Source organism: Capricornis sumatraensis, chromosome 2 (genome assembly GCF_032405125.1).
Source record: "Capricornis sumatraensis isolate serow.1 chromosome 2, serow.2, whole genome shotgun sequence".
NCBI lineage: Eukaryota > Metazoa > Chordata > Mammalia > Artiodactyla > Bovidae > Capricornis > Capricornis sumatraensis.
In genome coordinates, this window is record NC_091070.1 from 193,720,799 (window position 1) to 193,783,899 (window position 63,101).

Sequence of the window (63,101 nt, forward strand, 5' to 3'; positions counted from 1 at the left end):
TAAAATGGACTGGAATGGGTGAATTTAACTCAGATGACCATTATATCTACTACTGCGGGCAGGAATCCCTCAGAAGAAATGGAGTAGCCATCATGGCCAACAAAAGAGTCCGAAATGCAGTACTTGGATGCAATCTCAAGATAGAACATTATTATCTCCATATTTCATATGGGGAAACTGAGATATAGGGTAACTTGCCTAAAGTCACAGATAATTGGTCTATAACCGGGATTCAAACTCAAGTTATCTGGTTTCAAAGTGTGTGCTCCTCATCACCATCTGACACCAAGTCTCAGTAAAGTTGTGATGAATGAAGACTGAATGAATGGATCAGGCAGGCAGAAAGGAAAGCAGGTAAGGAACAGCATTCTATAATAATCGACCGCCTAGCTCAGAGGATCTGTGCAGCTCCATGCTATTCTTGTCCTTGGGCTCTGTGGAAGCCTCACCATCCAGTCTTGTAAACAGGACTGGTTTTATGGGCATCAGAAGGGCCCCATGTGTGGGTTAATGTTCTGCTATCGCCACCTCTAAATTCTTATTAATTTTATCTTTGAACCTGTTTTATAAGCAAAAGTCTGACAGGACAATGAAGCATGCACGTGAGCCGAGAAGATGCATGTAGTATAAATGTCCTCCACTGTCCTCAGTGTCTGCACCTGTGCACAATGTATGTGAAGCCCCATGAGCTCAGAAGTCTGGTAAACTGGAGATGCTTGGGAATTCAGCAAGACTCAAGGCAGGTACAAGGAGAGTATGTTATGTCTGCAACTGAGTAAGTAGGAGAGCTGAGAAAACACCATTTCCTTAAACTGGAACTTGCTACAAACACAGAAAGGAGACAGTGGCATTCAAGGAAACACAAATGACCAAGGAACCTTACGTAACTTTCTTTTTAAAAAATTTATTAATTTTTAATTGGAGGATAATTGCTTTACACTATTGTGTTGGTTTCTACCATATATCAACATGAGTCATCCACAGGTATATGTAAGTCCCCTTCTTCTTGAATATTGTAATAATAATGATATTGATAATAATAATATCATCATTATCATCCATCCCTCCCACCCCATCCCATCACTTAGGTTATCACAGAGCATCAGGTCTGAGCTCCCTCTGTCTATGACAAATTTCCACTGACTATCTAACTTTACATATGGTAAGGCACATGTTTCGATGCTACTCTCTCAGCTCATCCCACCCTCTCCTTCCCCTCATGTGTTCCCCAGTCTGTTCTCTATGTCTGCGTCTCCACTGCTGCCCTGCAGATAAGCTCATCAGTACCATCTTTCTAGATTCCATGTATATGCGTTAATATACGGTATTAGTCTTTCTCGTTACTTCATTCTGTATAATAGGCTCTAGGTTCATCCACCTCAGTACAACTGAGTCAACTGTTCCTCAGGACGACTGAGTCAACTCAGTCAACTGTTCCTTTTAATGCCCAAGTAATAGTCCACTGTGTATATGTACCACAACTTCTTTATTCACTCATCTGTCGACGGACATCTAGGTAGCTTCCATGTCCTGGCTATTGTAAATAGTGCTACAGTGAACAGTAGGGTACATGTGTCTTTTTCAATTATGATTTTCTCAGGACATATGCCCAATAGTGGGACTGCTGGGTCACATGGCATTTTTATTCCTAGTTTTTTTTTTTAAGGAATTTCCATACTGTTCTCTAGTTTCATATCCTTTCTTACTGTGTTAGACAACTATCTATACCAAAAATGATACAGAAGAAAAAGAAAAGACAGGACTACCCATAGGTTTGGTTTTTTTTTTTGAAAGGAACCTTCCTATGCTGTTGGTGGGATGTAAACTGGTGACAGCCATTATAGAGAACAGAACAAAGGTGACATTATTTTTAGTTTTTAAAATATTTATTTTTAATTTATTTGCTTATTTGGCTGTGCTGGGTCTTAGTTACAGCATGTGGAATCTAGTTCCCTGGGAAGGGATTGAACCCAGGCCACCTGTATTGGGAGCTCAGAGTCTTAGCCACTGGACTGCCAGGGAAGTGCCCATAGTTCCTTTTCCTTTTCTTCCTCTGTTTTTTAAATAATTTTATTTATTTATTGTCTAGGCTGGGTCCCTGTTGCTGCTCGGGCTTTTCTCTAGCTGTGATGCGCAAGCTTCTCCTTGCACTGGCTTCTCGTGTTGCGGGGCACGAGCTCTGGAGAGAGGGGGCTTCAGCAGCTGTGGCTCCCACGCTCTAGAGCACAGGCTCAGTAGTTGTGGCGCAGGGGCGGAGTTAATTTGAGGCACGTGGCATCCTCTCAAATCAGGGCTCAAACTCTCGTCTCCTGCACTGGCAGGCGCACTCTCCACCCGCAGAGGCCCTTGCGTCCTTCCTCACGCGCCAGTGAGCCAGAGGGAGAGGATGTACTTGTAGAATGCACATGTGTCAAGAGGTGAAATACAGTTGAATTCGTTCTGTCCAGTGTCTCCACTGTTCTGGTTAAGAACAAATCACATATACGTGTAAGAGTCACTACACATAGACTGTGTAGTTTTGGTGATTCTGCAAACTAGTTACAAGCTCTTCTATTTTGAAACTGGCATTGCAAATATTTTTAAGCATGAAGGGGAAAATTCATGTTAGTAATTTAAGATTTTTATTGTTACTTACTTAAGACATTAAATAGCAAATTAAAAAACACTATGATAAGAAAGAGATTGTAGAGAAAAGAAAAAAGCTTCATGTTTTAGTACTTTTAATGAACTTTTTCCCTTCTTTTTGAACAAAAAGCCTCACATGGTCATTTTGCTTTGGGCCCCACAAATTATCAAGTCAGCTTTGCTTATAATTTTTTTTTTCCACTGAAACTGGCTTGATTTAATTTCCTGTTATTTGCTAACAAGAGCCTTTGATTTGGAAACGTAATCTGAACTTGCTGGGGGTTTTAACTTTATATTTTGCTCCAACTATTGTATTCACGTGGGTGGAAGTGTGATGCAATGTAAAGAACACAGGCTTTCAGACGTAGCAAAGAACACAAGCTCTTTTCTAGATGTAGAAAAGAGCCTCAGAGAGGCTTACCAATTTGGGCAAAGTCACACAGCTTCCAAGGGAAGATTTGAGTCTTGAATCCAGCTGATCATGATCCTAGAAAGTTTAGTAGAACGTTCGGTAATCCCGTAAATATTCTGTAACCGCTCTGTTCCATATGGTAGCCACTAGCCACATGGGGCTTCTGAGCCCTTGGAATATGGCTAGTGTGACTGAATTCATTTTTTTCCTGTGTATAGCAGGACATGTATTCTTGTTATCATAACATTTTAATCTAATTACAAGGTGATTAGTGTTGTTTCCAGTGAAGAAGTCTCTACCGAAGTAAGTTTAAGTGTGTGTTCTTGAACAAACCCAGTCCTATATTTATGTGGGTGCAGCCAGAAGTCCATTTATTTGATTCAATGGCTCAAGGGATGACAACACTGCTTAGACTCCAGCTGTCGTTGTCGAAGTCCACATACACCAGGAGACCAGAAATTCTTTTCAGGGACTGTGATAGTTAATTTTATGTGTCAACTTGACTAGATCAGAGGATGCCCAGATATCTGGCTAAGCATTATACCTGAGTGTGTATAGGAGAGTGTTTCTGGCTTAGATTAACATTTGGATCAGCAGACAGAGGAAAGTAGATTGCCCTCCCCAGTGGGGGTGGGTACCCTTCAATCTGTTGAGGGATAGGGTAGAACAAAAGGGCACAGGAAAAAAATTCGCCCCCTTTTTCTGCCTTATTTCTTGAGCGGGACATCTCATCACGTCTTAAGAGTACTGAACTGTAACCTTTATGTCCCATTAATTTCATTTTAAGTAATGCTATTGCGTTGGACTGAACAGATCCAAACTTGCGCCCTTCCCCTTGCAATGTCCCCAGCAAGCCGTGCAGCGCTTGGTCCGACTCAGTGGTGCCTTTGGGGGGGCTGAATTGCTCACTGGCTCCCTCTGGTGTGAGGCTCATTGGCAGAGCCTGACACAGTAGATGCTCAACAAACAGCAACTGGTTTTGAGGGTGCTTAGGGCCAACTTCTTGGCAACCCACTCCAGTCCGCTTGCCTGGAAAACCCCATGGATGAAGGAGCCTGGTGGGCTGCAGTCCATGGGGTCGCTAAGAGTCGGACATGACTGAGCAACTTCACTTTCACTTTTCACTTTCATGCATTGGAGAAGGAAATGGCAACCCACTCCAGTGTTCTTGCCTGGAGAATCCCAGGGACGGGGGAGCCTGGTGGGCTGCTGTCTATGGGGTTGCACAGAGTTGGACATGACTGAAGCGACTTAGCAGCAGCAGGGCCAACTTCTAAAGATGAAGAATCTAGACAGGGGGCTGGACAGGGAAGAAGGAAGGTCATAGGAGAGTCACTTTACCCCATTCTCTGAGGCAAACACAAGAAAGGACCAGCCTCAGCAGAGGTTGGACAGCCCCTCAGTGACTAAGGCTCACAGGAATCCATGCCCAGCCGGGTTACTTGTCCACAGAAAACCTTCCGGGAAGGGCCCAGCCTACAGAGAGCTGGGAGACGCGTCAGGGAGGAGATGAAGGCGCCTCTGGTATGTCTCTGAAAAGCAGCCAACAAACCCAGGGCTGTCATCACCATAAACCCAGCTGGGAGCTCAGACAGCTCAACCTAAACTCACTTTGATACACAGTGGAAGGAGTGAGGCCCCAGGCCTGCCAGCCACTCAGCCGACTGTGTTGAGGTCTCCCTTTTGGGAGCAGCTCTTGTATCCCCAACCTGGGCCCCTCTTTGGAACAAGCTCTTCTCATGCCTTCCCCTTGATCAACACTCCCTACCCTGGGTTAAGTCCTGGCTTATTCAGGTCTCTGACTAAATGACCCCTCCTCCGAGAAGCCTTCCTACACACACCTTCCCTGGCTGAGTCAGCCCCTCTGCTGGCCCTGGAGAATCATTAATAATTAGCAAATAAATAGACCCTGCAACTCTCTTCCGTGATACATCCTGCACAGAGTTGCCATGGTGAGAACCAGCCTGACTACAGACTCATTCATGCAGGGTGTGACAGCTGTCCTTGTGATCAGGACTCTTTTTTTGACAACACTGTTTATCTTCTCTGTCCACAGCATCTAAATCAGTGTGGCTCAAATCTCCCAGGAAGCATCTCCCGTGCTTCCTGCTGCCCATCAGTTTCGGCTGCTCTGGAGGCAATTCCTTGCCCCTTGGGGCTCCCCCAGACCCCTGTCTAACTTTGAGGATGATCCTTCAAGGTATTTTCAAATAACATGATAACAGAGACTTAATTTTATTCACACAGATTTTTACTTCTTTGTCCAAGCCACCTAAAAGGGACTGGAGGGATTTCCCTGGTGGCTTAGTGGTTAGGATTCCAGGCTTTCATTGCCATAGCCCAGGTTCAATCCCTGGTCAGGGAACTGAAATCCTGCAAGTCGTGTGGCGTGGCAAACAAAAAAAAACTGCAGTTAATCCCCAGTGGTGATTGTGAAAGGGCCTGAATTAGTGGGAAGAAAAGGAAGGGGGTGTACATCTGGGGTGACTAGGAAAGGCTTCAGGGAAGATGTGGCATTTGACCTGTGACTTTGGAGACAGAGGAAGACATTCCAGGCAGAGGAAATAGCATGGGCACAGATGTGGAGGCCTGAGAGAAGATGCAGGGCTCCAGGAACCCAAAGTTGTTTGCTGTTATAGGAGCCTAAGGTATGATGTTGAGCAGGGGGAGGAGGTGGGCATGCAAGCCCCTGAGGACTTCAGAACCAGAGGCCTCTTCCTGGAGGCTTCAGTGTTCCGATGTGTTTTCCCCAAACACCAGACTCATGGAGCTCCCAGCTCCAGAAGAGGGCTGGGTTTCTGTACCCCGCTGTGAAGACTTCCTCTAACATATGCTAGTTTTATAAAGGCTCTGCTAAAACTAATAGTAAATTCCTGTGAGTGTCTGCAGGGCACCCACGCAATGCTCTCTAAGCATACATCTAAGCAGGCATCGCCGAGTTTGACCCGAATTCGATCACAACCCTATAAACTATGTAATGTTTTATTATTCCTATTTTATAAAGAGGTAAAGAAATTTTATAGGGAGGTTAAGGTCACACAGCTAGTAAGTGGTAGAGCTAAGATATGAACTTGAGTAGTCTGATTTTGAGCTTCCTGGAGTAAAGAACTAGCTTAACTTTGTTTCATCCAAATTATAGTTTTTGCACATCTAGTAACATTGTAAGGCAATTGATTCTGTGGACAATGCAGAGCTTTTAAAGGGTTCTTATCCAGGAGCCTTTCTATTTGATTTGTAAATATCCTTAGTATGCTTGTTATCGGTCACTTATACTTCAGTGTGAATTAGTTTTTTCCTGCATGCTAAGTTGCTTCAGTCATGTCTGACTCTTTGCAACCCTATGGACTGTAGCCCACCAGGCTCCCCTGTATATGGGATTTCCCAGGCAAGAATACTGGAGTGGGTTGCCATTTCCTCCTCAAGGGGATCTTCCCCACCTAGAGATCAAATCCAAATCTCTTACGTGAGAAGTCCTTTCCTACAGAAGTCCTTTCCTACAGCACCTCGATATTCTTATAAGCTCTCTGAAAGCAAGTACTGTATCAACTCATTGCTATGTCTCCAGTACCCAGCAGGGATGACATGAGAGGGTGCTATAAGTGTTTGCTTGGGCCTTCCCTGGTGGCCCAGTGGATAAGAATCCACCTGCCAATCCAGGAGAAATGGGTTCAATTCCCGATCTGAGAAGATTTCACATGCTGAGGGCAACTAAGCACGTGTGCCACAATCCCCGATCTGAGAAGATTTCACATGCTGAGGGCAACTAAGCACATGTGCCACAACTACTGAGCCTGCACACCCTAGCACTTGTGCTCTGCAACAACAGAAGCTATCACAATGGGAAACCCTCTCACTCCAGTGAAGAGTAGCCCCCACTCTTCACAACTAGAGCAAGCCTGTGCGAAAGCAACAAAGACCCAGCGCAGCCAAAAATAAACAAACTATGTGAGTAAATTAACTAGCTAAAAAAGAATATTTGCTTGAATGAGTTGTAACTTCCCCTGTTGAAGACAGTGGAAGCAATGGAAAGGAAGGCCTGGAGCCTGGGAGATGGTTGTGTCAGAGCATGAGGGACAGGAGATGGGAATAGTTGTGGGGGTACCATGGGAATCTAGAGTCTTGGAGCCGAAACGGAAAGCAAGACTCACCTACTTCATGGCTAAAGGCCAGGGCTGCACATTGACCAGCCTAGACAGCATTTTTAAAAGTAGAGACATTACTTTGCCAACAGAGGTCCATCTAGTCAAAGCCATGGTTTTTCCAGTAGTCATGTATGGATATGAGAGTTGGACTATGAAAGAAAGGTGAACGCCAACAAATTGATGCTTTTGAACTGTGGTTCAAAGACTCTTGAGAGTCCCTTGGACTGCAAGGAGATCGTTAGTCCATCCTAAAGGAAATCAAACCTGAATATTCATTGGAAGGACTAATGCTGAAGCTGAAACTCCAATACTTTGGCCACTTGATGCAAAGAACTGACTCATTGGAAAAGACCCTGATGCTGGGAAAGATTGAAGGCAGGAGAAAGAGATGACAGAGGATGAGGTGGTTGGATGGCATCACCGACTTGATGGACATGAATTTGAGTAAGCTCCGGGAGTTGGTGATGGACAAGGAAGCCTGGAGTGCTACAGTCCATGGGGTTGCAAAGAGTCGTACACGACTGAGCGACTGAATTGAACTGAACTGCACACAGATCAAAATGCAAATCCAAATGTCTACTCAGAATGTTTTCTCTTCTAGGCAGCAACTAAATCACCTGGTCAGTTGGAAAATGAGGCATTTGTTGGAGCTGAAGGTGTTACCAGTAGATTATTGGTTTTAAGAGTAGGAGTTGGAGGGAAAAAACACAGGTTCCTCTGTCCATGGAATTCTTCAGGCCAGAATATTGGAGTGGGTAGCCATTCCCTTCTCCAGGGGATCTTCCCAACCCAGGAATCGAACCCAGGTCTCCCGCATTGCAGGCGGATTCTTTACTGACTAAGCTACCAGGGAAGAGACTTGAAAGGTTGGCTTACGGCACCAAGGGATCCTTAGAAAGCACCTAGGATGTTTCTCTCATTCTGTGGAGGACAAGACTGAGGTCCAGAGAGGGCAAGGTCACAGAGCAGGTTGAGACTGGAGCCTGAGGGTCCCCTCCCTGTTGGGGGCTCTGCCAAGGCTTCAGGGCCTGCACCACTGTGCCCTCCCCCAAGACCCCTGGAAGTTCCTTGGGCCCTGTCACCTTTTTCAGGGGAGGCAAACTTGTGCACACACCACCCACCACAGACCCACAGACCCAAGCTCTCTGCTGTCACCTGACTGCCCCTAATGAGATTACAGACTCCTAGTGAAATAGAGCGTTAATTCCCTCTGGCTTTAAAGGGCAGGCCAGGCCACAAGAAATAGCAAAATAAATCAATCAATAAATAAACAAACCCCCTCAAAACAAACAAACAAAAACCACCTTTATCTATAATGCTGAATACAGATGATAATCCTAAGAGCCCTCTCCCTGCCAGGCACTTTACAGCTCACCTCTGCTTTCATGAATGTGCTCTGAGTGGAATGTTGCACCAGCCCTAAGGAAGTACATGGTGATTATTATGTCCGTTTTGCTGGGGAAACTGAGGCCCTGTGTGATTAAATGGCTGTTCTGGATCACATGGTTAGCAAGTGGCAGAGCTGGGACTTGAATGTAGATCCCTTGGACATTGTCATCTCTAAAAAATAATAAGCCCTGAGCTCCTCCAGGGTTCCCAGCTTCAGGCTTAAAGCACCCTGAAGGCAATGGGTAGCAAAGCCTAAGTTTGAACTCAGGTTCCCTGGACTCAGGTCCTGCATTCCTGGGCTTCCCTGGTGGTTCAGTGGCTAAGCATCTGCCTGCCAATGCAGGGGACATGGGTTTGATCCCTAGTCCAGGAAGATCCCACATGACACAGGGCAACTAAGCCTATATACCACAACTACTGAAGTCCATGCTCTAGAGACTGTGCTCCAAAACAAGGAAAACCACTACAATGGGAAGCCTGTATACCACAGTTAGAAAGTAGCCTCCACTTGCAGCAACTAGAGAAAGCCCATACACAGCAATGCAGACCCAGTGCAACCCCCCCCCCAAATTAATTACTTTTTTAAAAAATTTACAAAAAAAACCCTACATTCCCTACAATACTGGGAAGCACCAGTGAACCCATCCACCTGTTCATGTGGTGGAAACCAAACCAATGAATTCCACTCTGCTACTTACTAGTTCTAGGCCTGTGGCCAAGGGACTCTGGCTCCCTGGAGTCTCAGTCTCCCTTTCAGTAAAATGAAGGTTGGAACCCTGGAGCTGTTGGGATGATTCCCAGTGGTTCACACAGATAACACAACTTGAACAGGCCTGCCACATAGCATGTCTCCTTTTGTCCCACCTCTCTTGGCTCCATCTGTAAAATGATGCTTACAGTACTTACTTCTTGAGATTGGTGTTAGAATTAAATGTGGTAATACAAGTCATGGGCACCTGGAACAGCACGTGGCATGCAGTGAATGCTTAATGCTGGTGACGGTTGGCTCTGCTAGGTAGCTATTATTATTAGTTTACTGTTGCTTATTGTCTTGCCTTCAGTTCTTTCTGGAATGAAGCAGAAATGAAAACCAAACCAACCAAACGTTCCTCTGGTTTCTCCCACTAGCTCCTGGTCATCTCCCCTCTTTAAGACGAGCACTTGGCTTTGAGGTCTGAACCCCCAACCACGTGGCCTGCTCTAATTTCCCAGGCTCTAATCTGCTCCTAGCTCCTAATGATGCAGCTGGTAATAGGATTGTGGCTTCCCTCTGGGGCAGCCACACAGGCCATGGCGACTGGCGCTTAGCAACCCCAACCACCCGCCTGCTGAGGAGCCGGAGCCAGGACCCTGTGACTGGGCTGGCCTCCCGTGCATGGAATGGTGCTGTGCCCCGGGCCAGCAGGCTGGGCTCACCATGGTGCTGGGTGCCATCCTGGCACGTGGGAGGGACGTGTGCAAGCGGAATGGACTGCTCATCCTGTCTGTGCTCTCTGTCACCGTGGGCTGCCTCCTTGGCTTCTTCCTGAGGACCCGGCGCCTCTCACCCCAGGTCAGCCACGTGGGGCATCATGGGTCCCCATCTCAGAGGGCTGGGTGGGCCTGAGGGATCTGGGGGTCACGTTCCCACTCCATGACTCCCGGCTGATGTGACAGTGGGTGAGTCACTTTTCTTCTCAGGGTCCCAGTTTTCTCATTTGTAAAGTGGAGTGGGATATGCATTGCAGGACAAGCGTGTGAGAGGAAGTGGCTGCACACTGGCATCTCCAGGTGAATGAGAGGCAAGGGTGCCTTGTGAGAGTACCTGCAGGCTAAGAGATGTAGGGGAGGGAAGAATGGAGTCTGCTGTTGTTGTTCAGCCACCGAGTCGTGTCTGACTCTTTGTGACCCCATGGACTGCAGCACGGCAGGTGTCCCTGTCGCTCACCATCTCCTGGAGTTTGCCCAAGTTCGTGTCTGCAGAATCAGTCCAAGCGGAATGGAGTCTATAAGTGTGCGAAGCAGAGAACCCCTCCTAAAGCAGTTCATGGGCATCCTAGGCAGAGTGGTGAGAGAGAGGGGCATGCAAGATTTGTGAGGGGGAGCGGAGCAAACTATTCACAGCAGCCGGAAAGGACACTGTGAGGCTGGGGCTGGAGCACAAAGGCCATCAGGCTTCTGGATCCTATCACCCAGCGGTGACGTGGGGCAACCTCAAGGAGCTCTGAGCAGGGCACTGACATGGTCAGCCCTGAGCTTGGAGACATCCCTCTGGTGCTGAGTGGAGGATGGGGTAGCGGTAGGCCTGGCAGGGGGCAATGAGGGGATGAGAGTGGGGATGGACAGAGCAGATATGAGAACGGCTTCCCAAAGGAGAAGCTCCAAGATGTGGTGGCTGATTGCATGCGGGGCTGGGGGACGGGGAGATAAGGTAAGCCCTCAGGGCTCTGGCCGGTGTAACAGCAAGGGTGATGACGACTTGCTTGAGGAAGGGCCCTTTTCTCAGTTAGCACCCAGCTCCCGTGGAAGAGGGAGGGACTGTCATGGTGCTGAAGGAAAACCATCATGATGCTGTTAAAATGGTATGGAGGACTTTATTCAGCGCTGTTGTGATAGGTGTCAAGACCATGGTGATACGGGAGAATGATCAGGCGCGACTCCAAATACAACAACGGCAGCTGGGGATTTTCAGCTGATGGGCACAGTGCAGAGGTCAGTGAACAGACAACTACTAAGAAGAGACATCAAGGGTAGGGTAAGGGGATTCTTGCTAAACCCACTAACAAGATGCTTGCTGAAGGCAGAGTCAGGGGCTTCTCACTAAATTGACTTAGCAGGATTTTTGCTACAAATAGGTGAAGCAGGATGAAGAAAAGGCCCAAGGATGAGGCTCAGTTGAAAAGAGGACTTAGGATAACCTGTCCAAAGTTTGGTCAAGGAGAGAGTTTTTGTCAGTGGCTTTCTGGAAGATTCCCTATCTCACAGAATTCCTGTCTCTGCAGTTCAGCGATATTTAATATGATCTCTACAACAGGGGCTCAAGGCATCAGATTTCATCATCCAGGAGAAGGAAAACATCCCTCTCTGGGAATCGAGCCCACTATTATGATAGTGACACTGTTAAACTGCTGTCAGTTATTTAGGGAGAAGCATGGACTCTGGAGGCAGAGAATTCTGAACTTGGACTCTACTAGTAATGGCTGTGTGGCCATGGGCAAAATCCTATCTCCTTTCTGAAGCTCAGTTTCCTTATCTGCAAAATGGAGGGGGTGGGACTATATGTCTGCTAGCATTGCTGGGAAGGGTAAACAGGGAGTCATCAGTGACCAGATGCAGTGGGCGCTTAGTGAGCGTTACTTCACTCCTCCTTCCCTTACTTACGAGTCCAGGTCCTACCAAGAACCACCTCATATGTCCCGAATCTGATAGAAATTTTTCCAGACCTGCCCACATCTGAAATGACATTCTCCTCCCACACTCACCCCAGGCTCATCCCTCCACTGGAGCCCAGCCACTGGCAGTCTTGCTTCAGAGTCATTTGTGAATAATCTATTTCTCCCATCAAATTTTGACTTGTTGACTATCACATGGGCTTTCTTGATCCAAAATGCGAGCCTAGCTAAGTGTCACAGAGAGAACACTCAACAAATTGCTGAATTAAACTGGCAATGGCACAATCTGCAAGCCACTTTAATTTTCTTCAGCAGCTAAAATATATCTCTTGCAGGAAGATTATTTTGTGAAAACAAATTGAAATGCCTATTATTAAAAGCCAGACTCATCTGGGGCCTCCTTTGCCAAAGCTGCCTTCCCCATCTGTTTGGAAATGCAAACGTGTTCCGGTCTGGATTAACCTGCCAGATAAACTGAAGGAAGGATGTGGAGTCTTAGAACAATTATTTTGCAGGAATTGGCTTTCTCAGCATCTTACTTTGAAATCCAGGAGTTGTTTGTTTGATCTCTGCCTGTGACTCAGAAACCAAACCCTTCTTATTTTGTAAGCTTATGCAACAAGGCAAAAATCATAAACAATATGCAAAAGGGTAGAATGTCCTATTTGTGAAAAGAACTTACAAAGTCACAAGATTTATCTTTGGAAATGGGTATCTTGTTTAAAAACATAGATCATTTTTGAGAGTTCCAGTTAAACCATGGTGAATTTATAATTGTACCCATTTTTCTTTCCTTTCTGGGATACCACTAAAACTGTAGCAATGGGGCTGTTTAAAGATATAAGCTCCCATGAACAAAGATGATACAAAAGGAGACACTTAAGAAAGAAGTTGAGGAATTACAATACATTAGATGAGAAGTGGATGGAGCTGAATACTCTCATTTAGTAGAGCACAGAAAGCTGAATTCTGTGTCCGTAGAAGCAGATACCACTTGAGCTTGTCTTGGAAAACTCCAGAAGGGCTCGGGACTTGACAACACAGGGTGCTGCAGGAGGCAAAGGTCAGGTATGCTGCTGAAATCAGGGATGCTGGCTAGGATTTTGTAACTGGAGCAGTTAGACCCCTAGGTCCCTTCCAGTTCATGTAATCAGGGGATTCCTTATCTACTATCTCCATCCCCCTGCTTGACACAAGGAACCAGAGAAGCTTGACTAAGAGATGTTAGGCCCACCTGTAAGTGTTGGGGGAGGGGAGGTGATGAGGCTCATGCTTCAAGAGAATTAGTGAACAAACATCTGCATCCCGAGTGTGGGGTCCACCTGTGACTGCTGTCAGCTGGGCTTAGGCACAGCCACACCTCCACCTCGCCAGAAGTAGAAAGGGACTTCTCAGTGAAGCCTCAGAGGAAAGACCTCCAAATTCTGCTGTGAAGGAGAATCCTCCCCGCAGTGAAACCACCAGATCCTCACCCATCAGTCTTCCTTGAGGAGCCTTCAGTTGACAAGTCCCACGCATTCATACAGAGGTTTAGTGCTTCACACTTACGCATAAGCAGAAGGCAAACTCAAACCTGCTAATGTGGAAGACAGCGAGACCAGACAAATAGCACTGAGGGGCTCTCTAGTAAAGCATGGGCAATGCCGGGAGTAGAAGAACACTTTCTAATCTTTTCTTAAGTTCTTCAGGAATATGAGAGAAGATATAGTGACTATAAAACAGAACAGCATGCAAAAGGAAGGAATAATTCAATAATAAGAAAGAGATTTTGGAAATTAAAAGTAGATGAGCCAAGATAAAAATGTCAATAGCTGAGAGAAAGCTGCTACTCCAGAAAGTAAAACAAAAAGAGATGAAAATAGAAAAAGAATATATAAGAAAATTAGAATGTCCAACATTCATCTTACTAATAAAAGTTTTAAAGAGAGCTAACAGAAAAAAGTGGAGAGAAAAATTTCACAAAGAAAACAAGACTATTTCTCAGAAGTGAAAGGTATAAGCACAGTACTATGAATTTTTTTAAAAAGAAGAGATGCTCATACCATGATCTATTACCATGGAAATTATCAAAAAGGCTAGAGATAAATAAATGATCCTAAAATGGTTCTGAGAGAATAAAACAGGTCTAATGTAAAGAATGGGCTTCTTAAGTGGAGTTAGTAGTAAAGAACTCTCCTGCCAATGCAGTAGGCGTAAGAGACAGGGGTTCGATCCCTGGGTCGGGAAGATTTCAAGGAGGAGGGCATGGCAATCCACTCGAGTGTTCTTGCCTGGAGAATCCCATGGACAGAGGAGCCTGGCAAGCTACAGTTCAGAGGGTCACACAGAGTCAGACACAACTGAAGCAACTTAGAACATACACACCTACGGTGTAAAGAATAGGAAGTAAGGATAGCTTCAAACATCTTAAGTGATGGTGGAATCTAGAAGACAAAAAGGAAATGCCTTTGAAATTTGGGGGGGAAACTCTTTCAAGCCAGGAATCTTATACAAAGCCAATCTATTATCAGAGGTAAAGGTACAATAAAGGCATTTTTACTATGTAAGGGGCTTCCCAGGTGGCGCTAGTGGTACAGAACCCACCTGCCAATGCAGGAGACATAAGAGACGTGGGTTTGATCCCTGGGTTGGGAAAATCCCCTAAAGAAGGCAATGGGCAGCCCACTCCTAGTCTTGCCTGGGAAGCCCCATGGACAGAGGAGCTTGGCAGGCTACAGTCCACGGGGTCAGAAAGAGATAGACATGACTTAGCGACTAAAGAACTATGTAAGACTCAGAAGTTTCTCTCCCATTTGCCCTTACTGAGGAATCTACCAAAGGAGATGCTCCAGCAAAACAAGGAGGCAAACCGAGAAGACAAGGACCCAGGAAAGAAGGGATCCTAGACAGGACAAAGTCCCAAAGAAGAGGCCCGTGGCAACCACTGCCCTAGACAGCAGTCTATGCAGCCTGGAAAAAGAGGATGGAGAGCTTTTGGACTGAGACCCCAGGAGCCTAAAAAGGGGCCCACGTGTTTGAGTATATAGGAAATACTATTAGGCATTTTAAAAGAGATGTTAAAGCATTTTGAAGGAACTAATGAATGGTTCACAGAAAACAAGGTAAATGAAAACTCAGTCAGTTACTAATTTCAGGAAGTAAATGAAGATTGTACAAAAGGGGGCCATGGTTGGTTCAACAGTGTGCAATATGTTGTGACCAGAATTTTTAAATCTTGGCAATTAGTTTAACGAAAAAATGATATAATGGTGAAATGATAGGAAGAAAAAGGGAATAAGAACTAAGCCCTCATCTGTCATGGCAGGGAAGTTAATAGATGTCAAAAAGATATATCTGGAAATAGCATTATAACCATATTATTTACAAATAACAATACTAAAGGAGAAACGGCTAGAGCAGTTGAGGATGGTCACTCCTGGGAAGTTGGTTGAGGATAAAGATGGATGAGGAACGGCTGTTTTTTATCATTGTGTGGTATGTTTCTTCAGTTGTGTCTGACTCTTTTGTGATCCCATTGACTGTAGACTGCCAGGCTCCTCTGTCCATGGGGATGCTCCAGGTAAGAGCACTGGAGTGAGTAGCCGTGCCCTCCTCTGGAGGATCTTCCCGACCTGGAGATCAAACCTGAGTATCTTACGTCTCATTATAGAGCTATCTAAAGTAAAGAATATATAGAAGATGGGAACACCAAACCACTTTACCTGCTTCCTGAGAAACCTGTAGGCAGGTCAAGAAGCAACAGAACCGGACATGAAACAATAGACTGGCTCAAAATTGGGAAAGGAGTACATCAAGGCTGTATATTGTCACCCTGCTTATTTAACTTACATGCAGAGTACATTGTGTGAAATGCTGGGCTGGATGAAGCAAAAGCTGGAATCCAGATTGCAGGGAGAAATATCAATAACCTCACATATGCAGATGACACCACCCTAATGGCAGAAAGTGAAGAGGAACTAAAGAGCCTCTTGATGAAGGTGAAAGAGGAGAGTGAAAAAGCTGCCTTAAAACTCAACATTCAAAAAACAAAGATCATGGCACCTGGTCCCATCACTTCACTGCAAATAGATGGGAAAACAATGGAAACAGTGTCAGGCTTTATTTTGGGGGCTCTAAAATCACTGCAGATGGTGACTGCAGCCATGAAATTAAAAGACGCTTGCTGCTTGGAAGAAAAACTATGACCAGCCTAGACAGAATGTTGAAAAGCAGAGACTTTAGTTTGCTGACAAAAGTCCATCTAGTCAAAGCTATGGTTTTTCAAGTAGTCATGTATGGATGTGCGAGTTGGACCATAAAGAAGGCTGAGCACCAAATAATTGATGCTTTTGAACTGTGGTTCAACTCTAGAGAGTTCTCTAGAGTTACTTGGGCTGCAAGGAGATTCAACCAGTCCATCCTAAAGGAGATCAGTCCTGGGTGTTCATTGGAAGGGCTGATGTTGAAGCTGAAACTCCAATACTTTGGCCATCTGATGTGAAGAACTGACTCATTTGAAAAGACCCTGATGCTGGGAAAGATTGAGGGCAGGAGGAGAAGCGGGTAACAGAAGACAAGATGGTTGGGTGGCATCACTGACACAATGGCCTTGAGTTTGCACAAGCTCAGGGAGACAGAGAAGGACAAAGAAGCCTGGCATGCTGCAGTCCATGGTGTTGCAAAGATTTGGACATGACTGAGCAACTGAACAACAATATACATGGATTAAAATTAATTCAAAAGACAAAGTCATAATGGGCATATATTTAAAAGTAGATTTTCAGGTGTTTTGGAAATCATGGAAGGAGACTGGGAGGCCCTGTTTCTGTCCTGCACTATTGTGCTAACTCACTCTTGTGGGCAAATCACCTCCCTCTCCTGGCTCAGCTTTCTCATCTATAAAATGAGTCAGCGGCTGGACTAGAAGATCTTTAACACCCCTTCTCAGCACCAGCATTCTATAATTTGGGGCTTTTCAAAGTATCAGACCAGTAACCAAAGCTATGTTTGGCTTTGGGTTTACAAAAAAATATTTATAAGTACAAAAATTTAAGTCATATGGTGTTTGTTTCAAAGTCTTGTACTGGCCTCACCCACAAGCTTACCCTCTGAGGAAAGTGGACTCAAGCTAGCATTGCCAGAAATAACAAAATTGAATTAAGTTAAATTTAAAAAGAACACATCCAGCTAAATTCGAATTTCAGATAAACAATGAATAAAGGAATTCCCTGGTGGTCCAGTGGTTAAGACTCTGCGTTTCTACTGCTGGGGGCACGGGTTTGATCCCTAGTTGGGGAAATAAGAACCCACAAGCTGTGTGGCTGGGGCAAAACAAACAAACAAAAGCAAAAAATCACCTACAAATAATTTTTAGTATAAGTAAAGAACAAATATTTGTTGTTTATCTGACATTCAAACTTAACTGGCCCTCAGGGCACCTTCCTCTTCAGTTATCAGGTTCCAGTTACGTGACCAGTTACTCTGGAGACAGCAGATTGGGCAAGGACCTGGTGCTCTAATCCAAGGGCCCCCAGATAGGGGGAAACCAGCAGGTTATGAGGAAGCTGCTTCTAAGAACCGTGCCCAGAAAGGGCTCTTTAATTCAGAGAGTGGTGTCTCACCAACCAATCTGATTCTCTGTCTTTCAGCATTGTAAATGTGAGCCCTGGTTCAAAGGGCTGGTAAGCATTCATGAAAATGTGGGGTGAGGGGACCCAGTTCAGAAGGGAAACTGACTCAAGAATGCTGTGGTCTGTTTATGAGTCAGTGTTCTCATAAAGTAGACCGACAACTTCTCTGGTGCAGAAACTGTGCCTCATTCACTCTTGAGTGTCCAGTATGGGCTGAATGAATGTGCGAACAGTATGCAACCCTGCCCTCTTGCCACGTATCATCATTTCAGACAGATTTGGAGCAAGGCTAGGAGGATGAATGTACAGAGTTGGGGGAGGGAGATGATTTAATGTGATTACTAGCCATTTATTCTCATCCAGGCTCTCTGCCAAGTGCCCTATGTGCATCTTCTCATTTAAGCCTCCCAGTGGCCCTGTGAAATGGTTAGGACCCTCATGTTACAGATGAGAAAGACTCAGAGAGGTTGAGTAACTTGCTTGAGGCCACAAAGCTACCTACAGGGGGTCAAGATTAGAACCCAAGTCTGTTTGGCTCCAGAGCCAGTGTTTTCTCCACGGACTCTGCCGTCCATGTGTTAGACGGGAGAATATGGGTGAAATGGTGCTCTGAAGGTTGTAAACTAACTGTGAAGCCCATATCGTCTGCTCTAACCTCAGCTCTTGCTGTGTTTTCAGGAAATTAGTTACTTCCAGTTTCCGGGAGAGCTCTTGATGAGGATGTTGAAGATGCTGATCCTTCCACTGGTAGTCTCCAGGTGAGGGGCAGGTGTTCGGCTGGGAGGGCTGGGGTGGGGTTTCCGGGAGAGGCTTCTGTACAGATTCCATCTGGGCCCTGCTCCTGCGGTGGGTGTCTGGACTGTAGGCTCTGGATGGCATGGTTGTAGGGTCCTTATGGGAAGTAGGCTGTGGCACGGGCTGCTGGAGTCTGGCTCATTCAGTGGCACCCATTGTTTCAATCCCTTTCAGTGGACACTTTATTGACTTGAGCAAGTGATTTGGAGTCCTAGAAATTGACCTGACTCCAGGGTAGCTCAGGGTCAGGGAGTTAAGGCCCTGTTCCCAAGGAGAGGCTCTAGGTGGTGAATGCAGCAAGGCATGGGGAAAAGGTGACCTTGGAGACGATCACAAGATGATATCCTGGCTCAGCTGTGGGCTGTACTGGCTGTAGAAACTCAGGCAGGTTGTCAGACTCCTCTGAGCCTCAGTTTCCTCATCTGTAAAATAAGAATAAAAACACCTACTCCAAAAAGTTGCTGTGAGGACTATTGGAGGCTGTCTATTTGCTAAACATTCAAGGACTGAGCACAGGCTTTGAGGGAAGACAGGTGGGAGATGAAGCTGGAGGATGGGTTCTTGATCACAAAAGACCTTGAATACCAGGTTAAAACATTCAGTCTTTACCCATTAGGGTGAGGGCCAGTGCAAATCCTTGGAGGTCACCTGGTGTCTACCACAGATGTGCTGGTGAATTTGACCAATGTCCTGGTCCTCTCTAGGTCTTGGAATTTTCAGCTGTATAATGAGTTGGTGGCTCCAGATGTTGTCCAAGAACCCTTTAGTCTAAGACCATGGGTTTAGAACCCTCACCTCCTAGGACTTGTGTGCAGGAAGGGAAGTGGACAAGCCTCTGAATCCTGGATTCAGGTGGCGCCTGGATGTAGGGGGCTCTATCCCCTTGGCCAGGGTCATTAGCCTTCTCAGCCTCCTTATTGCTAAGGAGGGAGCCAGCTCCTCTTCCTTGCCCCTGTAGGGTGACAGAGATAATGGTCCCCCATTATCTAAAAGGCCAGCTAATGGTGTTTTCTGCTGACTGTAGGAGCCTTGCCAAGCTCAGTTCAGCTTCATGCAGGCAGCATTTGGGTCTCTCAGGACTCAACCTTCAAGGCTCTGCTAAAAGGCCACTTCCCTGCAGAAGCCCTCCCTGACTCCTCAAGCCTCTTCAGTGGTTGCCTCCTCTTCATTCACTGAGTCAGGGAATCTGTCAAGGTCACCAGTAGCCTCCCTATTGCTACATCCAAAGGACACCCTGAGTTCTTGCTCTGCATGACCTGTTCACAACATTTCATACACTTGATACAATGGTTGGTCACTCTTTCCCTCTTAAAACACTCCTCCCTCTGATGTTACTCCCTCCAGCTTTGTCTGCTCTCTGCCCCTTCATCCCCGTCTCATCCGCCTCTAATCAACCTCTGAATGTTGCAATTTCTCAGGCCTTTCCTCATCTGTCCTCATGGCTTTAACATACCACCAATAAGCCCAGCTTATAGCTCTCCCTCCCCGACCTCTCTTCTGAGAATTGCTCAAACTACCTACCTGTCACTGTGTGTGTGTGTATGTGTGTGCTCGGTCATGTCCGACTCTTTGAGACCCCATGAACTGTAGCCCACCAGGTTCCTCGGTCCATGGAATTTCCCAGGCAAGAATACTGGAGTGGGTTGCTGTTTCCTGCTCCAGGGAATCTTCCTGACCCAGGGATCAGACCCATGTCTCCTGCATTTCCTGTATTGACAAGTGGACTCTTTACCACTGTGCCACCTGGGACATTGCCACTTGATATTTCATGAGGATTTCAATTTAGCGTAATCAACATGACATTTTACCCTGTAAACCCATTCCTTTTCCTGTTTTCTGCGTGTCAGTAAGCAGCAACTCCACCTACCCAGTTATTGAAGCCTCTGTGTTTATTCTCTTCCCTACCCCAGCTCATCTGTCAGCAACTCCAGTTGATTCTTCCCCACAACTAGAACCCATCATCATCCCCACCACAGGTGCAGACTCTGCTGTGACATCACTGGTCTCCAGGCTTGGGTTTTTGTTCCCCTCTCAACTGTTCTCCGAAGAAGGCAATGGCAACCCACTCCGGTACTCTTGCTTGGAAACTCCCGTGGACGGAGGAGCCTGGTAGGCTGCAGTCCATGGGGTCGCTACAAGTCAGACACGACTGAGCGACTTCACTTTCACTTTCCACTTTCATGCATTGGAGAAGGAAATGGCAACCCACTCCAGTGTTCTTGCCTGGAGAATCCCAGGGATGGCGGAGCCTGGTAGGCTGCGGTCTATGGGGTCGCATAGAGTTGGACACGACTGAAGTGACTCAGCAGTAGCATCTGTTCTCCACCTGGTGTCCAGAACGGTCTCATGAAAAGTCCATCCGGCCATGCCATTCATTCACCTAAAACCCTTCAATGGCTCCCATGGCATTTAGTATAAACTTCAGACCCTTAACCTAACTAGGAGGCCCTTCAGGGTTCTCCCAGCCTGTGCTCCACCTCATCTCATGCCTCACTCACTCCAGCATCCTGGCCTCTTAGCTCTGTAAGCAAATCAAACCCTCCACATCTCAGAGTCCTACACATCTCAAGACCTTCCTTCTGCCTGGAGCCTGCTTCCCCAGCACTTTCCATGTCTTCACCGCCTTAGAAAGGCCCCCCCCACCCATCGCCCTTCACTACCACTCGTACTCTCCCCCATCATGCCCTCTCCCTTTTCTTGCTTAGCACTTACTATGTATTATTATTCTATATGTATTTCATTAACTTGTTTGTCTTCCACTGGACTATACTTTCTGTGAAGACAGAGGCAGTATTCTGTTGAGGTTCCACCCAGGAACTTGTCAAATGCCTGGCACGCTATAAGTGCTTATTAATACTGGCTGAGTGGATTAATGAGTTCAACAATTGCGCTTTCTGGCATGTGGCCCTGTACTGAGTGCTGTAGATGCAGAGATGAATGAGGGTCTGTTCACTATCTGCTCACAGGCTGTGAGGGAGACCGATGAGGAAATAGACTATTACACAACAGCCAAATAAACACGCTGCCGGAGGAACACAGGACTCTGCTTTTTTGCTTCCTTTTCCCCAGTTGTATAGCAATGGGGCATCTTCATCATCCTTTGCTGTTGACCTTACTCACTGCCAGGGTGTGGCCTCTTACTCATGACAGAAACACTCCAAATGAAGTGGCCCTTGCATGGACCCTGGAGTCAGGCAGACCTGCCTGGGTTCACATCCTGGCTCTGCCATTTCCTAGCTGTGTGACTTTGGGCAAGTTATTTAACTTAAAACAAAACCCTGAAGTCAGAGTCAAAGGCCTGGGTCCTAGGCCAGCTTCTGCCACAAATCGCCATGTGATCTTGGGGCAGGCAAGTTTACCTGGGCCTCAGTTTACCCAGGCTACCCAGTGATTTTAGGCCCATCCAGCTCTCTGAGTCCTGGCTCTCAAAGGCCTGGTCTCACGCACAAGCGCTTTCTCTTGGCTGAAAGTGGAATGTGGTATTAACTTCAGAAAAGCCAGTGCGTGTTTATGTTTCATGTGTTTATATTATATAGTTTGGGCTGGTGCAGAGCAACTGTGTCACTGAAAAATGAAAGTGCTTTAAAACTTTCCTATTAAGGGAGAATTAAACCTTCTTGGGAGAAAACGACACGTTTCTGAGCCCCTAACTGCTCCATCCCTGAGCCTGACTTCCTTTAGCTTCAGCTGGTCTGTAATCCATCTGTCCATCCACTACCCATGGTTCCCTGAGCTCTTGCTCTTGGCCAGCCCAGGGCCAGGTATTTCTGTCCTCAAGGAGCGGCCACTCTGGTTTGGGGCTTGTCACTCAGGACAGAGTAAAATCACCAAAGCTGCTTTGAAAACTCAACTGTCAGGTCTCATTCCCAGCTTGCTGAACCAGAACTGCCAAAGGGCCCAAACAGATTTGTTTTAAAAGTTCCACAAGTGTTCTAATGGTTTGAAAAGAAACCCGGATGACTTGGGATCAGAACTTCTGGCTGAATAGCTAAAGAGCCTGGCTTGAGGGCTGTTGCTCTTCAGTTCCCGGGCCTCCAAGTTGTACCCTCAGGAGACAGAGGCTTCCTGCCATGTAAATTGCTCCAGGGCAGTGCAAGGATACACATCAAGGCACATTTGCTTCAATTCCAGTAATCTGCAAGTTGGGGTCCCAAAGCCTGGCACCCATTCCCCTCTTCCTGGAGAATCTGCCTCCCTTCCCTACACCAAGCCCCTGGCATCAGGCTGGTCCCCTTGTTAATTTCTAAGCATGCCACATACCACCTCTGCTCAGGCTGCTCCCCTCCCACGAATGCCCTCTTCACCTCTTAATTAAGCCCCCCTCTATGTACACAAGGGCATGGATCACTAGGGGTCACCTTAGGGTGTGTCCACCTGTTTTTTGTCTCCATACCTTCCTTCTCCTACCCCTTCAAGACCAGCCAGAAATCCTACCCTCCTTGTCTTTAAAAGTCATCTCCACTCACGCCCTGTTCCTAGAGTGGGGTTGGGTGGAAGTGCTGCCCAGCTTCTGGTCCTAGTGGCTCATCAAGGAATTTCTTCTGAACATGGACAACCTCCTTACCATAAAAAGGATCCTGAAGAATATGAATTCATCTCTCTCTCAGGGACATCACAGGGTCTGGTACATCGTATGTGCCTAAGAAATGCTTTTTAAATGAACAAAGATCAGTGGAAAGAAGTTGAGGCAGAATTCAGGCAAGGTTTATGAACAACATTTGAACTGACCCTTGGACAATGATTCGGAGTTATCTTTTTAAAATGGTTTGCACTTTTAAAAGTTACATAAGCAAATTACAAACACTGTGGATAACAACAAAAAATCCTATCATTCCACATCCCTAATTCTGCCCCTATTCTTTTTCCTGAAAACATTTGTTCTTGTCTTTCTTAGTAGTGAAATCACTAGGCCCAGGGTGTGGTCCTTGGCTTACTGATTCAGAAACTCAACCTCATCTGAGCCCCTGAATTGATCATGCCTGTCCTCTGATACCTGCAAGAAGCAACCAAATAAACCAAACGTCAATTTGTTCATCCACAGAGATAAATAAAATTGCCAAGGAGGACAAATGCACACAGCCTCTGGCCAGAGCTTTTCTCCCTATTGGCTCATCACTTGGGGACCTCAGTGGTTAAATCTGTTTGCTGGCAGGACAATTATTTAACGGTATAATAACCAGTATGAGTCTAGGTTTGCCATTTTTAGTCTTCAGGGCCCAGGTGGTGGAGTTCCATCCTACATGCATTTAAATACAGTGAATTCAATCACATGTGGTATGAAAAAGAGAGAAAACAATTTAAAGGAGACAAATGGCTTCCCCCATTCAAAGAGCTATGTCCTGGGTGCCTGTACCGTGGGGGAGCTGGGTCCCCACTCTAAGCCAGTCTCAGTTCCCACATGTCTTGCAGAGGGAGCATCTCCCCACATGGCTGCGGTGATTCTAGGCCATGAAGAGAGGATTGCATGGTTTCTTTTTCACAGCTGGTGATCACCTGAAGAAATAGCAACCCAAAACTCGGAGGAAAACTGTCCTGAATGAAAGTATATACCTCCTGAACTTTATGAACAATTTAAGAGATCTTCAAGGGCAAATCTAATTATGAATGGTTTTTGCTTTATGTACTGACTTGAGGACTGAATATACACAAGCAGGAAGCCCATTTTCTTCCTTCTGAGACCTGCACCCATTGGCCAAGATCAGCTTATAAGTATTAATAGGTGAAAAGAGTACGGGAACATCTGATCTTGCCACTAGCCCTGTTGCTCTGGTTCCTTCCACAGAGTGTCTCTGTTGAGCACGGTCCTGCATGGATTGGTTCAAGCTTAAACATGGCCCTTTGCAGGTACATGTACCTGCTCAAGCCACAGGGATGCTCAGTTCTGGCTCCCAGGTCATACGAGAGAGCTCAGTCATGGTTCTTCAAAACAACCTCAGTCATGCTCTGAGATTAGCTCACTGTGGTTGAGCCCTGAGTCCATTCTCCCCCATGGTGAGTTAGCCCTGGAGGTCTTTAGTGCTGACAGACCTTGGTCGTGGGTGCCCTAGTAAACCCTGATTCCAACTTCAAAGTGCAAGAAGCAGGGGTTGGGGTCTTCGTCTCTTTTTTCTCGGAAGGCCCCTGAGCCTCTCATGCAAATTAGTGCCCCTTTCCATAACTCGGCAGATCTTAAAGTCTCAAGGAGGGGCACTTCCATCAAACTGCAAGTCTCTCTCTGCCCCTGCACAATGTGTGCCTTCTTGCCTTACAATTGCCACTTGAAAAATTCTAAAAATGACAACTGCAAGGAACACAGAAGCCTCAGACAAAATTTAGAAAGCTCTGCCTCATGTTACACTGGCATAGGAACTAGCAGTCTGATGGTTAGGACCTGCCATGGCATTGTCCTTGGACAGTGCTAAGGACCTTACCACTCTCTGCTGTCTTCTCTGTGCTCCACGGCTGACTGATCCCATGCTAATTACACCTTCTTTCATTAGAAAAGTCAAGCCTTTGGAGCCTTCCTTTCCCATTTTCTCCCTGTAATATCACTTGTTGCTACCCTGATCCCTTTCGCTTTACATTTATTATTTAACCCAGTTTACATTTATGGTTTAACCCAAAGAATATTGGCAACTTTCTGTTCCTTTATGCTCTTGGAAGATACCTCACTGCTGTGCTGTGCTTAGTCACTCCATCATGTTGGACTCTTTGCGACCCCATGGACTATAGCCCGCCAGGCTCCTCTGTCCATGGGGATTCTCCAGGCAAGAATACTGGAGTGGGTTGCCACGCCCTCCTTCAGGGGATCTTCCCAACCCAGGGATCAAACCCGGTTCTCCTGTATTACAGGCAGATTCTTCACTGCCTGAGCCATGAAGGAAGCCCTCAGATTTACCCCAGCATCTGTTATTTACCACACTCTTCACTTTGACCATAAAATAGACACAATGCTATCTGCAAACTTATAAAGAAGTTCCTAGCAGGTGCTATGGGGAAGGGGGTGGGGACCATTTTGGCCCCAATGAGGTTGGACATTGCTTCTAATGTTGGGAGGTCATCTAAGCCTTGTTTTCACACATCTCCAGACAAGAGTGATGCAAGGAACCTGGGGTGGGTCAAATCAGCATCTGGATCCAGCTAGGGACTCCAAATCTCCACTTGTTTTTTTTTGCCAAACTCTCCTCTCCCCTCATTCTTCAACGTCTTAAACCAGGCATCATTCAAGGAAAACTGAATCCATATGTTTGTGACTCATTGATGCTGAACATGGCAGAATGTTTTATTAGCTCCACATCGTAGCAGAGAAATCCACGGGTGTGTGGGTTAATATGTAAATGTGTGCTGTAGGGCTTTACACACGTGTATTGTGTGAGTGTATGTGTGTACATGTATATGTATTGCTTTTCTATTGTAAGAATTTTAGACTGATTTTTCTCAGAATGAGGAAGTCTTGTTTGGCCAAAGAAACTCAACCCTCCCTTCTCCCCCTTCCTGAGGAACTCTAGTTTGGCAGACAACTACCAAACACCCACGTTCTAACTTACTGGAGATGGTCCTGGGCCAAGCCGCCACTGAAATCTGGCTTGAGAGCCAGTCTACAGGGGGCAGCTGCCCGGGGCGTCCCAGGGTAGACAGTCAGTGGGAGGGAGGCAGGAGGAATGGGCAGCCTGCACTTCTGAACTCTGCCCCACAAGCCACGGGGCAACTGTTCTTAGCAGAGCTCTGTTGACCTCTCTGATGGGAGCCCTGGGATCACTCTTTGGCCCTCTTGCCCAGTCAGCTGATCACCTTACTCATCAGGAGGGGAAACAAAGCCCAGCTGTGGGGCTATGGGTGGGGTCAGAGCATCAGCTTGGTGACTCCAAAAAACTTTCAGATTTTTATCACCCATCACAGACTCCCAGGCTCTTTTCCCCTTCCAGTTAGAGAATTCCTACTTATCCTTCAAGGATCTTCTCAGCAGCCACCTCCTATGGGAACACTAGCCTGATTCCCAGGCTGGGCTAGACCTCTGTTCTGATCTCTCTCAACCCAACCATGCCCCAGGGCTTTGTGATGTCCATCCTCCAGGTCTCTCCACCCACCTGAGGACCACAAACCCTCCTCCTTCCTTTTTAGGAGCCCACAGCACGCAGAGCAAGTGTTCAACATGGGGCATTCTGGGGACATACGTGAGTCTAGGGAGGTGGGTGAGGTCTTGAAAAAGCTCCTGCTACTCTCCTCTGTGGACAACCACTGTATGGGGAGGGAAGTTCAAGAGCCTGGGGCGGGTGGGCCCAGCTGGACTAGACACTAGCTGCCCCTCTGATAGAAGGAGGGGAGGCCCGGGACCTGTGTTCCCATATCCTTTGGGTGGGTGCTTTCTCTCCCTCTAAACATGGCATGGGGCCCTGGTCATAACCAGTTATGATGGATATCCCAGGAAAGCCGTTCCTAATGGTGGAAGTGACTACCCGAGACCATAAGGCCGAGTCATGGTCACCTGTGGGAACACTGGCTCCCTCCACCTGATATTTTTTGCTTCGCGGAAAATAAAGGGGTAGGGGACTGGAAACTGGATGGATCCTTACTGCTCTTGGGAATGCAGCCTTCCCAGTGCAAAGTGGTTGAGACTGACATATGGTCACTGCAGCTGAGGCTCCTCCCAGCTTTGGCTTTTGACCGAGTTCAAGCTTGTTATTTGCAAGTTCCCAATCCATCCCCTTCTCGTGGCCAGGGGCCTGGGCAGGGGGACCTGCAGAAGGCAGGTGGGGACACAGCAGCACCCCCAGACCCATGCCTGTCTCCTGGCCACCGCTACTCCCCCTTCTCTCATCCCGCCTCCCACACTCTGAGCCCTGAACTTAGTCCCCACCTTCCCACTCACCCTGGTCCCATGGAATCTACAGTGGAACCAAAGAGGTTTTGTCTGCGTGGCTCCAGGGGCGCAGGGCTGGGCTCAGTGTAGAAATTCTCTTCCCTGGAGGCAGACGTCATACTAATAAGTATAACTAGCCCACAGTGGAGGTAGTGAGTTCTCTGTCCTCTGAGGTATGCAAACAAAGATGGTAGAGTAATTCCCACCCTTGGGAAGGGGGTGCTGGAGCCAGAAGACCTAGACCTTAGCCAAGTGGGAGCCTAGGCATCCTGCCTTAGATCTCAGAAGAAGTTTGGCTTGAGGGTGGGGCTGTGGCCAGGACAGCTGGGAAGTGTAATTCGGTGCTAACGTGGCACTTGCTGTCAGCTGCCGGGCCTATGGTCTGCTCAGGGGAAGGAAAAAGACCTGAGTACTTGGTAGGGCTGACGGGACTCCCACGGACCCCTGGATGGCTCCATCTTTTGCCTGTTGGGTGAACTGCCTGCAGCTGCACCCAGGGGCAAGCTTAGTAGAGCTTCCCTGACTAGGTCAGCCGAGGCCAGAGCCCAAGGACTTGGCTCCTTCCTGTCTTTAACTTCCCAGTGCAGGATGTTGTGGAAGTTGTCATGCTGGTAAACCAAATCTACTTACTAGTTCAAATCTACTTACTTACTATGTGATTTGAGCAAGTTGCTTGCACACCTCCAGTGACTAGGAGCTCACTACTTCTCAAGGAGGTCCTTCCAGGGCAGGACAGCTGTCTCTAGAAAGTTATTCCTGGGGTTGAGCTGAGCGCTGCTTCCCCATGACTTTTCCCATGGATCCCAGTGTTTCCAGGGTCTGCTCTGCTATGCTCCACAGCCCCCGCCCTCCAGGCTGGTGTTACTGTCCCCCACCACTTACCCCAGCTGCCTTCTCTGGGGCACACACCTCCCTCCTTTGTCCCTTTGGGTCTCAATGTCAAGGGCAGGTCTGTAGCCTCTTCAGCAAGCCCTCCAGGCTTCTAGCTACACAGGCTGCCCTTCGGCAGCCTCATTTCCCATTGACTCACCAAGCTGGCAGCAAACAAATGCCCCAAATCCCCCTTCCGCGTGCTGCTGCTGGGGCTCAGCCCTCCTCCGCCCCAGTGTTTGTGCTCCCTGGGGTGTTGGAGCCAAGTATGGCTCTGCATGTGTCCATGTTCATCTTTATCATGTCAGTCTAAACTAGCCTGAGTTCTGCTTAGTTCCAACTCCCTCATCCAGCACCTTGGCTGTTCCTCCCAGCTTCCCATCCTCCTCAAATCTGATCCACATGCTGTCAGCGCCCTTGGCCAAGTCATTGATAAAAACAACCAGGAAGGAGAGGGCTAAAGGGAGAGCGCCAAAGCACAGCTCCAGAGTCCCTCCTGGGTTCTCAGTACTCACAAGAAGGCTCTGCCTGCAATAATCATTCTCACAGTTCTCAGGAGACCCTGTGCCAACTACCTCAATGTCACATGGACACACAGTGCCAGGGGCACTTTGCTAACCTGGCAAGGGAAACGAGGCTGGTCCTGGTGACTTGTTCTCCAGAACTCACAGTGGGTGCTCATGGTCATCAGAAGTCACCCCCTATCACAATCTTGTCTAGAATTTCACCCTGGCTTAACGCACACACCCACACCAGCAAACCTGCACCCAAGCCAAGCCAGGCCCTGAGCTCTCAGGACCTAGAACTGAGCCAGATTCTACCCTTCCCTAGAGGGGCTCACGGTCTGCTCTGGCAGGTGGCCATGGAACATTCGATGACAGCACAGAGGTATGCTAGTAACTGGAATGTGCTGACTACTTGCTATGTACCAGTCACTATTCTAAACCTAGACTAACCCTCACAGTAAACTGTCACTGCCCTCATTGTGGAAAAGGACATGGCAGCCCACTTCAGTATTGTTGCCTGGAAAATTTCATGGACAAAAGAGCCTGGTGGGCTACAGTCCATGGGGTCACGGAGTCAGACATGACTGAGGGACTGAGCACATCCCTATTTTATCGTCCAGTGGGAACTGAGGCACACAGAGGCTCAGGAACTTGCCTGAGCCTCCCACACAGTGAGGGCTGTGTGCAGGCAACCAGGAGCTGCCTGGCCTGGTCTGGCGGGCTCAGGAGGCCCTCAGAAGGAGGAGGTACTGAGTGGAGACTGGAAAAATGGGTAACAGCAGGAGAGAACTGGAAAAAAAGCAGGGAGGGCAGGGGCAAGGCAGCAGCGTCCCCTCACTGTTCACTGCGCCACTCAGCATGTGTTCCTGCCAGCCTGCCCAGTGCCAGAGCTGGCTGGTCCCTGGGGATTCAGAAGTGAGCGTGCCAGCAGAGTGCCCTGGAACAAACTGGGAAGTACAGGGTGCCCTGGGGAAGTGAATGAGATGGCCATAATCAGGGAAGGCTTTCCAGAGGATCTGAGGTCTGAGCTGGAAACTGGTTGGGTTGGAGAGATGTACGTGGGGTGGGGTAGGGGGTACCAGGCTTAAGGAACAACCAGCGCAAAGGTGGTTCAAGGAGCAGCAGTGAGAATGGGGTGGCCAGAGAGGTACCGGTGAGGAGAAGAGTGGTTCTAAGGCTTTGAAGGAGTGTGGGCAGTTCCTAAGGGCCAGAGGGGGCCACCATGCACTTCTAACAGGGCGGGGCCCCCAGCAGTCTGAGCAGTCTGTCCGCCTTCCACAGTGAAGTATGCAGGGAGCAGTGGGTACCTCTTCTGGTTATATAGGGTCACGATACTCAACTCAGGGGTGTGCATGAGAACAGATGAGGGCCAGCAGCAGCCTTTTTCTCCCTCCTGGAGGAGGCTGGCAACAGCACCTCCCTTTCCCTACCCCTGCAAGTGGAGCAATTACCAGATTACCAGATGGCAATAGGCTGGGCCCAGGGGCCAGTCAGCCCCCCAATCACATCAATCTCTTGAAACACAATCCCAGGCCCAGCACAGTGGCCAGATGGCTTAGGAGGGAGTTCCAGACTTTGGGCTTCCTGAAGCTCTTCCCAGGGCCCTTGAGGATGTGGGGGGTTCCCAGGAGCACCCCCACTCTGGGAGTTGGGAAGGCAAATTTGCCTAGTCTTCCCTCACTATAAATTACAGAGTCAGAAGGAACATTCGAAGTCAATCTCATGGAATCTCCCACTAAGTCTGGAAGCCTTGATACAGCATTCCAAAGGTGGCCACCCAGGACCTCCAAAGATGTGGAGCTCACTCCCACAAATCTGAGGGCAGTGGCCACGGGGCAGGTCTCTGAGACCGGAGAACTCTGAGAGCTGAACTAAAGAGGGATTACATGGACTGAATCACACTAAAATTGTGATTAGCCGAATCTGGAAGGCCTTTTACTTCCATAGGAGTTAAACCAGATCTGTACCATGGGGAGTCACTGTGGGAGAAGGGAAACCCCACAGGGTTGAACTCCAAGCCCCTGTCCCAATTTTAACTCTACAGCTGACCAGCTGGGCAGTTTGGTCAATCATTTCCACCCCCTTATTTTTCTTATCTGTAACTTAAACTGTGCAGCCCAATAAGGCAGTCCCTAGTCATAAGTGACTGCTGAACCTTTGAAATGTGGCTAAGTGCAACAGAAAAACAGAACTTCTTGTTTTTAATTGATTTAAATTAAAAATTTAAGACCAGAAGTAGTTTTTCTAAGCTTTTTCTATTGGTTACACATTGAAATGATAATATTTTGGATATACTTGATTAAAATATTAAAGTTAATTCCACCAAAAATGAACATCACCTGTTTCTTTTGACTTTTTTTTTTAACTGTGACTACTAAAAAATTCAACATTACAGAGTAGTTCACCTTATCATCCCATCAGGCAACACTGACACAGGAGATTAAGGATCCAGTGAAGTAGATGTTCAGGTGTTTGGGGACAGTTAAGGTCCAGACAAATTTTGGTCTATGTGGCTGCTGGTACTTGAGGTTGTGTTTTTCATCACACAAGCAAGACGTGCTCATTCTAGAAATAATAGAGAATGTGGAAAAACAATAAAAACAGAACAGAAATTGCCTATAATCCCAGCACCCAAAGACAGCTACTGGTAAATTTTCTCATTTTTTCCCCTGTGCATGACCACGTGACCTAACACTCTTTGCAGACCACTCGACCCCAGCCTGTAGGTTCTCAGAAAGGCCACTTTAATGGCTTGGCCTCAAAGCCTACACCTCAAGGAGCCCCCTCCAGCTGAACGGCAGGACCTTGCACTTCCTTTTCTGTGACCGTGAGTTCCAGGAGTGGCCGCTGCCTCCTGTGAAATCCAGGCCTCCTGCACTCAGCTCCTGTTCTGCTCGGCCTCTGCCGTCGCTTGTGGTCACCCCAGTGCTGCTGGCACCAGCCTGGCGAGGGGAGGCGAGGGTCGGCTCTGTCGTGTTGTCAGCAGCTCGCAGCTGCTCCCGCTTCCCTTCAGCCAGGAGGGAAAGCTTTTCCATGCTAGGGGCTGGGAGCGCGACTCCTGAGCGGAATCACCTGGGTCCCGGGTGAAGGAATTCTTTCCATTTTATCCATGAGCCCTCTCCTCTCCAGAGCCCCCGTGTCAGGGGTCCCCTCTGGCTGTATCTAGAACTGGCACTCCCTTTCTTACCACATCTCATCTGTTCCTGAGAGGGCACTAACCCCGTGTGAGACTTCTTCCTCGGGGTGACCTACTAAGGGACCCTTGCTTCTTTCTGGGATCGGATTTTCACCTACACCCCTCTCCTGCACAATCCCTCAAGCACATCTATGTTTATCTGGACTACAGAAGCTCCAGGGCACCCTGTAGAGAGCGAAAGTATCTCATACTTCGCTTTCCCCACTTGACATTAAATAGGAACACGTTTCCAATGAAACCATCACTTCTAATGGCTTCATAGAACCCTATTGCATGAATAGGTTGTAACTTTTAATGTAACCTGCCTCAGTGGTTTAAGATGGCCCCATGTTTTTGCTCTTACAAATACTACTTCCCTATATACTTTGTTTACTTTCATATTCTCAGGCCTAAGGAATGTTTAGCTTTCCCTTTTCAGACTTCCAGCCAATCCTACTAGATCTGTGGTTAAACCCTACCCTCCTCCGTGTTCTCCTTGGGCTGGCACTCAAGGCTACTCCCACCTCTGAGCTTAGTCCATCTCTTCTGTCCCGATGTCACCCAACCTAAAATATGACCTGAGCTCTGACCACATTAAGCACCACAGTGTCCCCGCACTTTCCAGCCTCTCGGCCTCCCTGTTGGCTTCTGGTGTCCCACTGCCTGGCACCTCTGCCCCCATCTCCAAATCTTCTTCATCTTCCAGTGCCCTCTCCTCCAGGTAGCCCTTCCTTATTTCTCCTAGCTGGAAGTGATCCCTCCCTCCTCCGAATGAAGACAGCATGTCCTTGTCCCCTCCTTTGTGGTAACATCATGATGCAAACATCATGTCCTTGAGTCCACTTCTGTCTCAAGTGTCCAGGTCTGTCTTGTTCCCCACCCGCCTGCCACAGCAAGAGCTGCTTGAGGGACGGATTCTGATTTCTTTCTGTGGGCACAGGGCATGGCACAGAGTGGACATGCACTGCTGCTGCTGCTGCTAAGTTGCTTCAGTCGTGTCCGACTCTGTGCAGCCCCATAGACGGCAGCCCACCAGGCTCCCCCGTCCCTTGGATTCTCCAGGCAAGAACACTGGAGTGGGTTGCCATTTCCTTCTCCAATGCATGAAAGTGAAAAGTGAAAGGGAAGTCGCTCAGTCGTGTCCGACTCTTAGCGACCCCATGGACTGCAGCCCACCAGGCTCCTCCATCCATGGGATTTTCCCAGCAAGAGTACTGGAGTGGGGTGCCATTGCCTTCTCCAAGGACATGCACTAAAGGACTAAATAACTACATGGGTGAAAGAGGACAGGCCTGGAGCTAGGGACTGAGTTCTGGTCCAGCCAGCCACTAGTGTCCTGGCTCAGGGCCAGGGCCTCCCTATGGCCTGCAGTAGTTGGACTTGGCTCTGGGGGAGTCTGTTACGGTCAGAGGCCCATTGGCCCTGGGCTGATGTGCTGGGCCTTGTCTGGGGATAATCTCTCTCATGGATAATGTTGCAGGGCAGCCCCTCATTTCTCCATTCAATCTCATTACCGGCCCTTCAGGATTTACATTTAAGACCCACCCTAAGCCCATCACTAACATATGGTATCATGGCAGACAGACATGAATGGAGATTGCAAATATGGCCTCATTCATTCATTCACTCCTTCACTCAGCGGACTATACTCTAGCAGTTCTGGAGTGTGGGTTCTGGCTCCACGGGCCCAGCATTGAATCAGACCCAGGCTCAGCCCTGGAGGTGCTTTCAATAAATAGTCAACAGTTTAGTGAGGTGGGACTGGGACAGCACAGGGATAGTGGGATCCCAGCAAAGGGGTCTTACTCCTGTCTGATGGTCAGGGAAGGCTTCCTGGAGGAGGAGACCTTTAAACTGTGTCTTAAAAGAGGAGTGGGCCTTTGCTACAGCAAAGAGCAGGGTGCTCATAGGCAGTGGTTACAGCCTGGGGTTGGGGAGAGGCTTTCTGTGCTCAGCTCTGATGCCTGCTGCAGTCTAATGATAAGAGGAGGTGGATGGGAAGGGATTATCTTCTCTTGTTTACATGATTAAAACCAGACAAATACTTCCTTTATCTGAAAGAATGAAAGGGCTTTGGGGAAAAATCCTTTCGGCAGCAAAGCAAAGTGCAAGCATCTCCTTAACTGACCTCACCTGCTCCCCCCACACCCTCAACCCCCTCACCCACACCCCCAACCTCCCCCATCCCCCTCCCCCCCCAACAGCCACGAGAAGAATAGCTCCAGGGTTGACCTGCTCTGGTGGGTGGCAGGCAGAGGTGGGGAGGAGTCAAGAGGAATGAGACCCACAAGACCCTTCTCACAACCTCCCACGTGGAGAATCTGGACCAGGGCACTAACCCAAGCCGGCCACAGGGTGGCACCTCTCAGGGAAAATCTTACCATGCTCCATTTTACAGATGCAGCTCCTGACGTCCAAAGATGGACGCCTGGGTCACAGAGCCAGATCGCCAACTCCCAGCCCAGGGCTCTAACTCACTCCCTCATTCAGTTTCAGTCATGAGTTCATTCAAAAGCCTGCATTAACCACCTGCCTGGGGCAGCACCGAAAACTCATGCTGGGCACGAAGGACACACAGGGAAGTCAGACCTGCCCCTCTGCTCACATGTCCTCAGTCTGATGAGGGAGACAGACAGTGACAACTAGGGTCATGAGAGGGCAGCCCAGGGCTTGTGGGGACTCTCCCCAATGGGGCCCTAACTCTGGGGGAGAGGCAGGTAGTCCAAAGAGACTTCACTCAAGAGGCGGCACTGAGCTTGGTCTCATCTGCTGGGTAGGAGCTGGGCAACTGAACGGAGCTGCTGCTGCTGCTGCTGCTAAGTCGCTCCAGTCATGTTCGACTCTGTGCGACCCCATAGACGGCAGCCCACCAGGCTCTGCTGTCCCTGGGATTCTCCAGGCAAGAACATTGGAGTGGGTTGCCATTTCCTTCTCCAATGCATGAAAGAGGAAAGTGATAGTGAAGTCGCTCAGTCGTGTCCAACTCTTAGCGACCCCATGGACTGCAGCCTACCAGGCTCCTCCACCCATGGATTTTCCAGGCAAGAGTACCGGAGTGGGGTGCCATTGCCTTCTCCAGAACGGAGCTGCTAAGATGACAGAAAACAAAAGAAAGAGCATGTGGAAAAGTCTAGAAGTGTGAATGGGCTTGACTGATGACACTGGGCAAGGGGACAAAAGCAGAGGGAGGCTCGATGGAGCCAGGGGATTAGGAGTGGGAGGATCCCTGTGCCTGCTCATTCCCAGGAGCTCTGCGAGGGTGCCGGGCAGAGCAAGGAGGGGATGAGAGTGGGTGCGCCTGAGTGCTTGGCCTACCCACCCACAGACGCTGACACCCACCGCTCTCCCAGCTTGATGTCCGGCCTCGCCTCCCTGGATGCCAAGACCTCCAGCCGCCTGGGCATCCTCACCGTGGCATACTACCTGTGGACCACCTTCGTGGCGGTCATCGTGGGCATCATCATGGTCTCCATCATCCATCCGGGTGGCGCAGCCCAGAAGGAGATGACTGAGCAGAGCGGGAAGCCCATCATGAGCTCAGCCGACCCCCTGCTGGACCTCATTCGGTAACCCCTGCGGCCAGCACCCTGCTTGGCAGTGCCACACCCCGTGGGGCTGCTGACTCCACAGGCCCAGCCCTGCCTGTCACCCCAGGAGCGGGAGAGGGAGTGGAGACGGGTGCTCAGGGTCTTCTCTTGATCACTCGTGGTCACAAAGGGTCAGCTACAGAGGCCACACTCTGCCCCTCCACCCCATGCTCCCCCCAGGCTCACACTGAACTGTTCACCCCCATCAGGATGGGATGAGCAGGCGGGCAAAGGGGATGCAGTAAGGACATTCCTCAGGAAGGCAACAGCTGCACAAAAGTCCTGAGCTGGGCGTGGTGTTGTAGGGAGAAGTCATGGGCCATTCTGGGTCCTGAGGTGTAAAGGGGGAGGTGGACAGTCACTGTTGGAGGAGTCGGTTGGGGCCAGACCATGAAAAGCATTGGGAACCAGACCAAAAATCGCATTTTATCCTAAAGGCCACAGGAAATGGGTTTTAGACATAGGAGTGCCATGATCCAATTCAGAAGGCTTACTCTGTCCGCCAGAGTGCTGGTGGATAGGATTGGGGGTGCACGGCCAGAGAGGAAGACAGAGGAAGGGACGGGGCCAGGGTGGTAGCCACGGGCCTGGGGGGAGAAGTGGAAGAGGTGGGGCTGCTGATTTGAAGGGCATGAAGGTGTCTGGCCTGGGCACCTGAGTGGACAGCAGCGTGGTTACCAGGTCAGAGGACAGTGTGGAGCAGGTGTGGATCTCCTGGTGGTTGGCTGCTGGATCTGAATCCTGTGGGGAGTCTGAGCCAGAGATGGAGGTTGGGAGAACAGCAGATAGAGGCCTTAAGAAGACCCCGATGGCAAAGGGGTCTCCCAGGACAGTGTGGGTATGGACAGCAGGGCTGGGATCGAGCCCGGGGAAGCACCACATTGGAAACAGTTTATTGGGCTGAACAGGGTGTCCCATTAAACTTGCTCTGTGGACTTCTTCCAGTCCCTCCCACTTTCTTGCCAATTTCAGATATAAGAAATCCAGTTCAGGACTTGCCTGGAGGTCTAGTGATTAAGACTCCCCACTGCCAGTACAGGGGGCAGAGTTTCCATCCCTGGTTGGGGAAATAAGATCCCATGTGACACGCTGCATAACCAAAAAAAAAAAAATTTTGTAAGAAATCCAGTCCAATCTAACAGTAAAACTCCAAACTCACTCCATTTAAAACGGATCGCGTCCTAGCCTTTGCTGATTCAGACGTGGAAATTGGAGTGAGGAAGAAGGTCATAGCAGGTTTTTCCTTCTTTCTTGCTCCATCTCCTTTCCTGTTGCTGGCTCTGGGGCTGCACAGCCGAGAGGGAGCGGGATGGCTAGCAAAGTCCTCCTTTGCTGGAAGTGGAGTGAGCTGGGGCAGGTGCTCCCTGATTGTATTTCTTCAGGGGAGCCGTTGTGAGCTCTTTGCTGCCCCTTCTATCCTCACCTGTTATCCCCTTGACTCAGACACTCCCTGCACCATTTGGCTGCTCAGGATGCCCTCCTTAGCCCTGACCTTTGGTGTCTGGAGACACCTCACCACCACTCACTCCAGTGATCCTCTTAGGCAGAGTCCCTTCTGCAAAGTTCACACTGGCCTGTGGAACACACACACACACACACACACACACACACACACACATCCTTTGTGGATGTGCAGGCCTTTCCCAGGTCCTTTGGACATGAGTCAGGCACCAGGTCCTACACACCACAGATCCTAGAGGACACAGCCAAGGCCTTTGAGTAGTTCTCTAGCAGTCCTCTCGTCCCCTATGGGGGTAGATGCCCAGCATACAATCCCTCTCTCTCCCTTTCTTTTTCTCTCAAGTAACCCTTGCCCTCTGTATCAGTTAGCTGTTGCTGTGTGAGAAACCATCCAAAGACCTAGTGCCTTAAAACAACAACCACATGGCTACAGGTCAGATGGACGTTCCCGCTGACTTGGACTGGGCTCGGCTGAGCTGGCTCGTGTGTCTGCAGGCAGCTGGCCGCTCCACTGGGGAAGAGCTGCTACAGGATGATCTTGGCTTAGATCCAGCTGTGCTCCTCATGTTCCCTCATCTTCCTGCAGGCCAGCCTGGATTTATTTCATGGTGGCGGTGGGGTTCCAAGGGAGAGCTAGTCTGGGCATGTTCTTATGAGGAAGGAAGAGGAACAAGAGAGGGAAACAGAAACATGCCAGGGTTTTTGTAAGTCTCTACTTTTGCTGAGTCCACTAACATTCCATCAGCCGAGACGACTCATGTGGCCATGCCCAGACTTAGGGTGGGAGGGGACAGCAATGTCAAGGCAAAACAGTCGTGGTGCCCTGTCTGACTCTTTGTCTCCCCATGGACTGTAGCCCTCCCTCCAGGCTCCTCTGTCTGTGGAACTTTCCAGCAGGAATACTGGAGTGGGTTGCCATTTCCTACTCCAGGGAATCTTCCCAATCCAGGGATCAAACCCATGTCTCCTGCATCATTCTGCACTGACAGGCAGATTCTCTACCACTCAGCCACCTCAGTATCCAGGCAGGACAAGGCATCAGTGAATAAAGGCCATTAGTACAATCAAGCGACCGCTCCCTCCCTCTTCTCCATTCTCCGGGTTCTCTTAATCCTTTGAGATAGGTGATGAACTAAGGGTCACAGAAGTACCTGCAGTTTTGTTCGTGCTGTGTGGTTCTCACCCACAGGGCCAAGAGTTGGAGAGATCCAGGCAGAGACTGCTGTAGCTACCTTTACTTGCCTGGCGATTCCATCAGTAGGTTGGTGTACGCTTTCTGTACACTGACTTCCAAATTTTGTTTCCAGCAGAAACCTCTCACCTGCACGCCAGATTCTTCCATGCACTTGTCTAAAGGCATCTCAAAATGAGCACATCCAAAGCTCAACACTTGATTTTCCCCATAATCTGTCCTTTCTTCTGTCCTCCCATCTTAGTCTGGTGTTTCTTTTTCTCTCATATCCTGCATCCAATCTTTCAGCAAATTCTGTCAGCTCTATAATATCTTAAACCTTATGCCTCCTGTCCCTCTGCCACTTCCACCATCGCACAGACCACCATCACCTCTCTCTTGAGGGTCCAGTATGGTCACTGCTTTCTCTCTGCTTCCCTACAGTCTGTTCTCAGCACAACAGCCAGATGGATCCTTTATAAACCTGCTCACAACCTGTCACAGGTTGACAAACTCCACAGTGTTCACTGTGGCCTATCCACGCCACCATGTACAGGTTGGGCCTCTGACCTTCACTCCAACTCTCTCCTGGCTCCAGCCTGCTGGCCTCCATACAGTCCTCCAAATGTCCTTAGGATGCTGTCTCAGCAGCTTGTCCTCCTCGCTGCCGCTGTCAGGATAGTCCTTCCCTTGCTCCATGTACACCTCTGCAGAGGGCCCTCCCGGCCCCTCTCTCTTCATAGCCTGTCTTAGTACCTGACATTACCCTATCTGGGTATTTCTGTCTCTCTCACTGGAATAAAGTATGCTCCGGGAGGGCCAGTTGTTTAAAAGCCATCCTGCTGTATCCTGGAGCCTAGAGCAGACCCACACAGTGGAGGCGCTGAGTGCTTCCTGGTTGCATACGTGGGAGGCAGGGACATCTGTTGCGCTGGGGCCTGAAGCCCCAGTGGGGTTTGAGGCACTGACATGGAGAAAATAGCCAAGCACGAGGTGTCAAGGCCTGGGTGAGTCTCTACCCACAGCCACTCTAGAGGACGGTGCAGAGCTGCTGGAGCAGGAGGAAAACCAGGAAAGCAAAGGGCAGAGGAATTTCGAGAAGTTTCATGTCTAAGATCCACTATTTCTAAGATTTGGTGCCTATGAGTCATCATTTCTTGGAGCCTATGATTCGAAACAGCCTTTCCCTGTGGTGGAAGGAGGCTTGGCGCATGGGGAGCCCCCGCCCTCCCCCATGGCCTCCCCTGCTCAGGGGCTCAGGGCCCTGGATTGGACACACATGTCAGAGTCAAATGTTCCAGGAGGAGTCCCTGCTCTCAGCTGCTTTTCACGTGGTGAAAATTGATACATTTGGTTTGAGGTTTTTTCCCCAGTTGCTCTCAGTCCTGAGCAAGTGTTTTTTGCAAAGCTGGGTGGTTGGACATCGCTGTCACCATGCTTCTGTGAGAGAGTGGGACTGCAAGGCAAGATCACGTGCTTCCCACAGGGACCCTCGTCTCAGCTCTGTGGGATTGCTGTGTGGCTCCCGGGGGCCAGCCCCCTCCCCGAGCCTCTTTCCCCAGTGGGTTTCAATATCCCTTCTAGCTCTGTGGTTCTGAAACACAAAGGCCTAGAGGCCAGTGAGGAAGCTTCTGGGCATGGGCAGAAAGTTCTGGAGGCAGGTTCTGGGAGACAAGGCTGGCAGGATGGTGTAGAGCTCAACGTTGCAGACCTTGATTCCAGGCTGAGAGGGTGGCTGCTCTACTTGAGAAGGGGGAAGCCAGTGGGTTTGGGAAGGATGGATCAGAGCAGGGTAGCGTGGAGTGGGCAGGATGTGCCTGGAGGCATGGGGATGCCCTGGGAAGGGGTGTAGTCACTTCGGTTGCATTCAGCCCACTTTTATCAAGTAACTTCTCTGGGCAGAGTTGGACTGAGAGCTGGTGGGGAGGGAGGGCAAGGGGAGGGGTGCAGTGGGGAAGGCAGGAGAATAAAGGTCCCTGCATCCAGCCGTCAATCATCTTAGGACAGACAGATTGGAAGAGCACCCTGGATAGCCATTCTCAGCATCCTTTTCTAGCTCTGAGGTTCTAAGAGGCTGTGCAGAAAATGAAGACACCAGCAGGGAACTTAAAGGAGGCGCCTCAGCCTTGATCTGGCCCAGAGCAGACGCCCACCAAGTGCTGAAGCAGAACGAGAGTACGGGTGACCGGGAGAGGGAACTGGGAAATGGAGGCAGACGTGACTAAGGAAAATCAGAAAGATGCGAGCTTCAGCTGAACAGGAAAACAAGGCTCACAGCTTCCTTCAGGGTGGGAAGATATATGTTATGTCTCTGAGATGCTTCCAGAGGAACACAACAGGCCATGTCCCTGGATGACTCTCCAAGACATGAGTTCATTTCCTAGAACTCCAAGTGGGGGCTCCAGAAAATTGATGTCTGCTCACAGGGCAACCTCCTGGGACAAACCCAAGCGAAACACCAATCAGAGCTGGGCCCCTTCTTTGTTTTCTAATCTTTCAAAAACACCAGAGAGATTAAGTCAGCTTGGCTCTATTTATAGCCCCCAGTCACCCCTTCAGGCATTGGATGAAGCTCTTGGGAGCTGTGCTTGGAAAGGAATAATTCCCACCTTTGGAGCTTGGGCTGGGGACATGGGATTAGGAGTGAATTTGGGAACTTACAAATACTAAGTGAGGTGGACCGTGGCCTTGCCCCAGGAGACATGCAGGGAGGCCTGGGGCAGAGTGTATGGTCTCGGCTTACTAATATCTCCCAGGCACATTATGTCTGAATTTTATGTAACTACCACCAGGAACCCAGGTCTCCTGGGGAAAAAAGGAAGGCTTCCCATGGGTCTTCAAAACCAAAAGAAAATGTATGTTTTTTCATTTAATAATCAAAAGTATAATTCTTTATGAAAATCTGAGGCTAGGACTTCCCTGGTGGTCTAGGGGACATGGGCTTGATCCCTGGTCAGGGAAGACCCTGCATACCGAGGGGCGACACAGCCCATGCGCCACCACGGCTGAGTCTGTGGATCACAGCTATCGAAGCCCGTGTTCCTAGAGCGTGTGCTCTGCAACAAGATAAGCTACAGCCACGAGAAGCCCGTGCACCATACGAAGACCCAGCCTACCGCCCCACATAGTTTTAAACACACTAAGAAAAAACCTGAGGATAAGCTTGTGGACAATAATACAGCCTCGCGCATTAGGAAATGCTCTTGGCTGCTAGTTAAGAGAAACTTGAAGCAGCAGAGGCTTAACTAATGTAAAAACGTGTATTTTCTCTCCAATAAGCAGACCAGAGGTGGCAAGGATCACCAGGAGCCCATGCTCCCTCCACCTTTGTGCTTTGCCATGTTTATTTAGCGCTTGGTTTTTCTCACCAGTGTCTCATGGTGCAGTGAAGCTGCTGAAGCTCCACCTGTTATGTCTATGTTCTGGGCAGAAAGAAATGAGCTGGAGGAAAGGACCAAAGGGTCCTAGCTGCATAAGCATCTTTGCAAGCTTTTTCCAGGAAACACCACCCCATCACTCCCACTTATATTGCACTGACCACCCCTCTGGAAAGAGACGCTGGGAAACAGAGCTTATTGTCAGGGCCCTCTTGGTCCCTGTAACAGCCTTCAGTTTCTGTTAGTGAGAAGAAAGAATGGAGACTGGGTAGACAGCTAGTCATCCCTGCCACAGCACATATTTTAAACTATTTCCATTGTTAAGGATGTTGTAAAGAGATGAACGCATGAGGTATAAGTTCCATTCGCTTTCTTACGTGTGGCCTTTTGAATGCTCTTGGTTTCTGCTCAGGCTACAGTGGCTCTCCTTCTAAATTTTATTAGATAAACATTTAGTCACTCGAACCTACTGGGACTGTACCCAGGAGACGTTTTCTAACTGTTATCACTGGCGCAGTGTGGACATCCTTCATTCTGGTCACAAGTGCTCAGGGCAGTGTGCCTAGTGTGAGCTTTGGCTCTGCTTGATTTCCAAAGCCCTTGCTGGCAGCCATTGTTCTGGTGGCAGAAATTTGCTTATCACTTATTGAAAAAATATCCTCAGGTGAGCTTCTACAATCTCAGCTCCTCTCCCTTATGACAATGCTGAAATCAGTGGGGAAAACCATGACCATTCTCTACCACTTTTCTGCCTTGGCAGCTCATTGTAAGTCCTCTTCTAACTGCCACATTAAAATACAGGTTACCCTAAACCTGTATTTTAGCAGCAGTGAAAAAAATTAGTTTCTGCTCCTCAACACTGACTGCTGGGGTGTAAAGTCAAGAAAAAAAACCCACACTCATGTTCACATGTATAACTCCATGGATATGAGAGCTGAGTCTTGGAAAAGAAGAGACGCGCCAAGAACAAGAGTGAGCGGGAAAGAGGGTCCAGGTAGAGGACACGGCATGAACACGAGGCGCCTGGGCTGTTCAGGGAAGTGCTAGCACAGGGACAAAAATCCTTGTGAGCATCTCTGACTCAGGATAGATTCCTAAGGCAGATTATAAAGGCAGAGGTCCTCACTGTAAATTGCAAATTGCTTTATAGTTTGCTGCCAGAACTGTGTGAGGAAGTCCATGTCACCAAACATCCTCTGGCATTGCCCTTCTTTGGGATTTGAATGAAAACTGACCTTTTCCAGTTCTGTGGCCATTGCTGAGTTTTCCAAATTCACTGACATACTGAAGGCAGCACATTAACACATCATTTTTTAGGATTTTAAATAGCTCAGTTTCAATTCCGTTACCTCGACCAGCTTTGTTCGTTGTAATGCTTCCCAAGGCCCACTTGACTTCACACTCCAGGATATCTGGCTGTAGGTGAGTGATCACACCATTGTGGTTATCTAGGTCATTAAGACTGTTTTTGTATAGTTCTTCTGTGTATTCTTGCCACCTTTTCTTACTCTCTTCTGCTTCTGTTAGATCCTTACCATATCTGTCCTTTATCATGCCCATACTTATATGAAATGTTCCCTTGATATATCCAGTTTTCTTGAAGAGAACTCTAGTCTTTCCCATCCTATTGTTTTCCTCTATTTCTTTGCATTGTTCACTTAAGAAGGCTTTCTTAACTCTCCTTGCTATTCTCTGGAAGTCTGCATTCAATTGAGTAAATCTTTCCCTTTCTCCCTTGCCTTTTGCGTCTTCTTTTCTCAGCTTTTTGTAAGGCCTCCCCAAACAACCAGTTTGCCTTCTTGCATTTCTTTATCTTTGGCATGGTTTTGGTCATTGCCTCCTGTATAATATTATGAACCTTGGTCCATAGTTCTTCAGGCAGTCTACCAGATCTAATCTCTTTAATATATTCATCACCTCTACTGTATAATCATAAGGAATTTGATTCAAGTCATATCTGAATAGCCTAGTGGTTTTCCCTATTTTGTTCAATTTAAGCCTCAATTTTTCAATAAGGGGTTCATGATCTGAGCGATAGTCAGCTCCACGTCTTGTTTTTGCTGACTGTATCGAGCTTCTTCATCTTCGGTTGCAAAGAACATAATCAGTTTGATTTTGGTATTGACCATCTGGTGATATGCATGTGTAGAGTCATCTTGTGTTATTGGAAAAGGGTGTTTACTATGACCAACATGTTCTCTTGACAAAACTCTGTTAGCCTTTGCCCTGCTTCATTTTGCACTCCAAGGCCAAACTTGTCTATAAACTTGTCTATTATTCCAGATATCTCTTGACTTCCTAGTTTTGCATTCCAAACCCCTACCCCTACAATGAAAAGGACATCGTTTTGTGGTGTTAGTTCTATCAAAGTGAAAGTGAAGTCATCCAGTTGTATCCGACTCTTTGCGACCCCATGGACTGTAGCCTGCCAGGCTCCTCTGTCCATGGGATTCTCCAGGGAAGGGTACTGGAGTGGGGTGCCATTTCCTTCTCCAGGGAGAAGTTCTATTAGCTCTATTAGGTTGGTACAAAAATAACTGTGGTTTCAGACTGTGAATTTTAAACCCCTATAACTAGGCTCAAACACATCTTTGTTAATTAAAATAAGAACCGTTACAATCAACACATTTTTGCCAATGAAAAATAAGTTTATTCCTGTAGTGTAAAAATCTATGCTTCAGAATTCAGTGAGCTGTTGGGAAGCATTTTCTGCCTCCTGCTGGTTGTGGAAGCATTTTCCTTGCAAAAAGCTGTTGAGATGCTTGAAAAAGTGATAATCGGTTGGCAAGAGGTTAGGTGAATATGGCAGATGAGGCAAAACTTTGTAGCCCAACTCATTCAACTTTTGAAGCATTGGTTGTGTGATTTGCAGTCAGGCGTTGCCATGGAGAAGAATCAGGCCCATTCTGTTGACCAATGCTGGTTGCAGGCATTGCAGTTTTCAATGCATCTCATTGATTTGCTGAGCATACTTCTCAGATGTAATGGTTTCTCCAGGATTCAGAAAGCTGCAGTGGATAAGATGGGCAGCAGACCACCAAACAGTGACTATGACCTTTGTTTGTGTGCAAGTTTGTCTTTGAAAAGTGCTTTGGAGCCTCGTCTTTTGTTGATTATCAGGACTACTCCATTTCTTCTAAGAGATTCTTGCCTGCAATAGTAGATATACTGGTCATCTGAATTCAATTCACCCATTTCCATCCATTTTAGTTCACTGACTCCTAAGATGTTGATGTTTACTCTTTCCATCTCCTGTTTGGAAGATTGACCACGTCCAATTTACCTTGATTCAGGGACCTAACATCCCAGGTTCCTGTGCAATATTGTTCTTTATAGCATCGGACTTTAATTTCACCACCAAACATACCCACAACTGAGTGTTGTTTCTGCTTTGGCCCAGCTGCTTCTTTCTTCCTGGAGCTATTAGTAATTGCCCTCCACTCTTCCCTAGTAGCATATCGGACAACTTCCAGCCTGAGGGGCTCATCTTCCAGTGTCATATCTTTTTGCCTTTTCATACTGTTCGTGGGGTTCTCACGTCAGGAATACTGGAGTGGTTTGCCATTCCGTCCTCCAGTGGACCATGTTCTGTCAGAACTCTGCACTATGACCCGCCCATCTTAGCGGCCCTGCACAGCATGGCTCATGGCTTCATAGAGTTATGCAAGCCCTTTTGCCATGACAAGTCTGTGATCCATGAAGGGGATCATTTTTCTATTGAAGTATTAATGTTTTTGTGGTCCATTTATTTATGTAGCAAATATTTACTGAGTGCCTGTTATGCGTTGGGCACTCTTCCAGGAGCTAGGGACATAGCAGAGAACAAAGCAGAGATCCCACCCTCCAGGGAGCTGATGTTCTGGCGAGAAAACACAGAGAGTGAACGTGGAAACAAGGCCAAGAATTGTAAAAACTCTTTAAAGATTGAAGATGGTAACACTTTGTTGTATAGTTTCCCCAGCTTGTTTGCTTTATTATTTTATTTGTATTGTAATCTGTCTTAAAGAGCTTCTTAATTTTTTAGCTTTTGATTTTGGCCTGATTTTAGGTTTATAGAAAAGTTGCAGAGTACAGAGAGTTCCCAGCTCTGCTCAACTTCCCCTGACGTTAGTGACCTACCTCTAGCACATTAGTCAAAAGTAAGACATGAAATTAGTACAACAGTATTAACTAAATTGCTTCATTGGATTTCACCAGTTTTCCACTAGTGTCCTATTTTTCTGTTCCAGAATCCAATCCAGGATACTAAGCTGCACTTAGGAAGTTCTTAGTTTTAATGAAGTAAAATCTATTGATTTATTTTAATTGCTCATTTTGTTCTTAGAAGTCCTTCCACATCCTGAGATCTGATAAAATATTAATCTGTATTTTTTCTAGATATTTATGGTTTCGTTTTCTAAATTATTTATTTCTTTCAGCCATCTGGGATGTATCTGGGTGCAGTGCATGTAAAGATCGAGGGCTTCCTAAGTGGCTCAGTGGGAAAGAATCTGCCTGCCAAGCAGGAGACACGGGTTTGACCCTGGGTTGGAAAGATCCTCTGGAGAAGGAAATGGCAACTCATTCCAGCATTCTTGTCTGGAAAATCCCATGGACAGAGTAGCCGTGTGGGCTCCATGGGGTCGCAAAGAATCCGACGTGACTTAGTGACTAAACAGAAACAACAGCATAAAGAGCTAGGGTTTATTTTTAAAGTGTTTTTTTTTTAAGGGGACCATTTTTAAAGTCTTTATTAAATTTGTTACAGTATCACTTCTGTTTTATGTTTTGATTTTTTGGCTGTGAGATGCATGGCATCCTAGCACCCCAACCAGGGATTGAACTTGCAATCCATGCTGTTGTTCAATTGCTAAGGGTTGTCTGACTCTTTGTGACCCCATGGACTGCAGCACACCAGGCTTCCCTGCTTTCAAACTGTCTTCCAAAGTTTGCCCAAACTCATGTCCATTGAGTTGGTGATGGCATCCAACCATTTCATCCTCTGTCACCTCCTTCTCCTCTTGCCCTCAGTCTTTCTCAGCATCAGAGTCTTTTCCAGTGAATCAGCTCTTCACATCAGGTGGCCAAAGTATTGGACCATCAACTTCAACATCAGTCCCTTCAATAAATATTCAGGGTTGATTTCCTCTAAGATTGACTGGTTTGATCTCCTTGCAGTCCAAGGGACTCTCAAAAGTCTTCTCTAGCACCATAGTTCAAAAGCATAAATTCTTCAGCGCTCAGCCTTCTTTATGATCCAACTCTCACATCCATATGTAACTACTGGAAAAACCATAGCTTTGACTAGACAGACCTTTGTCAGCAAAATGATGTCTCTGCTTTTTAATACACTGTCTAGGTTTGTCAAAGCATTCTTTCCAGGGTTCAAGTGTCTTTTAATTTCATGGCTGCAGTCACCATCCACAGTGATTTTGAAATCACTGCCCAAGAAAATAAAATCTGTCACTGTTTCCACTTGTTTCCATCTATTTGCCATGAAGTGATGGAACCAGATGCCTTGATCTTGGTTTCTTGAATGTAGAGTTTTAAGCCAGGTTTTTCACTCTTCTCTTTCACCTTCATCAGGAGTCTCTCTAGTTCCTCTTCTCTTTCTGCCATTAGCGTGGTGTCATCTGCGTATCTGAGGTTGTTGATATTTCTCCCGGCAATCTTGATTCCAGCTTATGATTCATCCAGCCTGGCATTTTGCATAATATATTCTGCATATAAGTTAAATAAACAAGATGACAACATACAGCCTTGATGTACCCCTTGCACTGGAAAGCAAACTCCCAACTGCTGGACCACCAGGGAAGTTCCAAGACCTGGTGTTTATTTTTCTGAATAGTTGGTCAGCTATGCAGTTCTCTAGAATGGGTCCTTCCTTTCTTCATCAATTTGTGAAGCAAATTCTATAGCATATGAAATACTAAGATGTCCCAGGTTCTGTCTCCAGGTATAGGTTCCGTTACATTGATTTTTCTGTTGATGGCTGTCAGTATCTCACTGTTTTGAGAGCTGCATATTTATAGCATGCTTTCACATCTGGTAGGACACAACCCCTTCCTGCTTTAGAAGATGAAGATTATGTTAATAAGAATAATGATCCCATTTATATGCCAGGTCCTGTGTTGGGAGCCACAGATAAGATATGAATGAGCAAGCCCCCCCTTCAAGGAGGCCAGTCAATGGGGAGGCAGACACCTGACTAGTGCCACCAGCAGCGTGCTGGAGCGTAGGTAACTATAGGGGAAGGGCCAAGGAGTCTGCCTGGAGCAGTTGCCAAAGGCTTGGTCTCTGCTTGACTGGTGTAGGAATCAGCCAGAGAAGCAGGCAGGGCATTTCAGGCAGAGGGAACAGCAGTCAAAGGCCTGGAGCTGGAGACGTATGCAGCGTATTTGGGGAACCATATGCAGTTGGTGTTGAAGCTTCAGGTCCTGAGATGGGAGTGATGGAAAGAGGCAAGACTGCAGAGGCAGGTGGGGCGGGGTCGTGGAAGGCCTCCACTGCCAAAGGAGGTGTTCAGGTGACCCCAAGGGCCCTCCTGTCCTGGAATTCTTCAATTACTGATTCTCTTCTCAGGAACATGTTCCCAGCCAACCTGGTGGAAGCCACATTCAAGCAGGTGAGTGGGTTCCTGGACGATGGAGGGTGGGCAGGCAGGGCCAGCCTGGGCCTGGCTTGACTGGTTAGTCTCCCTGTCTCTGGGGGTGGGATGCTACAGGAGAAGTTCGGGGCGGGGGGGGAAGACCCAGATCTTTAGAGCCTCCTGTGGCTGTACCCCTGCCCTGGGTTCTGACTTTTCATGAGGAAGAGTTATGAGAGGAGAAGGAAGCCCCCACTGAGTGCTGGCTCCGCCCTCGATTACGCCCATACTCATGCACTGGGTCTCTCTCAGACCTCACAGTAACCCTACCCCAGGCTAGGACCAGAACATCTCCTGGATGAGGAAACTGAGACTCAGGAGGGTTAAAGGATTTGCCCAAGGTTAAATCACTAGTAAATGGCAGAACTAGTAAGTGAACTCAGACCTGCTGGCATCAAAGCCTGCTTTCTCTTTCTTTTTAAAATAATCCTTTCCTGTAATAAAAACAGCAATAGTACTCACTGTAAAGTATTAGGGAAATAATAAAATAAGTAAGTGAAATTCACTCAGTTGTGTCCAACTCTTTGTGACCCCCATGGACTGTAGCCTGCTAGGTTCCTCTGTTCATGGAATTCTCTAGGCCAGAATACTGGAGTGGGTAAGCTGTTGCCTTTTCCAGGGGATCTTCCCAACCCAGGTATTGAACCCAGGTCTCTTGCATTGCAGGCAGATTCTTTACCAGCTGAGCTACCAGGGAAGCCCAAAGCAGAGGATAAAAATACTTGTAGTTCCAGGACCTAGCAATAGTGATAGTAGATGGTATGCTTCTTTTTTTCTCTGTCGAAATGTTTTTAAAAATAAAATTAGGATCATAGTACACACACAGTGTGCATCTTGCTTTTTCCCCCACTCCCATTATATCATGAGCACTTTACATGGTTATTAATGCTTCTTGAAAATACAAGTCATGTATGGATGTGAGAGTTGGACCATAAAGAAGGCTGAGTACTGAAGAATTGACGCTTTCAAGTTGTGATGTTGGAGAAGACTTTTGAGAATCCCTTGAACCGCAAGGAGATCAAACCAGTCAACCCTAAAGGAAATCAATCCTGAATATTCACTGGAAGGACTGATGTTGAAGCTGAAGTTCCAATACTTTGGCCACCTGCTAACAAAGAGCCGATTCACTGGAAAAGACCCTGATGCTGGGAAAGATTGAAGGCAGGAGGAGAAGCAGGTGACAGAAGATAAGATGGTTGGATGGCATCACTGACTCAATGGAAATGAGTTTGAGCAAACTCTGAGAGGTGGTGAAGGACAGGGAAGCCTGGTGTGCTGCAGTCCATGGGGTCGCAAAGAGTGGGACATGACTGAGCAACTGAACAACAACAAAAAATACAATGCTTACTGATGATGTCATAGCCTGACGTAAGCCTAGGCTGTAATTTATTTGCCTGTTTCTCCTTTTGGTTGTTTACCAAAACAGCCTTGTTGTTATTCAGTCACTAAGTAATGTCTGACTCTGTACCCCATGGATTGTAACACACCAGGCTCCTCTGTCCTCCACTGTCTCCCAGAGTTCACTCAAATCCATGTCCCTGAGTCAGCGATGCTATCTAACCATCTTATCCTCTGCTGCCCCCTTCTTCTGCCTTCAGTCTGCCCCATATCAGGGTCTTTTCCAGTGAGTTGGCTCTTCACATCAAGCAGCTAAAGAATTGGAGCTTATGAATAGTCAGGGTCAGTTTCCAACAACCCTGTACACAAATCTTTATTTGCGCTTCTAATAATTTCCCTTCTAAAATGTCAGTCTGGTTGACTCAGTCCAACAAGCATTTTCTGATCTTCCCTGTGGTGGGCCCTGTATTGAGCCTAGAGACACACAAGAGGTGGTTGAGAGATGGAGGAGAGGCTCCAAAATAAGGAGCTGTGAAAGCTTGAGCTAATCCCTGTATCTTCCCTCACCTCTTGTGTCTTCATTTATGGAAGGAGCCAAGTGGTGAAGGGCCCTGAATGCTAGGCTAGGGAGTTTGGATATTATCCCAACAGTGATGGACAATTACTGAAGATGTGAGAGAGAAAGAGAACATTGCTCTACTTTCTACCCCATCTGAAATGCCCTTTATCTTTCGGGAAACTCCTACCCTTCCTTCAAGAATCAGCACCTGGCGGAGAGTGTTCAACACTGGGATGATGATGGTGGTTGTGATGCTGATGGTGGTGGTAGTGATGATAGCAGTGATGGTTACAGTAGGCTTACCATGTGCCAGGCACTACTGTCAGAACTTTACATACATCACCTCATTTAACCTAATGAGGTAAGTAACTATTAAGACCCCACTTCACAGATGAGGGAACTGAAGCATTGACATTTTAGGTATATTTCCTGAGTGGCTCCTTTTCTCCACCCACCCCCAGATACTTTGCTTTATTGGTACTTGATGTTAGGAAGATAGGAGCCCTTGTTTGGGCTCACAGTACCTGAGGAATGAGAAGAAAAGACTTGGCAATGTCCTGGGGGCTGAGGAAGAGGGGTAGCTGACTCGGTCACCCAGCTCTCCCCAGCTGGCGTCTCATCTCATCAAGGAAGCTTGGGGCAAACTAAGCTTTCCTAACAGGAGGTCCAAATTTCCTTCAGTGGAAGGCAGGGCTGGCTGGCTGTTAGGCAGATGGATAGTGGGTGGCTGAAAGAGGACAAACAGGTGAATCCAGGCAGATCATCTGTATAGGAGATGGATGGATGGTTAGAGAGGGTCCCAGCCGGGTGGCACTTGTGGTAAAGAATGTCAATGCAAGAGATGTAAGAGATGCAGATTTGATCCCTGGGTCGGGAAGATCCCCTGGAGAAGGGCATGGCAACCCACTCCAGTATTCTCGCCTGGAGAATTCCATGGTCAGAGGAGGCTGGCGGGCTACAGTCCACAGGGTCTCACAGAGTCGGACGTGACTGAAGTGACTTATCACAGGTAGCTGTGATGATGCACAGAAAGAAGAGGGGAGGAGGGATGGAGGGAGGTGTGCCTGGGTAGTGTGTGGGTGAATGAACAAATCTCAGTTTTGCTTTTTGGTAAAATATTGATAATAATCCCTGTCCTGCCTATGTCACGGGGTTCAGTTCAGTTCAGTTCAGTTCAGTCGCTCAGTCGTGTCAATCAAATAGTTCATGAGTGGATACAGATATGCTTCCAAGATGTTGTTATTATTGTTGCTGACATCACGCTTGGTCCTGACTCATTGGGGTGCCACCCACCAGTATCGCACCAAGACCACCCCCGTTGTCAAGTCCCCCACGGTAGCATCAGAGGAGGCCCCTTCTCAGCGGATCCTCATCTATGGGGTCCAGGAGGAGAATGGCTCTCGCGTGCAGAACTTCGCCCTGGACCTGACACCCCCTCCAGAGGTCGTTTACAAGTCAGAGCCCGGCACCAGCGATGGCATGAACGTGCTGGGCATCGTCATCTTCTCTGCCACCATGGGTATGTGCTGCCCACCACCACAGGAAGCCCTGGAGCCTGGCCCTCCTTGCATTTACCCTTCCCTGCATCCCGTGTCCAGTAACCTGAATAGCCTGGCGTCTCCCCATCTTCCAGGAGGTTCCTTCCTTTCCTTTTCCGAGGGAGTGACTCAAGTCCCTATTGCATTACCCAGAGACAAGGGGGTTGGAGCTGCTGTCCCTCACTGGGAATTCCCCACACACCTGGGTGCTATTTGCCTCCAGGGGTGCTGGTCCTCTCTCTGAGAAGGCCATGCCTCTGACCTTGCCAGCAGCTGTTTGTTTAAAGCCCTCATTCTTCCCTTCCACCCTCAACCACAAGGCTTTCTCAGTGGCCACCTCTCTCTGCAGACCTGTCTGCGCCATTTCTGGGGGCCTGTGACCATACCCTTTCCTTTGCTGGGTCCCCAAGGCCCACCACAGGCTACTTACCATGGAGCTGGTGAAGTTTAACTTGCGCAGGTCCCTTCTAAGGCCTGTACCCTTTTTCCTTTTTAAAATTTTATGTTCTTTTTCTTGAAGAAGGCTCCAAGCTGTGCAAACTTCAGATCCTACAAAACCTCTGATTATGCTTCTGCCTGCAGCGTCCCCCCCTTGACCACCACACCGACATATGCACACAGCCTTCTTCCTTCTTTGGTAGCAGTGGTTTGCCACTAAGTTGTGTCCAACTCTTGCCACCCCATGGACTGTAGCCCACCAGGCTTCTTTGTCCATGGAGTTTTCCAGGTGAGATTGCTGGAGTGGGTTGCATTTCCTTCTCCAGGGGATATTTCCAACCAAGGATCAAACCCGCATCTCCTGCATTGCAGGCAGATTCTTTACCAGCTGAGCTACCAGCGAAGTCCTCTTCCTTTTGTGGAGTCTAGGAATTCCTAACCCCTCCACAACTATCTAGCTTGTCAGTCCCACCTTATCCTTCTAGGTCATTCCAGGGGTCACCAGGAGCCTCACTATAAAATCCTATCGGCCCCTTCCCCCAGCCCCAGCCCTGGGCCTAGTGGGGCGCTCTCCAGCTTCCAACTCCTACACAGGGTTTTCTTCTCAAGTGGAAATTCTCCCATCTTCTTGGTTTCTTGGGCAAGGAACTTGGGGGTTACTTTCTACTTTGCCCTCTGCTTCAACTCACATCCAAATCCCATCAGGTCTGCCTCTGAAATCTCTCCAGCCCCTCCATTTCCTTCTGCCCGCTGCCCCGGCCAAGGCCGCTGTCATCTCTCACCTGGTTTCTGGAAAAACTCCCCCAAGAATCCCCTGTCCTTGTGTGTCCTCCTCACAGGGTCATTGAGTCCCCCATGTAAAGCCTCCGCCGGCTCCACTGTCCTCAGAGAGGGGTGCAAACACTGCATGACCTACAGAGCCTGTGAGCTCCGGCCAGGCTGCCGCTCTGGGCCGGCTCACTTCCCCAGCCACTCTGCCTGTCGGTTCCTGGAAGGCGCCTCCCTCAACCAGGCTGCTCCTGCCCCTCCCTCTCCACTACACTTTTCTCATCCTTGAGGGGGCTTAGTATAAGCATCCCATCCTGGGGAAAAGTCTAACCCCGGTCAGATGCCCTGTGTTATTCCTTAAATGTTTGACCCAATACAACTGCCTACTTGTTAGTGTGGCTGTTTAATGCCTGCGCCGCAGCTGTGTACGTTCCATGCAGGCAGAGACAGGTCTTGGTCTCTTTTGGTTAGCAGGTGCTCAGTAAACTGGGACAGATGGGTGGACGGGCAGATGAATGACAATGGGGAATGGAGCTCTTTTCATCCTGGTCAAAAGGCCAGGTGGGCACACAGAGGGGCCAGGACCTCAGAGACCCTGGTGTATGAGAGGACAGTGTTTGGAAGCATCCTCAGCACCTCTGATAATCTGTCCCCCGCCTTAGACTTTCTTCCTTTTCCCCAGCCATCACTGCTGTCTTAGGGCTGGGAACATACAAAAGGACATCTATTAGCAGAACTAAAGAAAACTTTGAGAGCCTTCAACTCGTTTCTCTGTTTACTGAGCACATGTCTCTGTCCGCGAGTCGGTGGTGTCCTCAACTCTAGCCATGCCAATGTCTCTGTGTGCCCCCGCCTGAGTGTGCGTGAGCACACTCGTGCAGCTGCTCCCCTCACTGAGCCTCCTTCCCCGTCTTCTCCCTGGTGTTGGGATGTGGCTGATGCTAAGGTGGCATTGGCCTTGCTTGTGGGAGGAAGCCCACTGCCACCCTCCACATCCCATGTACAGTTGCTCTAAGCCAGCCAGAGCCTGGGGGTGGAACAGGGAGCCTGATGAGGAGCAGGAATAGCTGTGGAGGGACAGAGTCAGCGGGGAACCTGGCTCTGACTTCAGCCAGGCTTCCACAGGCCAGAGGGACAGAGCTGGGCCCAGTGTCGCCTGCCTCTCTGGCCTCTCCTGCCCACCCCAGTAGGGCCCCTCCACTACCCTGCCCCGTGGTAGCTGCTCCCTGTTCCGCATGGGTTCCGGGCATCCCGGGCAGGGAAAGAGCTCTTCCCTGGGGTTCCAGAGGCCAGGATCCAGATCTTGCCCCTCACCGGCTGAGTCCATGGATGAACCTCTTGGACACGGCAACAGTAAGCGCCATGAAGGCAGACACAGAGTGTATATTACGCTCTCCATCTTTGTGTCGCCAGTGGGAGAGCAGTTGCTTGTCACTGTCCCGGGAGTGACCTAACTGTGGTTACTGCATGAGCTCAGAACCCCAAGGGGAGGGTGACAGGGGCTTCGGAAAAAGCTTTGTCATTCATTCCCTTGTTCATTCATTCATTCAATAAGTTGCCCTCATGGATTAACTTTCTATTGGAGGAGACAGAACACAGCGGATGACTATTGTAATAAGTGATACGAGGGGATCAGAAAGAGATGGGTTAGAGAATAAATGGGGAGGTGAAGGCCTCCAGGCCAGGGCTTCAAGCATCAGGAACAGAGTGGACAAAGCCCCCACCACAGCCAAGAGCTTGATGTAGTCTAGAAACGTGAGGAAGGCACGATGCAGAAACAGAGTGAGGAAGGGAAAGCAGGGCCAGACAGAGGCGTGAGTTAGAGGCATGGCCAGGCCAAGTGGGGCCTGAGCCAGGGTGAGAGGGGTGGGCTGTTGGTTATGGTCTCTGTGTGCAGGAAAGTCAGTTGGGGGTGTCGGCAGGGAGCATTTTTATTTTTAGAAGGAGGCACGTGCTGCTGGGTAGAGAGGAGGAAGAGATGGAGCCCTGTGGGGAGGTCACAGCCCTCTCCAGCGGGGATGCCGGGAAGGGAGGGGAAGTAGGGAGGAAGCGCTGGGTGGCAGAGGCTGCTGGGCTGTCGGCCAGGCGCTGAGATCTGTGTGTGCCCATGGTCTGTCCGTGCCTGACCACAGCACGTGCTGGCTCACGCAGGTGTCATGCAGGTCTGCCTCCCTCTGCCAGGTCTGTCATTGGCTGTGTCCCTGTCCTCCACAGGCATCATGCTGGGCCGCATGGGTGACAGCGGGGCCCCGCTGGTCAGCTTCTGCCAGTGCCTCAACGAGTCTGTCATGAAGATCGTGGCCGTGGCTGTGTGGTGAGCCTCGTCGTGGGGGTCGAGGGTGGACTCCTACCTACTCCACCCGCTTCCAGCCCTGCCCTGCGAAGCTGGAGGGACCCCGTGGTCCCATAGGAATGAGCAGAAAGCTGCACAGAAGGATACCCCCAGCCCTGACCAGGCCAAGTTCCAGCCCCGGGCCTGCCACTTCTGGCCCTGTCAGGCCCACTTGGAGGCAAACCAAGAGCTAATCCGCCTGGCCCTGACCTCTCAGGCTGTTTCCCCATCTCTTGCGGCCTCATTAGCTCAGCTTTTGGAGAAAGGAGACACTGGAAGGGACAGCCAGCTGCCACTCCTTGGCTCAGAGTTCAGACCTTAGGAATCTTCTAGCCCAACCCTGCACAGTGAGATAGGGTAAGGCAAAGGCCTGCCAAGGTCAGCCATAGAGGCTGTCTCATTGCTGGGCTGAAATGTGGGCCTGCAGAGGAAGGCAGAAGGGTGAGGGCTGTGCATGGCTGGACTGGTTAAGGGGGCATTGGTGACACCATATGCCAGGCACCCGGGTACATAGTCACTTTCTATCCTCACAAGAGTCCTGGAAGGCTCAGGGCGGACAGGCCCAGCAGGGCCTCCCAGGGCCTCCCAGGGTCTTTGCCTGCCTGGTGCTGAGCCGGCTGCCCTGCCCACCCTAGGTACTTCCCCTTTGGCATTGTGTTTCTCATCGCTGGCAAGATCCTGGAGATGGACAACCCCACGACCGTAGGAAAGAAGCTGGGCTTCTATGCTGTCACCGTGGTGTGCGGGCTGGTCGTCCATGGCCTCTTCATCCTGCCCCTGCTCTACTTCTTCATCACCAAAAAGAACCCCATCGTCTTCATCCGCGGCATCCTCCAGGCCCTGCTCATCGCACTGGCCACCTCCTCCAGGTAGCCCTGGGCGGTGAAAGCGTCAGGGAGGAGACCATGGCTGACAGCTATTCTTCTGTCCAACCATCATTTGTCTGTAGCCATGGAACCATGGAAAGTGTCGATGAGACCTACTTCACAAACTTGGGGGAGGATTCGGTAACAAGACCTATTCTTGAAATGCTTGGGCCCCTACCTTCCCGAATGGCAGCGAGCCCTCCTCTACATCCCCAGTGTTCACTCGGTCCACATCGGGGTTGGCTTCCACGTGTCAGGGGCAGGCGGAGCTGGAGAGTGTCGGGTCTGCAGTCCCTGCCGCCGTTCACTGCCACGTGGAGCTTCTGTCGGAGTCAGGCCCTCCGCTCTTCAGGGGCTTTGCCTGTTTACTGTCACTGGCAGGTGGCCCTGTCACAGCATTGGCAGTGTCTCTAGACAGTGGGGATTTGAGTCATGATTCCATTACCCACTAGCTCTGTGACTGCGGGCAAGTCACCCCACCTCCCCGGGTGGTGGGATTAGTTTCCTCATATACAGACTGGGGATCACTGTGGCCTCTGGCACATAGAGTTGCTGTGTGATTAATGGAGATAACCCACTAAGGCCATTCTGGGCTTGGTGAAGCAACACCTGACCTCAAGCATCCCAGACCGCAACTGAGAGCAGAAGACCCACGGGGATGAAGTCATGCAAATTCTGCTACTGAGCGAGGAGAAGGGAAGGAGGTGGTCACTTTCTGGGCATCTAACCCTGTGAAGAAAGAGGGGTTCTCCCCACAGTGAGTGAGTGTCCAAGCTCTACACGAAGGAAGTCACCTAAACCTGAGCCCATGTCTCTGGCTCCAAAGGCCTGACTCTTCCCTCCATCCCTTACTGCCTTCTCTTCCCTAGGCCTCAGTCCCCCAGTCTGCAAAATGGGATTAAGGACCACCACAGACCTCCTTCCCCTGCAGCCACATAACCCACCCTTGGCAGCAGAAGCTTCTCATGCAGGACTCAGGAGGAGCAGAACCAGTGAGGAAAAGCCCTAGAAGCCTTGTCTGGGAACCCCATTCAGAGCAGAGGGAGGAAGCGAGAGGGAAAGATGAAGCCCCAAGCAGCTGCTGTTCCCCCAGTTGCTGGTTAAGCCTACCAGCGCCAGCAGCCCTCACCGTTTCCTGCAGGAACCTCAGGCTCGGGTCCAGCATGCCTGGGGCCCATGAGGGGCTCTAGCAAGTGTACCTGTGAGGAGTAAGGGCTGTGGGGCTACGCAGACCTGAATTTTAGGCCCAACACTGCTACTGGGAGCTCGGTAGCAACACAGCTACAAGAGCAAGGGCTACCATTGGTTGAGTACCTACGATGGGTGCTTCCTAAGTCGCTAAATCCTGTCTGACTCTTTGTGATCCTATGGACTGTAGCCCGCCAGGCTCCTCTGTCCATGGAATTCTCCAGGCGAGAATACTGCAGTGGGTTGCCACGCCCTCCTCAAGGGGATATTCCCCCTCGCACCCTCCCCCCCCCCCGCCCCCAGGGATCGAACCTGGGTCTCCTGCATTGCAGGCAAATTCTTTACTGTCTGAACCACCAGGGAGTAAAGTGAAAGTCGCTCAGTCGTGTCCAACTCTTTGTGACCCTATGGAGTATGCAGTCCATGGAATTCTGCAGGCCAGAATACTGGAGTGGGTAGCCTTTCCCTTCTCCAGGAGATCTTCCCAATCCAGGGTCTGAATGAAGGTCTCCCACCTTGCAGGCAGATTCTTTGCCAGCTGAGCCGCAAGGGAAGCCCGAACCACCAGGGAAGCCACCTACAGTATGTAGACGCTATTCTAAGCACTCTCATTGAATCCTCCTAACAGCTCCATAGTGTACCCATTGTTTGGGACAAGGAAACTATGGCACGTACAAGTTGAGGAGGTGCCAAGGCCACTAAGCTAGTGGGAAGCTGCAATCTGAAGCCAGTGCTCCCACCCAGAGCCCTGCTGTTGACCACTTCATCTCCACTTTGCATGGTCATGTGACATGGCGTCAGCCCCTCCTCCCCTCTGGGCTTCATTTCTTCACCTGTTAAAGGAACTCAAAACCTTCCTAGCAGGAAGCCACGAGGCGCAAAGCGCAGCACCCGGCACCTAGCAGATGCTCTGCTGGCGGCCACTCCCTTCCTGACCAGTGTGCACAGGGGTCTCTAAGGCCCTGAGCCTGGGCAAGTCTGGCCACATGACCATTTTAAAAGCCCCTTCAGTCTGTTCACCCTAGATGGGCCAGCTGCCTGGCATTGGGGGTTGGGGGGGCGCTTCTGTTACCAACCAGCTGGCAACCTGGGGACCCTGACCATCCTGGAGGAGGGTGATGGGCAGACACTGGCCCTTCTATTCACAGCTCAGCCACATTGCCCATCACCTTTAAGTGCCTGCTGGAGAACAACCACATCGACCGGCGCATTGCCCGCTTTGTGCTGCCCGTGGGCGCCACGATCAACATGGATGGCACCGCGCTCTACGAGGCTGTGGCTGCCATCTTCATTGCCCAGGTCAACAACTACGAGCTGGACTTCGGCCAGATCATCACCATCAGGTGTGCTCCTGACATGCGACACCCAGTGTGGACTGGGGGTGGTTGCTCTGCAAGGGCCTTCGGGAGTCTTGAGCTCCCATATCCCATGCGGTCTCTGAGGCCCAGAGAGAGCAAGGGGCTCATTCCAGACCACACAGCAAGTCAATGCTGGGGTCTCATGATTCAGGGCACCAGGCTCCTTCCCCTGGGCCACCCTGCAGGTGGGGAGCTCTGAGCAACTTGGGAAGCTAGGGCCCAGAGGAGGGCCTGCAGTGGGGACATGCGTAGCAGGGAGCACACTTCAGGCAGGCACAGGGCAAGCAGAGGCCAGCGGCAGGACTGAGGACAGTGGAGGGGCTGCTGGTGTGGCTGGAGCTGTGGGACGGTGCTAGGTGAGGACAGAAATGAAAGGGAAGGCCTCGCATGCCAGCCTGAGGGTACAAGTCTGACCCTGGGGACCCAGTGCCAGTGGACGATGGGAACCCGTGGACAACTTTCTGGAATCCTACTCTGACAGCAGCCTGCCAGGCTCCTCTGTCCATGGGATTCCCCAGGCAAGAATACTGGATTGGGTTGCCACGCCCTCCTCCAGGGGATCTTCCCAACCCAGGGATCAAACCCAGACACAGGGCTTTCCACAGACTTCTTAGGACGTTCTGCTGAGGCCAGGGATACAGCCTCTGGGACCACAGGACCTTGGGCAGAGGCGTGCCCCTGCCCCAAGAATGCCCTGCTGTGGCATTCCTAATAATGCCTGCTCCACAGTGCTGTCCCCAGAGGCTCTGGCATTCTGGCCTCCTCCTTGGGTCCAGGGCCCAACAGTGCTGCCTACCCTCTCCTGCAGCATCACAGCCACCGCAGCCAGCATCGGGGCAGCTGGCATCCCCCAGGCCGGGCTCGTCACCATGGTCATCGTGCTCACCTCCGTGGGCCTTCCCACCGACGACATCACCCTCATCATCGCTGTCGACTGGGCTCTGTGAGTGGGGTTCCCCCCACCCTCTCCTGTCCCCTGGGAGGCAGGTGCTCACTGCCATGGTTTGGCACAGTGGGTACTCATTGACACCTGCCCAGCTGCATGATCTGTGGGGCCCAGTTTTCAAAAGTGAAAACCTAGGATCCCTTGTTCAAAAACTACAAAGAATTTCAGGAGGGTGGGAGCAGAGCATGAGCCCAAGCCCTTTGACACACAGGCCCTGAGGCACCACACAGTCACATGCCTGCATCACTCACTTCAGCACCGCCAGGGGGTGCTGGGCCAGGAGGACCAGGAAGACACCCGTCCCGTGAGCACCGCCCTCTCCCAGCTCCCCTTACAACAGAGGGCCTGCCGCTCACCGCCCACCTTGGCCCACCAGGGACCGTTTCCGCACCATGATTAACGTGCTGGGGGACGCACTGGCTGCTGGGATCATGGCTCACATCTGCCGGAAAGACTTCGCTCAGGACACGGGCCCTGAGGTGAGCACACCCTCTCTCTCTGGCCAGGCTGCCCAAAGGCCCAAGGGTGAACCCAGGAGTGGTGGGCAGGGCAGCACATCAGCTACCCACCAGCTGGGCCGCCTTCCACCCATCCCTCCACACCTTGATCTCCTCACGGGCACCCAGGTGACAGATTCCTCTCGTAGCTGATTGTTGAACCCAGTCAGCATCCTCAGGGAGCCATACCCTAGTGTCCTGTTGACAACAAGGCCAGCGTTCACATGTCTGCTGGGAGCTTCATGGTCCTCGGGGCTCCTTCAATAACCACTTGGAGCGGCTGTCCCACTCCGTGGGGAGGACGCTGAGGCTCAGGCAGGGGAGCTGCCCACCCCCACACTGGATCCCGGGGGGCAGGTGCTCCCTCTTCTAAGACAGTCCCAGGAGGCAGGACAACTTGGAACTGGAACCCAGAGAGGCCCTATGACCTAGCAAGGTCTCACAGCATGTCTGTAGGAAAACCAATCAGACTGTCCCCAGCCCTTTGCCTGTCCAGTCCTCCCTACTGTCTAACCTCAGTCCCTCCTGCTGCTGCCAAGACCTGTTTCCTCTCCCCAGAAACTGCTGCCCTGTGAGACCAAGCCTGTGAGCCTCCAGGAGATTGTGGCAACTCAGCAGAATGGCTGTGTGAAGAGCGTGGCTGAGGCCGCAGAGTTGACCCTGGGCCCCTCCTGTCCCCACCACATCCCCGTCCAGGTGGAACAGGATGAGGAACCAGCTACCACCAGTCTGGACCACTGCACCATTGAGATCAGCGAGCTTGAGACCAACGTCTGAACCTGAGGAGCTACAGGGCCTGGGGAAGGCCTCCAGGTTTGGGCCAAGGGCAGGATCTCAATTTACTACTTTCCTGAGCACAAGGGCCAGGCTCACACTATCTCCCCACCCTTGAGGGTCCAGAATGGGCTCCACTTGAAGGAAAGTGGAGTGTTAGAAAGGGGAAAGACTGCAAGTGGGAATCCCAGCTGGAGAGTTACAGGCAGGCGTAGCCTGAGCCCCGACTGTGACATTTCCACTGGGTTGGCCTGTGCGAGTGGCAGGCAGGGGTATGGTCCCCACTTTCTGGATCACAAAGTTGAGGCTCTGAAAGCTGAAAACACTTGCCCCAGGTCTCGGAACAAGTGATATCAGGACTAGGACTCTAGTTCAAGTCTTTCAAGCCCTGGCCACTCCCTGCCAGAGGACAGGGATGGCTGCAGGGTCAGATGCCGAGAGGGAGGCTCTGCCCCCTCCAGGAGCCCCAGAGCCACCCCTGCTTTCAATTTATGAAGACATAGCAACGTCCTGGTTCTGCCCCAGCTGTGTCCCAGCCCAGGTCCGCCCCCACCCAGCCTCGTAACACGTGGCCTCAGACCAACAGCTCTCCCCAAGGATCGGCCCAGCCTAAAGCCGAGACCCACAGCCTTCCACGTGCCACAGCCCGTCCCGTCTCCTGACCTAGCAGTTCTGTCTCATAAAGCTCATCTGATGTGGAGATGAAGATGTCTTCACCAGAGCTGCAGGGCCCTTAGAAAGCCCCAGGCTAGTCTCCCATTGGGCAGGTGAGCCAGCCAGGACTGGGGATGCAGACTCACCTGGGATGTTTCAGTCAAGCTGCCCAGATGGCCCTGGGGCCAGCACTCTCCCCACCCCCCACCCCAAAGCCCACGTGATGAAGAGGAGTTAGATTTTCTATTCCTTTCTGTGTTTGCAAGTTCAATGATAACTAAATAAAGGTTTTTTGTTTTTCAAATCTTGTAGGCTTAGTGACCATACCCAAACCAGCACTTCTTTATTGGGTTAATACAGGCAAAGCACAGACTTGCTTGTCTGGGCAGTCCGAGTACAGACGGGGCTGTCCAGGAAGCCGGAATGTAAACAGCCTTGTCTGCATCGCTGGAGTGTAGACAGGTCTGTCTGGGCTGTCAGTGTGTGGACGGGCCTGCCTGCGCAGCCAGAGTGCGGACGAGCCTGTCTTGGTGGCCAGAGCGAGGACAGGCCTGCTTGAACCATTACATGCAGGAAGCAGAGCACACGCTGGGCTGCCCAGGGGCCTGTCTGGGAACCACAGTGTGGACAGACCACTCTACTCATAGGCTGGGTTCTACAGGCAGGACCCTGAGGTCAGTCCTCACAAAAGAAACACATTTCTTCAGCCAGCCTGGCTCCCATCTGTGAATGCTTTGCTTTAAGCAGGGGATGTGCCCAAGAAGTTTTCAGACTCTCCTTCTCTTGCTCTCTTCAGCCTCACAGTGTCTCCAGGAGGCTCACAGGGGACACAGAAGACCCTGGCCACACAGCCTGCTCTGGATGCACTTTGGGGAGAAGATACAGCCCCAGGGTTTTGCACCATGGAGCCCATGAAGCTGGGGGAGGGGATGAGAGAATCAGGAGGGTAATCAAGTCTTAAATATTCAGTAGAAAGACTGATGCTGAAGCTGAAGCTCCAAATACTTTGGCCACCTGGTGCGAAGAGCCAACTCACTGGAAAAGACCCTGATGCTGGGAAAGACTGAAGGCAGGAGGAGAAGGGGGCAACAGAGAATGAGATGGTAGGACGGCATCACTGACTCAATAGACAGGAGTTTGAGCAAACTCCAGCAGACAGTGAAGGATGGGGAAGCTTGGCGTGTTGCAGTCCATGGGGTCGGCAAGAGTCGGCTGAACAAAAACAGCCACCTGCCTCCCAGGCCCCACTCCTGAACTACCTCCATCTTCCTCCCAGGGTCATAGTCTGAAGAGTCCAGGAAGGGCCCTAGGCTCCCCTTCTCACTATAAGGCTAGAGGCTGTCGAATCCACCTTGGGAGCATCCTTTCTTTCTTAAGGCCTAATCACCTATGACAGATCAAATGTCCAGCTAACTCTTCGCATGGTGTGGCCTGCCTTACCAGCCCCCTTCTTGTAGCACATCTTTTTGAGCAATGGTGTCTGCTCCATACAGGTCAGGAAGCTGCTCTTTACTGGGCTCAACAGCAGCGTGCTTACACACCTCTAGTGGCGGGGGGCCACCACTTCCGGGGCATGTGATCCACTGTGGGGCAGCTCTGCCTGGCAGATGTTCTTCTTTGCTCTGAGCTGGGGGCTGCCTTCTTCTGGCCCAGCTCTGGCCCCGGTGGTGATGGTGACACACTGGGCTAGTCTGCCACCTCTGGGCAAGCCTGCAGGGACCAAGGCCCTGAGGAGGGTTCTTCTCCAGCTCCCAAGCCTGCCTCCAGCCCCTTTTGCATCCCAGCATCTGCTATGGGACAGACCCCATCAGTCATGCCCACTCAGTGCCCAGGAACTCTGAGCAGCCCAAAGCCTGCAGGTCCTCTGCCTGGATGCTCAGCCCCTCGGGAA

The 63,101-nt window shown here is 49.6% G+C and overlaps 1 protein-coding gene across 1 annotated transcript; it reads left to right on the plus strand.

Annotated features, from left to right (window-relative positions):
- Positions 1–9,943: 9,943 nt before the first annotated feature.
- On the plus strand, positions 9,944–60,559 carry SLC1A7 (solute carrier family 1 member 7). The gene is made up of 11 exons (XM_068964724.1): positions 9,944–10,120; positions 18,227–18,306; positions 35,084–35,299; positions 47,891–47,933; positions 51,148–51,370; positions 54,810–54,909; positions 55,563–55,796; positions 58,130–58,324; positions 59,148–59,282; positions 59,662–59,764; positions 60,341–60,559. The coding sequence occupies exons 1-11, from the start codon at positions 9,944–9,946 to the stop codon at positions 60,557–60,559; spliced, it is 1,725 nt and encodes a 574-aa protein (XP_068820825.1).
- Positions 60,560–63,101: the final 2,542 nt, after the last annotated feature.

Coding starts and splice junctions, on each gene's coding strand:
- SLC1A7 (XM_068964724.1), top strand. CDS start 9,944: ATGGAATGGTGCTGTGCCCCGGGCCAGCAGGCTGGGCTCACCATGGTG. Junction 10,121..18,226: donor CCCGGCGCCTCTCACCCCAG/GTCAGCCACGTG, acceptor CTGTGTTTTCAG/GAAATTAGTTACTTCCAGTT. Junction 35,300..47,890: donor CCCCTGCTGGACCTCATTCG/GTAACCCCTGCG, acceptor TTCTCTTCTCAG/GAACATGTTCCCAGCCAACC.